The 60,948-nt window shown below is 38.9% G+C and overlaps 1 protein-coding gene across 2 annotated transcripts; it reads left to right on the top strand.

Annotated features, from left to right (window-relative positions):
* Window positions 1-3,034: 3,034 nt before the first annotated feature.
* LOC122997526 (gamma-aminobutyric acid receptor subunit pi) lies at window positions 3,035-58,920 on the top strand. Of its 2 annotated transcripts, none has more exons than XR_006407225.1 (10): window positions 3,035-3,175; window positions 15,423-15,512; window positions 41,296-41,408; window positions 42,985-43,052; window positions 44,861-45,078; window positions 47,974-48,056; window positions 52,035-52,172; window positions 52,644-52,796; window positions 54,447-54,745; window positions 54,836-54,926. XR_006407225.1 is itself a non-coding variant. In XM_044373720.1 (10 exons), the coding sequence occupies exons 2-10, from the start codon at window positions 15,460-15,462 to the stop codon at window positions 55,199-55,201; spliced, it is 1,383 nt and encodes a 460-aa protein (XP_044229655.1). In that variant the 5' UTR covers window positions 3,035-3,175; window positions 15,423-15,459; the 3' UTR covers window positions 55,202-58,920. The 2 variants fall into 2 exon arrangements, 1 of the variants encoding a protein (XP_044229655.1); XM_044373720.1 differs by having other exon boundaries at window positions 54,447-54,637; window positions 54,836-58,920.
* Window positions 58,921-60,948: the final 2,028 nt, after the last annotated feature.

A 60,948-nucleotide genomic window follows, 5' to 3' on the forward strand; every position in this document is an offset into this window, starting at 1 on the left:
CTCACACTCTTGTTCTCGTGCAATAAATTGTGGATAAGCGATTTCTGAGGCTTTGCACCGAAATCCATCACCCAGATGAGGAGGGCAAGGTCACCCTGCAAATGGAATTGAACCTTTTCTACATAGATGAATTGTTTTAACATGAAGATTGCAGTAGTAGAAATGTTGCATAATGCATGCTAATATCCCAGCGAGACCTACTGGCAATGTGGTCACATGTTAAATGATTTGACAATATAGTGAAAGTTGTCAGTGCTTGAATGATGACTCAACCATGACTTCACTGACACACTGCTAAATATTAATCACCTCATCAGATCTACATATACAGTAGCTTGCAACTCATCGTATATGAATAATGTATTGCACACTTGACCCATTGAGAGCCCAAGAGATCATTGGTCAAGTGTGTGAAAGGTCTGGTTTCAGTGTGCGCCTTTAATCTGCTCTGCTCATGGTGACCCAGGTCTAAGTGATAGAAAGCAGCACACATAAATCATGCGTAAAACATGCACATGCCCTTATAACCCAGGGTAAAACGGTTCGGCGAAAGCAGCAACAGATGAATGAGGGCTCAGGTGGACGTGGTGAAATACCCCAGTAGGATTCAAATGTGACAGAGAAAGATATGAGGGGGGGATTCATCACAAGCGGGCCAATCAGAGGAGGAAAAGGTTGAGAGCTGGATAGCCTTCAAGTTAGTGGCCTTGTCTAGTCACCTGTCCTCTGCTCTCACACGCATAAAGGATTACAGAGGGAGGGTCCCTGCTGGAATGTCAAGGATATTCAGAAGATATTAGGTTGGTAACACAGTACAAGGACAGCAAAGACCTGGCAGGTGACACTTGGCAATAATTTCTGCACATTATGAGAATAGAGTGCACAGATACATACTGTAAATTAAGGGACTTGTTGTTAATCAGATGTTATTTGCTTTGGGTGGGACAGATGAATGGATAGATTGGCTTTTAAGCAGTAACAAGAGACACATAATCATATGACCATTAGTACCATGAGATGACAGTGTCCATGCTGTTCTTCTATTTTAACTATACAGCATTCAGTATTTCTGTAATCTTATGAGGCTGTAAAAGTGAATATTTTCTTGCTTGTATAAAGCTTCCTACAGTCAAACGATAGTTTCACTATCCCAAGACATTGGATCCCAAACCTTTTGGTCTTTGACCCCTAAAAAAGCAGTTGTGAACCAAAGAATCATTTTTGTTTAAATGAATAATTCATAGAGATCTGAGGAGGTAAAATTATGAAGTTATTCATGAGAAAGGCAACGTTTAGAGCAAAATCTGTAAAATAGACATAGTTTTAGTGGAGATTTTTTCTGCTTATCTGTCCTACTTCTTAATTCATGACCCCTGAGATTTATCTTGTGAATCCTCGGAGCACCCAAACCCCCAGGTTGGAAACCACTTTCCCAAGAGATGGTTGGCTAATACCAGTAAGTGATATCATTTTAGTGCAATGTGAATTGATTATTATTAATATAATGTAAAATTTTTAGTACAATAAACAAATAGCATGGTCAAAAAAGTAGCTGCTGTTTATGCAGCATGCTATGTTAAAGTAAAGTAGCAGATACATTATTTTCCTTTTTTGCATTTATTATAACTCAAAAGAGGGAGAGATAAGAGATACTACATGACAGAGATAATGACATGTTAAGTGTTGGGCCAAATTCAAAACAAGGATGTCACTTTTACACAGCATGTGCTGCCAGGTTGCACCACTTTGACCTTTAGATTTTTGAGCACTCCTTGAGAACTGAGTAAAAGAAGAAGTATGAATGAGGTTGCTAAAATGTCACTTCTTCTCACTATCAAATTCCAAGGGTCTTTGATTCCCAATATCTTTGAAAACCACAACACAGTTGTATTAGATTTTTTTAATATGTCTTTCTTGAGCTCAACTAATGAAATGCCCCCAGAGATGCTCTGCCTTTTTGAAAATACGGTAAAATACAATATGTAGGCTATAAAGCTCCAATCTGCTTTAATGATCCTCTTTTTTCTCTCCCCTTCCACAGCGGGGTCAGAGATCAGGGTCAGCTACAGAGCAGCCTCCCTGGAGGTGGAAGCTCCATGTGCAGAAGAGATTCATTGTCCTGCTCATAAGCATGCTTCAGCTGAATGGCTGTTTGCCAACAAAGGGGCTTCAACCCTCTCCCGCTTGAATGGTGGTCTCTCTACAAACCACTGTGGCACTTTCCTGCCCTAGCATGCAGCGACTGAGCTGCAACATTTATGGCACACATGTGAGCTAAGATCGGATCAGCTGCTGCCTGACTGACCGCCCTTCACTGCCCTTTGGGAGTTTTGGATTGAAGTGTTCACGGTACACCCACGCAGAGTCAAAGGAGTAAGGCTAAAGGGAAGGTTGTCCAGCTCCTTCCATCAGAGGTGAACACCTAGGTCCTCCATCCTGACTTGTAGCCCCTGAGCCTCATTTCCTGAATTTTTAGAGCAACCTATTTTTCCCTTTGTGAAACTGATTAGAAAGTATAATAGCTTTAAGTGCTGCTGCGAAGCGTTAAACGTGCACTGACAGGATTATTGTCACTTGATTTCTTCAAAGTACCAAAATAGAGATGGAATGATAACATGGTGTGTGTGTTGTGTGCCAATAGACATTAAATTTTTCCACTATGATTCTCTTTGATTTCGAAAATGTGAATCCCTGTGGAAGGTTTGAAGCAAATATTCACTAAATGCCACCTGAGGCAAACGGTTTTGTCTCACGTGAAGGATTTGATGAAAGACAAAAACCGCTCCATGGATTTAGTTGCGACATGAAATATGTTTTTTTTCTCTCTACACTGTAGCTGCAGGGTAACGCACAGCAGACATCATCATGACAGATATTCTGGACATTTATCTTGGGCAGCTTTGGAGACTCCAAATCAGCTGCGAGTCCATGGCGTGCGTCATTGCGCAGCGGCGCGTCCAGCCCATAGTGGTTAATGAGAATCCGCTGACAGAGCACAACCAGTTGTTTGTGCGGGCATATGTATGCGCGGATCAGCAGGTGCTGTCTTTAACAAAACTGGATGGCAGTCTCGGCTGCAAGCGCACCGATCTGAGGGAAAACTCTTACGTTACGGACTCATATTTCCAGGATGCGCTGACATATGTGACATGCCCGCGACGATCGACTGTTACAGGTAAAGTTTGTGTTTTAACTTTAGAACTGTGGCTGATATTTAGTAAAAATGACGTTGGCACCTGTTCATGTTCATTTTGTGGAGACGGTCGTTGTCTGCTTGTGCGCTTTTTCTCACCAGCGAGCCTTTGAGCGCGCGGTCTGATTCAGGCTGGATACCAAAAAACCCATTTAAACTTTGAAGTGTGAAGTGATCTTTTCTCCGAATCAAATATCTGTAAAAATGCTCTTGCGTAGCCAATAATTTCAGGCTTATCTCGGTGTTACTTAACAGCCAGATACATGCATTGCCTGTCTGTGTGTGTCTTTACGCGCGCGCTTTCGTGCGTGTGTTCTTCTTCCTCTTAAATTCTGCTGTTTTCAATTAATTCTGCCTGTGTAAGCTGCTGGTGCACCAGTGCATAGATGATGCTCTTTCTTAATGTGGATGAGGGTTAGGAGGTTAACAAGTTTTTGCTTAACCACGCAAGCCTCTTAATCCCTGATTGATTTTTCCTCAGGGCCATTTTTTGGACAGTATGCTCAGTTTATAATTGGAGGAACACTCAAGTACTTCCAACTGTGGTGAAGCTCATAAAGCAAACTGCAACCTTTAATTGGGCACAGGGGTGATTTTACGGATGACAATTATTAAAGTGATATGAACGTGAAGGTCAAGAAGGAATTTAACAGAGACTCTCAGGGTGATGCGCAGTCTGCTGTATAGCTGTCTTTATGGGAAGTGGATGTTACTGGGGTACATAAATGGAGGATTTATCATGGTTAACCAGAACAGCCTGTGGACATTTACAGGCCAGTCCAGCCTTGTGTATCAGATAGTTCTTATCAGTGGTGATTTCTACTGGCCTGACTTAATGCAGCAGCTCTGCATCAGATAAAAAGCAATTAAAAGGAAACTTTGGTATTTTTCAACCTGGAACCTATTTTCCCATCTTTTTGTGTCCAAGTGACTAATGGGGACAACAGTTTTTGAAATTGGTCCTGTATTGAGCGAGAGCGCCTCAGTTACTAGCTACACTCCTAGCTAGAGTTGGAGAGACAAGTGCTTGGAGGAGTTTGTTGTGTTGGAGTACAGAAAGCGTAGCTTAGTGTTATCTAAAAGATTTTCAAAGTTTCAAAGTAGCTGAATATTTAGCTGATTTCAACAACAGCTCACTCCTGCGAGATTTCAGAACGAGACTTCTCCTTGAGCGAGACTTGGTTAGACACAATAACAAGCAGACCGGATCAAGCAAAAGGTAAAGATTCTCTGTATGGTCCTTTCCATTATGTTGTCAGACACTTATAATAACAATCCGAGCCTGTCAGTGGCAAAAACAAGCACTTTTAATGGATGTGTTGATGGGACGCTATTGTCCCATCGGATTACATTGCAACCCTTTTAGCAGCTGCCAGCTGAAGTGCTCTCACTCAATACTGGACCAATTTCAAAAATTGTTATCACCATTAGTCACTTAGACACAAAATGATGGGAAAATAGGGTCCAGGTTGAAAAATACCAAAGTTTCCATTTACACTGTCAAGTCAACAGACAAATGCTCCCAGCAATGCTATGTTTCCACTGTAATAAAAACTGTAATTAATGCTCCATGAAGCCTTATGGTGAGTTTCCTCAAGTCCTCTCCTAATTTCTTAAACCATATTTACTACAGTGATAATGCCTGCAATCAGTGAAATAAGCACAGATTGTATGGGAGACTTAATTGGTGCAGATTTTGTTCTATCATTGTGTATAAACTGCCAGCTGCCTTTCAGATTTTGCTCTCACAGTGCAGGCCAGCCATCTGAAGAAGGCACTAGAAGGGAGAGGAATGAGATTTACATAAATAGAGTTGTGTAGAGATAATGGAAAGGCTCTCTGTTATCATCAAAATTCCAGAGCTGGGAGTGGTATTTTCTGCCCCTCTCAGATGGACAACATGGAACCAACTGCAGTCTTGAACAACAAATTGAATGTATTGAAGACAGCATTGTTTTCAGTTTCCTCTCTGTATTGATTTGTTGGTAACACTATAATAAGGGTAGCCATCACACACTTAAGTAATGCTTAACTAATGCGTGTCTCATGATGATTTAATGCATGAATCAATGCAGGATGTATCATGAATTCCTGTTGCTCACCATTAACAAATGATCAAGTCACTATGCCTTTATGTGATTAATTCACATTTAATAAATCATCAGTTAAAGAATGTTAATTCACAGTTACTTCATACATTAATTCATATGCAACCAAATGTTATGAAAAAAAAGTTTATTTCAGGACCATGCATTTGCTCAACCTCTGATAAAAAAACATAGCTTCATATTTCTATGATAATCCAATGGTACCTCCACAGTGGGTGGAACATGGGTTGTTTTTTTTATTGTATTTGAGTTGTTGTTGAAAGCAGTGGAGTGTAGCATGGTAGAGAAAGATGCACTTAAACCAAAATCATCTAGCAGGTACCAACTTACAAATTAAAGGAGAATGATGAGACATGTTTAAGCTCAACACCCAATAAAATGACAACTGAGTGTAAAAGATACATGAAGTGTTGAGCTCTGCTGATGAGATGATGCCAACCTTTGTTGACACACAACATACAACTAAATAGTTTTAGCGATTTGTCACTTTAATTTTACATTTTATGAAATATATATAGGCTATTAAAAAATTAAATGGAAAAAAAAAACAGAAATAATGCCGAGGACATGACCTCGGTGTCATCAATGGTAGCTACAGGCCTGGTCACATTGTCCAGATGCTTCCTCAGATCTACTTTCCCTCAGGCTTCAATTTTCAAGGATTACATTTGACAAAAATGCAGCCAAAGACCAGAGGTGTGGTGTTGATAGACAAGAGGCTTTTAAGCAGTCACAGACAGTATTTTTAGGGGGGTTATGAATGAGTCCAATGCATCTTCATTTATCATTAGTTCTTGAAGGAATAGTTTGGTTTTGGTATTATTCGCTTTTTTGCAGAGTTACTGTAGATGAAAAGATTGACACCACTCTTATCTGTATCTCTGTATCTGTACCGTAAATATGAAACTACCGCAAGCAGGTGTTAGCTTACCTTTCCAGAAAGACTGTCAACAGATGCAAACGGCTAACCTGGCTCTGTCCAAAGTTAACAAAATCCTGGAAGTTACTGCACCTGACCATGAAATAGTCCGCACATAACTGATACCATGTAAAACCACAGTGTTTTCATCTTTACGGTTGTGCTTATATTAAACAAAGGAGATATAATGTGTTAATTATAAGATTAAGATGTGCTGGTAGGCAGATTTTGTTAGCTTGGCTAGCCAGGCTAGCTGTTTCACCAGTCTTTATGTGAAGCTGCTGTGAAGCAAACCGGCTGCTGGTGGTTATTTCATATTTACCATACAGACTTTAGAGGGGTATTGATCTTCTCATCTCACTCTAAGTAAGAAATTGATTAAGGCTATTTCCTAAAATACCAAACTGTTCCTTTAAATATAAACCCTACTTGTCTACTAATCATTATCAACTTTGATTTTCATGGTGTCATCACTGCTGTAATTGAAAGCCTGCATATTTCTTCTCCATACTGAGTGTTTCAGTGGAAGAGCAGCAACATTGCTAACTCATTCCAATAATAATGTAGAGTGACGGACACTAGAGACCTGTCTGGGATGATGAAAAATAGAAGTCACTCAGAGCCTGAATCGACACTTCTAACCAGCAGATGAAATAGAGGGGGAGAGGCCTCTCCGCCTAGATGAAGCCACTGAGTCCCTGGTGTTTCTGTGAGACATTGCCTTGGTGCTTTTGAAAGAGATAAAGAGGCAGAGCAAGAAAGATAGTGAAACTCAGAGAGCCTCTGTCAGGAGGTGAGCTGAGGAATACACTGAGTCAAGTCACTTTCATATAATAAGAAATGTTGGTTAGTCTGTGGCAACAGCCTTAAAGGCCCTACACTCACAACATCACTAAGATCCTTTGATAACGAAGATGTAACTTTTCTACCACACAGTGAAATGCTCTATTACTCTTTTCCATCACTCTCACATTAGTGATTCTTTTAGAGCTATTTTTGCTCTGACATACTTGTGGAATCTCTTAAGTAACATTGAGATCTAAAAAAAAAGGGAAGTGAACAGACTGGATACAGATTTCAATTTGGGCAAAAGTGAGCACTGGTATTGGATTGGTACTCTATATTGGTAGATACCCTGAGTTGAGGTAACTGAATCCATATTAGGAGATAAAACGTTTGATTTGTATAAATATAAATAACCACCATTTAAGGGATGCATTGAGGGATTGTTAGAAGAAAGAAGCGTAGAATCTTTTTCACAGCAGACATTTTAACTTGTCACAGCAGGAAAAGCGCAGGTGTACCTAATCACATTAATGGTGGCTCTCTAGTAAGCCATGCCAGTGAGCCAGCATGAACAACAGCAGGGCTCTACCCTGCAGCCATCATTAATCAATAGCTGTATGACATGTCTGCTGTGAAAAAGACCTGTTACAGCTACACAACACTAGAGGAAACTATTGAGTGTGTATTGTGTAGGTAGATGGTAATAACCGTGAAAAAGTGGACAAGGAAGACACTTTGGACACAGCTATGATTTTGATGTTGGCCTGTAAGTCTCTGAAAACAAGTCTCTCTTGTTTTTAGCTTTGTTAGCTCGCTGACTAGCCAGGAAGCCCGTTTAACTTTGAAAAGAAAAACATAAGCTAATAAATGATGCTTCATAATCACATGCGGCATGTCAACATGTCATTACTAGCTACTGGCTTCTGATATATGCTGGCATACCACGATTGCAAGACAGTGATGGTAAGCTAACTGGATGATTTTCTGTTTCCTATTGTAGCGGTTTTCGTGCCCAACAGTTACACTTGGGCTCATATCAGAAAATTATCCATGCCGAAAAAGCTCTTTTGTCGTAAATGATGTGGTTTGATGAAACACAAGTCCAAATGACAACATACAACACTGCCATCATTCAGTAAGTCATGGCTATGAAGGGTAGAAATAAGCATAAGTGGGGGAAGGGGTGAATTAGGGTATGGACTAGCAGCTCGGTGGCCATGGAGGTTGAGAAGCTATTGATGTGACTCATCCAGCATGCCTAGAATAAGTACCTTGAAGAGCAACAAAGGAGAGAAAAACCAGGGAATTCGATGAAGTGACTCAGTTCTGCCTGACATATCTTTTTATATTTGCTGCTGCCCTTTTCAAGACAGCTTAAAATCAAAGTGCCAACAGTTGGAGCCACAGCTGAAAGACAGGAATCACTTGTGATGAATGAAATGGATGGATGAACGGTAAATAGACTGCTTTCTAGTTTTCTGACCATTCGAAGTACTTTACACTACATGCCAACATTCATCCATTCACACACACATTCATGCGCTGATGGCACAGCCTTTGGGAACAATTTGGGGTTTAGTATCTTGCCCAAGGACACTTCGACATTCGTACTGCAGGAGCCAGGGATCAAATCGCCAATCTTCCGATTAGTGGACAACCCGCTCTACCTTGAGCCTCAGCCATGCAGAACACTGTTTCCCACCCTTTCACATAGGAGCGTCCCTCCTCAGGATGGTCACTGAGCTCGGGTGCATGCCAGACCAGATTTCACAGACAAACACGGGCTGAAGAGCAGAGATAACTGTACTTTAGATGGAGCCCTACCTTACCTGGGGAACTGAATCACATTTTCATCTCTAAAATAACGAGTAAGCAAATATTTGCTACTTTGAGGATCAGGGTTATAAAGTAGTAGTCAACAGCCAGAAACAACCATGTGCATAGGTCTGTGGTTGCGACCAGTTTGTGTGTGTAATTTATTTACTCGTGCCATCTAAGGATCAAAAAGTTATCCACAGACAATGACAGATGATACCAATTACACTACAGTGAGAGAAGACAAAAAAGGAAATCATTTGTCATTTGTAGTTTTTTCATTTACTGCCTAGCATGTCAGATCCACTCACTGAGTAACTAGGGCATGCACACACAATGACACAAACAATATTAATTATTTTTATGCTGGCATTCACAAACTTTGTAACAAACTTCTTTTTTTAAAGAAGCTTTGACATACATTCTGTCATTACCTTTCCTCTCCAGTTACACATGGTATCCAGGACTTTTTTGCATTGAAAATGAAGCAGAAATCCTTTAAAAATATTCAATAATTCATGAATGTAAGTTTTTATGGTTAAATGGAGGTTGTAAGTGCATTATTCTGAACATGTTGGTCTAGCTGGTTACAAGTCTGTAGCATGAAATCTGTTAATTTGAGTATTTTGTTACATGCAGTTAAGTGTAATTTAATTTTCTTGCAACACAAACTGGAGTAAAAATCAATATGTGATGGGTGAATCTGCCATCTATGCACTGAAGCATGTATATAGGCTCTTGTCAGGGTGCTTTCCACTCCAAAAAGCACAATTGTAGCAGAAGATTTAAATATTTCACATTGCCTATTATAAATACAATATCACAGTGCAAGTGGCATCTTGCCTTTTTTTTTATCAGGTGGTTTGTATTTTGAAGCGTTTGTATTAGATGTGGAATCCTTTTGCTGCATCAAAACCTCTATGTCTTCTATTGCGTGAGAGTTAAATATTGTTATCTGATGTAGTTGCAGATCTTGATGTAGATGTACAGACGGGTGACACATTAAAGGAAAAACTGGTACAGGTCTGAATGCTTGACCCCTACAGTGAGGGGATCTGGTGGCTCTGTCATGCTGTGGGGGGCATTTTGCTGGCATGGTTTGGGTCCACTTGTCCCCTTAGAGGGAAGACTCACTGCAAATCAATACAAAGTTGTTCTGTGCGATCAACATTATCCTATGATGAAACATTTCTATCCTGATGGGAGCGGTCTCCTCCAGGATGACAATGCCTATAATCCACAGGGCAGGAGGGGTCACTGAATGGTTTGATGACTATGATGATGATGTGAATCATATGTTATGGCCTTCACAGTCACCAGATCTCATCCCAATTGCACACCAATGGGAGATTTTGGACCGATGTGTTAGACAGCGCTCTCCACCACCATCATTGCCAAATGAGGGAATATCTTTTTGAAGAATGGTGTTCATCCCTCCTGTAGAGTTCAGAAACTTTTAGAACCAATGCCAAGGCACATTCAAGCTGTCCTGGCAGCACATGGTGGCCCAACACCTTACTAAGACACTTTATGTTGGTTTTTCCTTTAATTTGTCACCCGTCTATATTTGTCAGATGTTGTCAAGCATTAACACAGTGATCGCTTTAAAATTCAAACAGGTCTTACAAGGGGTGTCCCTGAGCCCCTGACTAGCACTGTAATGTACCGAGTAAATTTCTCCCATGAGAGTGTGCATCATTCATTCCATGTAATGCATTACCAGGCTGCGTGTATAGATTATCATTTATAATGGCATTCCTCAATAGGGGATGAGCAGTATTTATAATGTAATGGAGCTTTTAAACATACAAGATAGCAGCTTGTAATTTGCAATTGCAAGAGCAAGGAAAATGTTTTGTATTAAACTATTTCAGAGCTCTGTATTTTTGCTCCTTCAAAACGCTGAAAATACTTTCTCTTTAATTCCCCAAACTGTGCTGCTCACTGGGTTTGTTTGATTTGCAGCCCAGTTTATACTGTTTACTGGGCAGAGTATAAACCAGTGCATCAGTCCAAAAGCAACACTTCTATATTTGAATATTAACATTCTTCATTGAGCTTAAATCGCTCTCAAGTGGTGCACTCTGGGGCACAAATGGGGCACACTCAGTCATTTGCTCAGTCGTCTGTGATTAAGAGGTCAGCAGGAGGTGGGTGAAGTGGAAATATGATGATTAACCATATTTTTTTGCTAATTTATTGCAAAAATATTATGCTAAAAGCATCTGTAAATTTAAAAGGAGTTAAAAGACTTTACATGATGATAATGTCCCTTATTACCACACTTTACTAGACTACCATATGCAGTATACAGTTTGTGCCATTAAGTTGCTTCCTCATACAAGCACAACATGGATTTTTAGCCATGCTAGCGGCATGGCTCTAGGGACAGATGTCAGGGCTCTATGCTAACATTTTTCTTAAGGAGTACATACTTTAGGAGTGCATAAAGAAATTTAGGATCACAGTGAAAAATGTTCAAGTAACAGAGTTTATTAACTCAGTAATGGGCCAACTTCTCCACAGCTTATCTTTCACACTAAGTCATTACTGTGTTTTACTGTCTTTAGCCTATTGTCAGCTATCACCTGCTGCTGTTTCTACTGTGCTGTGTGTGTGTGTGTGTGTGTGTGTGTGTGTGTGTGTGTGTGTGTGTGCTCAGGTCTTTGTCAAACAGACTCAAATTTAAATACATTGAGGGCAGCCGAATGCAAGATCTGTATTCTGAGAGAACACCATTTCTCCAAGGGGAGTATCAATGAGAGAACAGGAACTGAACTATCATTCACCTTTTTGTGTTGGACCTCAAGAAGTTAATTCATTAATCAGGAACAGTCCTCATTGTGTGTTTCAAACTAGAGCTGCAAAGATTAGTCGATTAATCAATTAGACGATCAACAGTAACTGAATTTATTCAGCTAGTTTAGCTCACAACTTCCAGAGCGCCAGTACCCTCCTGAACAGACTGGTGACAGTCAGATGAACAGCAATTGTAGGTGACAACGAGGAAGAAATGCGAGCAAAATAAGCAGCCATGAGCAGCTGCTGTCAGACTCTCCATGTCCAAGCTGGAAACACAGAGAGTCCACTGGAGCTTTGACAGTCACTAGAAGCATACTCATAGCCCTTTGTGAAAGTTTCTGTGTCGTACCTGAGTTGTAGCTGAGCAAATTTAGTGGCTCAACAGGAGGCTGCCCAGTGTGTGTGTGTCTGAGGGGGAGTGTCAGTACGCAGCCGCAGCCCTGCTGTTTATCACATCGTCAGCCCTGAATATCTTGTAAAGCTCTGAATATAGCACAGTTAGTTATCAGCCCATGTGTTGTGTTTACTGCCACAGAAAAGGAATACATCTTTGGTTTATTAGCACAATGTCGCCTCTCTGCCATCTCTTGTCAGGCTTGCTAACGCTACTAGCAGCTCTGTGAGAGGCACAAACCGAGGCTACAGTTAGCAGTGTGCTGATATTTATACTTGGCAGCATTTCTTTTCTGTGAAACTAATGTACTGTCAATAAATATTGTACTTTATCTGGCTAATAAATACTGGTTTTTGAATGATTAGCAGAAGTCTAATGACAAAACTAATGCAGTGCTTCCCCTACCATTGCTTTTGAGGGGCGGCCCGCTCCCAAAATGGAACTCCTCGCCCCCTGTGAAAGATAAGATGAGACAATACTGTTCGATGTATCGATACAGTTTGATGTTGCGTTAAAATACATAACCCGTTTCTTCCGTAAAGCTGTGCCAGTGTTTGCATCTCTCCTCTCTCACACTCTCCGCGCAACCCCACCCAGGCAGAGAGCAAGGCTATCAGATTCAGTGACAACAGCTCAGATAATAGCAAATGAAGCGTCAAAATGAATATCAGCAGCAACGTGTTATTAAGCACAAACCACAAGTTCACATGCAGTTGGTCGGCGTTGGTTTTTTTATCGATAGGTTATGATAAACAGTGGCGTTACTTGTGAATGGAGCCATGCTTGCTAACTAGCTTGTAGCTAACTAGCCTGAGTTCCCATGCAGCTCGTGTCTTCTGTCCACTAGTAAACACCAACAGCCAAGTCAAACACAGACAGGTGTTTTACCGTTTTACCAAACTGTTTCTCTTTACACTCACTTCCTGTCTGAAGTATGCAGCCTGTGGCACAGCCTGAGGCTGTTGATAGGCTAGTTTTCCTTGCACAAAACCTGTAAGAGGTGTACAGGGATACATAGGAGGAAATACTTTGTCTAATAAGGAACTGTCTACCTCAGTTGAAAACTTAATTACTTTGTCAGAGCAAGTAGGCCTGTTGTTATTTTTGTTCTGTTTACAATTTCATTGTTATTTACTCAGCTGTGTATTTTGTTTAGCAGGAGAGGAGTACCTGTAATTTTACTCTATTTTAATCAGTCTTTTATTGTTGAAAACAATTGAAGGACCATTGTCAGAAATAGGCCTATTTTTTTTAAATTAAATATAGGCCCATTGTCACCCAGCCCAGAACATGCTGACATGCTGAAATAAGATGGTTATTAGGGATAACATTAAACATGCTAAACATCAGCATGTTAGCATTGTCATTGTATGTCAGCATGCCTACAAAGCACCGCTTTGCCTTAGTACAGCCTCTCAGAGCTGCCAGCACGGCTTTAGACTCTCTCTTTTTAATGCTAAGCTCTCACCAGGCAAGTTAGAATTCAAGCACTAATGCAAAAGGAAGTTACGAGATAAGCTTAAGAGCTAAAGATGTAAAGACTGAACAACCAATAGTTTCTTTCTGTCTTTATGCAATGGAGTTATATAATAGTTTTGATTCAGCTGGTCAAAAAACAATGAAATTATGTGAAGTATTCTATTTTTACTATGCACATTGTGCATTCAAATCCCAAAATCCCACCAAAATCCCATATGACTTGCCATGTGATTTTAGGATTTGTTAGCACAGGAATGCTTAACCACATACTTGTGGAGACCAAAACGTTATATAAATAAAGAATAAACATTAATAATCATATGAATACATGCAGAGAAAACATATAAATGTATCATGAAATAGCGATCAAGAAAACTTGCTTATTCAAGCATTATTTATTCTGCAATCAGAATGAAATAACTTCATCTTAATGAGCAAATCATATAATTGGCCGTGGTCTGCCTGTCTTGATTGACAGATAAAGACTCGTCTGATGATAAGAAGTGTTATTATGAAATAAAACATTCATCATTTATCATTGGGGAAAATGGAGTTGTGAGATAAAAAGACTTTGGAAAAAGGACATTTTGAAATAACACTTCTGGAATTAAATAGAAATGACTCTTATGGTGAAAATAAACAGCTAATTTTATAATAATGAGCCGAGTTCATAAATCTGTTATTTAATAATTCTAAGGTTATATTATATATTTTGTCAATATCTATTTATGTGATTATTTAATTCATTATGTCTTTATTTACTATTGAAGTCTTTGGGTCATCTAAGTAAGGAAATTTCCATAAAAAAATGTATACTGAATTGAGACAGCATGCATCATGCATGGCAGTTGAATGAGCTAAACATTCCTGTCAGGAACAGTCACGTCATTTATTGCAGATCATTTGGCTGTGACAAAGTTGGCGGCAAAATACATAAAAGATAACTGGAAATGTACTGTATCTTCACAATGCTTTCTCCAATGATGGTCAAAGTTGCTCAATATGAAGATAAGTCCTCATGATGCTGTGGGTAATGTGCTCTGCGTGATTCATGCTTGCTTGGCTACCAGAACTGCACCCCGTGCTGAGTTGTGGCATTGAGAATTAAGGTCCTGAGTGTCAAGAATCTAGTGGTGAGTAGTCTTGTAGTACAGAACCACACAACGTGCATTATGTAATCAAAACCGAAGCCAAAGAGGTAACATTACCACCAACAGGTCTTACAGTATTTTAAACCTATGCCAAAAAAACACTTTTAACGCTACAGCCACAGAAGTTAGCTTTCAAGTTTACATTAAATATTTCCTTAGCCCAGCTTTCAGTCCACAGCAGTGGGGTCTTGGTGGTTAAGTCACTCTGGTCTCTGATGGTTTTCTTTCTGCTTTCATCTTAAGAGAGGCAGAGGGAGCGGCAGAGAAGGAGATATAGGAAACATGATAACTCTCTCTGAAAGAAACTGCGATATATTTTATTACTCTTCACCCAAGCTCAGTGCCAGAAATGGACTTGGAGAGAAGTAATTAACAAGTCCCTTAGGCATGTCAGAACTGTAACTCACCGGTGTGTGATTTAGAAATACCTCCACAAAGATTGTCCTACATTTCAGTGTCTGTGAGAGAATCTCTGAATGATAACCAAATGGCACAGAGAGACCAGTTATCTGGGTGATAGCTATCATCTCAGTTAAAAAAAAAAAAATCTGTGAAACAGCAGATTGTAAACATTAAAAACGGGAAGGAGGGAAAGGGCCATCTGTGATGCCCACCATCTGATTTAGTTTGAAAACAGCGGCAGAAGAAGGAAGATTTAGAAGTCACTGGTTCAGTGATGTTCAAATGGAACAAAATCCATATTATCTGACTCTGCTATCTTCACTTACATCCCTCTAAATTGCATGTTATTGTCCTCTGTGTGCTCTTATTCCAGATAAACTCTACCCGGCTTCTCCACTCCTTCAGCAGCCATGGCTCACTTTGCATCAGGAGGGACCGTGTTCACCATCCTCCTCATTAGCAGGTAAGACTGCTTACAGAAGGAGAAATACAACTGCTGGGATCTGTAGCCGCAGAGCTATCTTAAGAGGCAGGAAGCATAATCAAGTCATGTCAGATTCTTATTTGGAACAACACCAAAGCTTTGTATGCGGTGAGCCGAGGAGGAGATGGAAAGGTACTCAGTTGTACCATTTTCTCGTGAACTATCAATACTCAATAACAACTCCCCATCCTTCAGACAAGACGCATTGAAATTCCATTGCCACATTCATGACGCTGCTGAGCAGATCCGATGGGGCAGGATCCAGCACCATGTGCATCAGTCATTGCATACAATTGGTGTTACAATCCCTGCAGAGGTCACATAGAGAGAATGATGGGATGTTTTGGTGCACATTTGTCTGTTACCGTGAAAAGAAGCCTCTGCTCTTCCTATAGTTAATTTTCAAAGCACAGAATGCACTTTGCACATTTTAGATAAGGCAAACCCTCTGGGTCTCACTGAATCCTGCTATGAGATATTCTCTGTATAGTGCAGCGCTTCTTTGCACAATCAGCTCTGGGATTAATATGCTGTAGCAGGTTGCCTGCTACACTAGTATGTTGCCAAATGCAGCTGCTATTAGTGTAAATGCCATATGCCAGACTGTGACCATTCAAGCATGGAATAAATTGATTTCATGAATCTGTAAGCTTTCAAAGATCCCATGCAGATTAATTTGCATTGATCATTGTTATATTTGAGTGCAATGTGGACTCAAATATGGATATTTTATCGTGAAAATGGAGTGATAAAATGTAATACACCTTTGATTAAAAGCATACTGAGTAGCAATCTGCTTCTTGTAACACCAACCATCCCAACCTGGGACCTGGGACAAATCTGGCCGGGTCTAATTTATATTCGGTCTAATTGGGATGGTTAGTGGTTGGATCCTGATCAGTCAGTCAATCAATCATTCAAACTTTATTGGTATAGCACCTTCCACAGTGATTGATATCATGGTGTCAATTTGACTAGTGCCTAGTGTGGCTGAGCAGAGAAAAATGTTTATTTTTGGTGCAAGACACTGAGTGTATCTGTGAAGCTTGAGGAGAATGACATGTTGCTGCTGGTGTTGACAGTGGCTACTCCTGAAACAGCATCATGCTGCTGCCAGTGTTGGTGTTCTCTTTCTATTCGGGTCTGTTTGGATCGACTGCATTTTGGATTGGGTCTCTGTTTTTGTTTTTTATGCAGATAGCTTTTCCACAGGTCAGTATTTGGGTGTTGAAGACCTTTATTCAGAAGTGATATAAAATGATAAATAATAGTGTGAAGAAGAAATGAGAAACAAGAAAGATCGTATCAAAACCTGGAATTCCAAGCACAAGCTTTGACTCCCATTTGAAATAAGAATATGTAGGAGTATTAATACTATATTAATGAATTGCCTCGTTATTGGGGGCACCACCTCCTTTTTGGTTAGGATTTGTTAGTGCCAGGAGAGAGCACAAAACCTTGTTCAATCTAATCAATGAATCAGTCTCACAATCGTAAGTTCTTGTCCCAAACAGTGATCTCTGTTTACTGCAGCTCAAAGGAACAACCAAACAATGAAGACATTTATTAATAGCTGAACGTCTTGAGGATACATGATGAAGCATAAGATAATATACAGAAAATAATAAACAAAAAAGAAACTAAAATAAATAAAAAAAATAAGGTCTATGAATGATAAAAAGTTTTTCAGCAAGAGTGGCTCAAAGTGCGTGACTAGAGGCTTACGTATATCGTAAGAGTTTAAGTTGCAGATTCAGGCTTTTGGTTGGCTTATAGAAACTTAAGTTGAGTGTTGAATAAAGTTTAGTCTGACTACGCTCATATCTTCAGCGGCGTCTACTTCAAAATAAAATACTGTACGTGTTTACTTCAAAATTAAATTACTATATGTGGAAATACGAGACTTAATGTTACTAATAAAACAGAAACAAATTAACATGTTGCAATAAAAGATTAAATACGGATATATTTGGTTAAAAAACAAATAAAAGAGATGTCCTAAGAGCTTTCTTGAGTTCTTGGAGGCCAGCTCAAAGAGAAATCTCTTTGAGGCTGTTTTTATAAGTTAGAATAAAATGGGAGGAGTTTGGGTGTGTTCTAAAGGGTTTCACGCTGAATACTGATGACTATTCCATTTCTTTGATCAAGGGGCTTTAGGTGTGGCTGGTGCTTTGCAGCCTGCGCCTCCTGAAGTAAAGGAATTTGGGGAAATCTAATTCTTTTACAGTTTTACAGTTTTTACATACAAAAACTTAACACTTCAGAGTCACTGTGGCCTAATATTTCACATGAAAGCTGTAAACACATTCTTTTCATAATGTCTAAGTATTCATGATATTTCTGATTAATAACGGTCCTGTCAGCTTGTATCATATTTGTAAAACCATTCAAGAAACAGTTAACCAGTTTACATGATTCATGATAGGTCAGTTCTTCTAATAACAAACATTAACCTTCATATTAACACTTCATGATGTCTAAGCATACAACCTTCATTGTTCAACTTTCTCAAACTATCTACACATCTTAAACCATCTACTGAAATAAAGTTTAATACTATACTGAAAGGAAATAAAGTTAGGCAACACTTATGCGATTGGATTACTTTCAGAAACATGTTTAAATATAAGTTGAACATAACTCTTACTTCATAACATAAAAGCATTCAGTGTGGCTATTGTTTAACAATAAAAGAAAACTCTAAGCTCAAATCCTTCAAACATTATATATTTACATTCCTATTACTTCAGAAACTTCATTCTTTCAACACAACTACTTATTTAATTTAACTACTAAAACATGATTGTCTATGAGGTTAATAGATTAATAGAAGTTAAACACTTGGGTGATTTTAAAATACAAATACATGGTTATCAAACATTCATTAACTCTTCACATAAGGGAATTTAACCCTGGTTAGTAGAGGAGCATTATTGTTACCTGTAGTATAAAAGGTTAATAAAGTCTTACATCTCTTTGGTAGATAGTCACACCTATGAATTTTATACCATTCTATTTACATGACAAATGTAAAACATGATATAAGTTTTATAATGATTAGACATTTAATTTACATGAATTCCAGGTTTGACTCAGATTTGCAAGGGGCTTCACAAAGTCCTCAGGAATGTGGGTTAGTTTGTGGCTTTGGTGATAAGAGTCGGTGCTCCATCTAAGGTGGTCCAAGTGGCCTTTAGGGTCAATTCATGCTTTTAGTTTGTGTCATAATTCAACTTATCGAAATGGTTTCTTAGGAGGTCTTTCTGAGTCTGTTGAGCATCACTGATCAGACCCCAATTTAGGGTTACAAAAGTCAGTTCTGCAGGCCAAGGGTGTGCTCTTACAAACTTAGGAATCCAGGGAGTCTGTCTGTTATTTTCCTTAAGAATCAAAGATTAGTTAATACAATTAAAGAACAAGCAGTTGTCCTCTTACAAATAAAACACTCAGTGTGTAGCTTTACCTTGCAAGTCTTTTTTTCCTGGGCTGCAGTGCAGCGATGAGGTCAGCCAATAACTTCCCACCATGAAAAAAAATGTCTTTTTTGAAAATTCATGGGGTTTTCAGCACTTCGACATAAAATACAAGGACAGACTTTGACTTATACCACAAATGGACATTTAATAAGGATAATTATATACAGTATAATATCACCTTTTAATTTTCTTTGAAATTCTATCATTTAAACATAATTAGACAGACCCCTACATTGCTACAAATTTACCAAGGAAACACATGAAAATGTCAGCTTTTTGTATTAAATCTGGTCTGTTTCATTTCATGCTTGATTAACATAAACTGATCCTGAATAATTCAATGATGGCAATTCATTGGTTGCAAATAGAAATAAACAACTCAAGTATTACAAGTATGTAATTGTTTTGACCTCCATGACATTGCTCATGTATGAAGACCATGTATGTATATGTCAATCATATATGATTTACCATGGTCTGCAGCTCATCAGTAAACCCTCTCAGTATGAGGTTCCCAGCTCAGAAGCTTTGATAGCTTTAGTGTGATTAGGAAAGAGAACTTGCAGATGGAATACAAATGCACTGCAACCATTTTCACCAACATACATGGCCACATTATTGATCCAACAGCTTTATGAAGACGACCTATGACCTAGACATTGCTGAAACTGCCAAGACCCTCACCTCAGACCAAACAAGTACCTCATTGTAGGTCAAGAGTGGTAGCAACGTAAGCTTATAAAGGGTCATGAAAGTCACACATTCATCTACCAGAAAAGGCTTGCAGGGACATGAATGGCCTGTTTGCACTCTGTGGATAGATTGATGTCTTACTTCATGTTGAGGATACAGTGTACCACCAATGTAGCTGAATTCCATAAGAGACACGTCGTCAAGTGCTTGAGTGACAATCCAGCCTCAGCTTCCTCTTCTCATGTTCCTGTGGTTTTCACTGAAAGCCCCGGCAGCATCGCAGCATTGTTTTTCTCCCCGAGTCAAAAGAACAAAGTGAGATATTTAAGAGGAGAGGCTGCGGATCACAGCTGAGCTTGTTATTTTCTTAAAAAAAGTACTGCCTTAAAAAAAAAAAAACAGAATCTGTGTCATCTGAGGGAGTCAGCCATGGCTTTGGATGGTATATAAAGTATTTACTGATTGTTGACTGAACATGGCAGTAGTGCAGACCACACATAGGGTTCAAAGTCACTTTATTTATTTACATATTGCCTCATCTGATCTAATTGTAACACGGTCATAGTGAGGCTGGTGTCTTTAAAAGTAAATCTCAACTAAAAGTCAGAAACAAGAAAAGGGGAGAAAAAGTTGCAAGAGGAAAAACAAAGCATCAAAACGAGAGACAAGCCCGGCAAATATTTACAGAAAAGGAATATAAAAACTTTTTAGTTTAATTGAAATAGTGTACTTCCTGAAAAAGACATCAAGATGTAATAATTATAATGCCTATTTTCCCTAATTTGAATAACGTGTGTATGATAAAGTAAAAAGCTAGATATCTAAAGAAAGTATTCTGAATACAAATATCTGATTAACTGTGAATTTCTCTACTTTACCTCAGGTTAAAGAGGGTATCTGTATGTTTTGCAATCAAAAATAACTGCATTCCTCTGCAAGCCATTTAGCAACCCACATTTCCACACGCAGGCTGCAGCATCAAAGCAGTCAGGCTTGATTTCTAATTTAATCTCTCTCAATAGAAGCTTAATAATATACAGTGGCACCATAATACTGTATATAGGAACCAATGGTTTCAAGGCGCTGGTTACAGAGAGCATGGATAAAATTTTACAGAAGCCTATTACAGGCAGATTATAGGCTTACACTGTGCTTTTCTTGCTTTTACTGGAGAGACATGATTTACTCATGTTTAGAAATCCATTTCATGTCAGCTTTTTTTTATTATTGATTGTCACCAGGGAGATTAGTTTACCCTTATGCTCAGATAATTACAAGACTGGATTGTCTCAAACCTAGCAGCACGAAAGGGAATATTTTAAAGGTATGTGAGGAGAAATAATGGGTTTCAGATCATATTATACTTCCATGTTAAAGGGAAATAATCAGAACTTTTACTGTTACAATATAGCCTATCCATGATGAGTTGTTCAGGTTTTTGATGGAAAGGAAGTTTGGGTTTTAGGGACATACAAATAATAAAGCATTTGAGTGTAGTTGAAGTTTGAAAGTATGTTGAATGGTGAGCTTCCTTGGGATCATATAAGAAACTGAGATTGGACTCCAACAAGTGCTTTGGCACATTGATTTGGAAGAGTGATCCTCAATTTTACTGCTTTTGACAAGTTAATGCTAGAGGCTGTTCACTGATGTCACTTGTCAAGGGCTACCAAAATATAACATCACTGATGTTCCAGAGCTGAAGTCACAGCCCATTTAAAGCTTGACTGAAAGACAAAAACACAAGATCAGACCTCGGCTTTTGTACAAAGTGGCTTAAAAGTGCAACCACAGTTTTCCTATGTTGGCATGGAAACACAAGCTAACTATATCCATTAATTTGTCGGTGATTTCACCAATGCTTCCAGGATCTTTGTGAAGGATTGGTTAGAAATTCCTATTTAAAGCTGAAGGATTTAAACACTTTATACAAAACAACATTGTTGAATGGTCAGATTTTACACAAGCACCACTAAAGCACTCTGAAATATTGTTGGCCCATCTCAGGTCAATTATCTTGTCTGCAGGAGACAGGTCCACGAAAAGGTCTTTGTCTTTATGGAATAAAGAATATTTTTCTTTTTCTTCTTAAAATCTGTTTTTCAGAGTTATATAATGAGCTGATTGAGATTCTTCTGAATTTCACAAAATCCACTTTCTGCTTTACTACAACAGCTTTAAGTAATTGCCTTGTCTCGCCTGTTTGAAATCCATCATTTATCATTTTCTGCTGCAAAGCCACTGAAAACCAGTTTGTTAAGTTTAATTGTAGGTCCCCTACCTGGAACAATATCTTCCCTCTGTTGGGTTTCTCTGCCATTTCAATTTTCACAGCAGTTAATCTCAGTACCATTCCTACTGATATTTTCCCTTAGCAAGGAATTTTCTCATTCCCAACCTTATTATTCTATAATGTTAAACTTTCCAAACTACAGGACTCCGTTTATACTCATTGGCCTCTTTATTTACGCAAAAGCAGCTTGTCATCAACCTATAACATCACTGAGCTACAGTACAAACAAACGCTTACCACCACTATGACTTGTAAGAGAATATGTGAATGTATTTTGTAGTTTCCACGACAGGAACTTTTCCAGGGGACCATGAGCCATTTGAGGAACTCATGAACTTAACAGTGCCTGTGTTTCAACGAAATTTATTTTTTCTAGTTGGCAGGGTTAAATATATTCTTCTTAGTCTTCTGTAACAAATGATTTATATTAAAATGCCCTCCAGATTTGTTTTAAAACAAAATTATTTTCTTTGAATGATAATTTGTCTGATATGTTTTTCACCCCCAAAAAAGTACACATCCTTACACATTCCTAAAAGCACATCTACTTCTTTTCCCACATAAAAAATGTTTGAATCTAATCTGTGAATATGGAAATGCACAAGTTAAACTCATATTTAAGGTAAACAGAGAAACTTTCCCCCTACAGCGAGAGTGTTAAAACAGTCTTCTAGTGCCAAAGCCCTCTGCACAGTGAAGCTCAAACATCCAAGTGAAGGAACAACAAACAAAACCCATTTTTGAGAGGAGGGGGATTTAAAATTTTCATAAGGAGTTGACTTCACTCCCTGCTGCTAATGACAAATGTGACAGATGTTCCTCCTCTGAAGAGGAGTAATCTTATGCACATGATTTAAAGTCTAACACCGAGTCAGCTGAATTTTGTGAATTAAATTTGTAAAATTACAGCATACATGCATCTATTCTTATCTAATATCCTCCCTGTGAACATGTTTTTATTGCATAACTCTGCTCCTCACAATTTATATCCAGTGCCAATGCAGAAAGTAGCGTGCCCTATATGTAGAAAAATGGAAAGCAAGGTTGGTGTGTTGGATTGACGTGTAGTGTGTCCAACTTCATGTACGAAAACAGAGATTGCATCCAGTCACAGATCTGCAATTATTTAGTATAAAATGAACCATAAGCCTGCAATAACCATAATCTTTCTCTACCCTTATCCATATCATTACCATGCACAGATATTGTAGAAAGAAATAATTTATCAAATCATCGGCACTGAACATTACAAAAAATGTCGAAGATAATCTGTCTTTTGCTGCATTATCCAAAACCAGCATTCTTGTCTTCTTGACAATAGGGATGCTCTGCCCCTACCCTTCATCAGAACAGACTGCCAAATTATGTTCCTTGTCTTCTTATTAACAAAACCAATTGCAAAGAATATTAAATACAGCAAGTCATAGTTACCATGCTCCCAAAGAGTATCTCACAGTTGTGCACACATGCTCACTGGCTGGAATTCAATATAGCTTGGATATATTTTGTCATATGTTTGGTTTAGTTTTGTTAGAGAAAATTTCTACCTTAGAATCTCTGACATGTTAAACATGGTGGTACATTGTTACTAATCGGGTCAGAGGATATAATTTGTATGAGTGGCTTTCACTAATTGTACAGTATTTTATATATACATGTATACCTTTAAAGGGAACCAATTATGCTTATTTCCAGCTCTATATTTTTATTCTGGGACTCCACTAGAGTAGCTTTGTATGACTGACTGTTCCTTATTTATCTTATACTTGCCCTTTATGCTGCCCCTCAGTTCGGTCTCTGTCATAACTTGTTTAAAATCTTTAAAATGACATCTATTCCTTCTCCCTCAGCAAAAAATCCAGAATCTATGAATATGCAAATATTGTTCATTTCATAAATTGAACTGCTGGATGCAAGATGTGTCCTATTTCACTGAAAAGTCAATTCTTAGTCTATGTGCACTGGAGGTGTCAAATTTCCACATCACACTTCTGTAATTTGCATATTATAGTACGGTTGGCTTCAAACTAGTTGTCATGTCACAAATCTTGCTTGTATGCACGTCTTCAGCTCAGATTTAAGTTAAGCACAGATAAACTTTCTCCCTTCATCAGATGAATGTGGAAAAAGCCTTCCAGTGTCAAACTATGCACATACATCATGCTGCATAGTGAAAGATTGAAGGAAGAAAGAAGGGAGAGAAAGAAGAGGAAAAATACATTTTTGAGTGATTGGGACTTTAAAAAACATTTTATTTTTATTGTTACTTTGTTTTTCCTCATACAGTTATGAACTCCCTTATCAAGATTACGGAAATACTGCTCACAGTAAAACAGAAAACATGAAATGAAATTGACATATTCTTCATGCACATGTGGTAATGTGACTGAAGGGTACTGATCTTCCACAGCTAAAAGGTTATCACATTTTTCTCACCAACATGGTTAGAATCCTTCAACTTTGACATATAAATCGGAAAGGTCAGGACTCCATCTTTACAGCATTTTATCAAACAACTAAGGTGTCACTCATAGCGTACAAGAAACCCTTCGAGTGTCTGGATCGTGAATTTTTTGTGAATTTAAATAAGTGATTCAGTATCCAGTGGGAAAATTTAAAAAACCAAGCTCATGTATATAGCATCTGTACATGAACTACCCCAAAGCTCCAAGGTCCACTTCATATTACAAGACTACAAAGCTGGAGCAGCAGATAAAACTCTTATTACCATGATACTGCTTTGTGGTGTCATTTTAATTAGTACTAACCAGAGATCTATTTTTGCCCCTCCCCTGAGCTTTTAAAATCTCAGAGCTTGTGTAAAATAAAATATAATAAAGAAACACATGCTTGCCTTAAGAGGGATGTTACTGTAGCCAGTGTCTGATCCCATCGGATAGGAACTCTATAATCCAGAGCATAGTGGTGTACTTTGCATCTCCCTCTCCAACAGAACATCTTACTCAAGGTTAAAAGCCAAGTACAAACTGACAGCCATGTGTCTGGTTGTCTCATACACCACATCTTAACGGGTTTCACTTCCTGATGATCCCAGGATAAATGTTTGAAGAGTAACAGCATAATTGAAACATTATCTGAGGGGGAAGAAAGTTCAAATTGAGAAACTTCAACAGATTTTCTTGATTTTTACAAGTTGGCAACTCCTTTTACAGTCACTTTTCACTCCACATTGATCACCCTGCACATGTTCTTCCTATGTACTCAAATAGTCCAACCAGTCCTCTGATGAAGGTGGTGGTGTTGGGTACTAGTGATGAACACATTAGTCGGTACATTAGTCGTGACATTGTTTTCATGCCTCAGCCCAGCTGCGACAAAACATTTTAAGTATTTAACAGGTGTAGAAATAGAAAAAGGGGCTGGTTTAACAAACCACCAGACTGTGGTTCAGTGGTGGAGGTCATTTTCACAGATGATACTTTGAACATGAACATAGAACATAGTCACAGAAGGAAAAGCGCATAAGTAAATAATAAAATTAATGACACTTGAATAGAACAGTCATTGTTAATGTTATTAATATTACCTGTGCTTTTCCTACTATGACAAGTCAAGTGGGTCTATTACCTGACCATTATCAGCTAGCTTAACATTAGCACCGGGTAACTGCACACAATTGTATTCCAGAGGGCTGATCCTCACAGTTGAGATGCGGGGGTTCACACACCCTCCAACTCTGAACAAACCAGCTGAATCCTGAGTGTAGGCCTACCTTACCAGTAGTGAACATTAGCAAGCCAGCTATGAAGATATGATATTGGAAATAATACAACATTTGGACATCTCCCCTATTAAGTAGAGGCTACCTGTCTGCCACGGACACCCAGCCCCACATAGCCCTAACACATAGCCACACAACCCGTCTCTCCACTGAATGCAGAGACAAAACCTTTCATCACACTCCCCTTAAGACAGCAAAACAAAACACTAGAGAACTTTTTATCAGTTTCAAAAAAATTTCATCTACAAAGTAGGGGTGTGCCTGAATACAAATACGTTATTTGGCAAAGCACAAATAGTGCTTTTTTTTAACGAATATTTATTTTGTACAAACATTTTAAAAATTATTTGTTTTTGGGAAGAAAAAAACAAAAAAACATGTCAAATACCAGCGCACAGGTAGGTTAAGTCACTATCTCACTCTTGCTCCACTATTACGTCTATCAGCAGGTCTCAATGAGGGGAGTCACATCCACCTGCTACATGATTCACATTTCCTAATTTGGAAATCTCTCCCGGAGTTGGAAGTGTTCCCCAAAGATAAAGCTGAGCTAATGAGACATGCAAAGTGCTGCCAAGGGACTCTCCATAACCTGTTGTTCCCCTTCTCCTTTCCACAAAGGTTGTGAAAAATAGGCAATAAATGAAAAGTGCAAAGCAATAATCGCCTTTGAAGTTCTTATCTACATATGACACAATGTGCTGTCTGTGTGTTACGGGTGTATAAATAAGTAGAGGTCTGTCTGCAAGGAGGCAATGAATTGAGTTTTAGCTCAGTAGTCAGTGCAGTCGTCTATGATCTGGGAGACTCCAGTTCAAGACCCGGTGTGGGACCTCCTCCGTAAGGTAGTTTATTCATGAACACTTTAATTTTCTAAAATTAAAAGCATAATAAAAACAAAAACAGGATTTTTAAGCCTCTTTCCACTTTGAGAATACAAATACAAATACAAATTCTGGGCCCTCCCTGTCACAAAGGCAGGGGCTTTTAAACAATGAAAAGAACAATGAAGGGTAGACAAAGTTCACATACCCTAAACAAGTTTATTCAATCTTTTTTATTTTTGTTATTTCAGCTTTTAACAACAAAATATACCATTGTCTCCACATAATCCCTCTTGTTGTCCTCCCAGTCACATGTATACCTCCGGGGAGCTTCATGAACTTTCCCCTTGATGTCATCACAAATTTGAGGCTTCCTTCTAGTCTCTAATATATGCAGTCTGCAGCTTTCTATCCCAACCAAACTCTACACTGGCTCATTTGACTAATTAGTTTTTTTCTGGTTGAAGTTGTGATTTTTCTGTTAAATGAGCTGGTAAACTGGAATGTAATCCTCTTGGCATACTCTTGGGCCTCCATGAAGGAAATCTCTGTTTTCTCCATCATACAATAGGAATATCCTCTCAGAATGTTGGCATAGATTTTGATGAATGCAGTTGGCTTTCGACAGGTAAACCAAAAAGTAAGAACTGATGAAAGCAATACTAATGATTTACAGTTTTCCAGCCCATCTACCTGGTTAAAATGTTATTGTTGCATTTAGAGTGAGGAATTACTCTTACAACGTCTTGTTACTGCGCACATGTTTCAGTTTTCTACCAAAACTCCCCATCGCAGATTATAAATGTTTCACGGTCAGCTGAGTGTGTGTGCTTTGTGTCTCTCTGGAGACTTAATGCAGCGTGTAACTGTGATGATATTTTTTTCTTTCATTATGAATCCATCAAAACTTAAAAAAAAACATATTAAACAAAATTATACATTACAAAATCCTGCCTTAAAAATTAATCTGCACAAATTGGTGGCTTTTGTACCATATAATTAACCTCTTATAATACTTGTCCTGGAGATATTCTCATTCTCCATACCCACTGTAATGTTGCAGCTCGGCAAACTCTTGAAAAACTCTATTAAGAGCCGCTTGACTAACCCTGGAATACCCTGGGGATCTGATTTAACGCTTATGGATGTGACAAAACCGCTGCCAACTACTTTCAACTCCTATGTCCTTTGTCAGCAGCTCGACTCACTTTTGACAGCCTTTAATTTGAGACTTGGAGGTGGTGCAATAGGGTTTTTTTTTGCCTGGACAGCTGTGAGGATATTTGAACCTCAGTGTGTGGTTGATCTTTAAATGTGTCTAGCTTGACAACAGTAATTTCAACTCATGAGCTTGAAAATATACATATGTTAGTCCATTTTTCAGTCTGCAGGGTAATGCTCAGGGTGTTATGCATCCAAATTTTGGCAAAGCAGCTTTCATTAGCTGTCCTTTACAAATTCATAACCCCATACTGGCATACATTAACATTAACAGTTTTAATTTTCACGTTTAGATAAAAATGTCACATGGAATCTCACTATTCCTACCTCACACTCCTTTCTAGCTCAGCATAAATTTACATGATTCTTCCCTCAGTTATGCGTGGACACGTTTGGTAGAGGCATCCATTAATATGCTTGTTACTCTCTTTCATCTGGCGCTGAAAAGAAAACACAGTTAATTATCCTGCTGATAGGATTTTTCTGCGTGGTTAAATCTTTCTTCTTAACTAATCGTTTGTTTTTCCTCAGTAATGGCCTAACTCTGTAATGGACAGGAAAAAATTGCTAAGAGTAATTATAGATTACCCACAGAGGCATAAAATGTATCTTTGATGATTTCCCTTAATGAAAATTCAACAAATCTTGCAGGGATGGCATCTACAGTTTCTGTCAACACAACATTAAGCTTCAGTGTAATGTTTCAGTTCTTTTAACGAAGTTGATACGCCATTAAATTCGAAATTCTGCCCACAGTTCAAATTTTTTTCAAGGCCTTTCATTTAACAAACACATTCAAAGACACACCTTAGATTTAAAGTAATTTTAAATGATTCAAAGTGTTCACACTGACTCAGTTGGCTTTTAATCCTCAGACTGATGCATCATGATGTCATGGCTGCTCCTTTACCCCCTGTAGTGTGTCTTAGTGGTAACTGATGTAGCAACTTTCTACAACTTTCTCTATGCCAAAGGAACATAAAGCACACACTGTACTGTAAACATGGAGACCAGAGAGAGGAATGACTGTAATATTTGGGTCAAAAGCACTATATCAAATTAATTAAACCATGCACTGTGTTCTGCATACAGTACCTACCCTACCCTTCTGTCTACAGGCTGAGAAGGAACAAGACAGACACTCAGGCTCACTTTTATTCATAAAACATTGGTTGTTGCTTCTGTTAGATGAAATAGTGAACTTGGTCATTGGCATGACGTCTATTGCATATCTGTACATTCTTATATTTCTTCTTTTTCTTTTATCTGAACTGAAAGTCTAAGGATAGAGGGTACTGCTGGTACATTTGTGATTTTGGGCGAAATAAATCAAACTGGCATGACTTGACCTGACCTTACCAATCACCTACGTCACACAAGTTGTTAAAGACAGCAGTCTGTGACTGGTTGAGGTCCGATATGTAGCCTGGAAGAATTTATGATTCTATGATAGAGGATATAGCAGATTTAAGATAACATGATCATATTTACCCTGTGTATTAACACCTATATCTGCATTTAAGAAAATAAAAATAGGTTTTGTGTTGTCCTCATTTTTGCTCTAAAGGAGAATGTGGAACTTGGATAAAATGATTGGCTACTCATGAATCCCTTATCAAGTCTTCTAAAAGACAGCCATCCTGTGAATGTGACACTATCTCCAATTAAAACAGACAAAATCCAGTCTTTAAAACCTGTCAGAAAGGGATGAGCTCAGTTAGTGTTCATGATCACAACATGATTCTGGACCTATATATCGTATGGCTCCTGGAAGTCTGGGTTTCTTCTTGTTGTCAGTTAAACCTTCTTTTTTTTTAGAGGCATTCACATTTGGATCAGTCGCATCATGTTTTGCAGTCAGTGGAAATTACATTATCTTGCAGCACTGGGCATAATTCTCTTTAACATTAAGGAAAGGAGTGAGGGACCCACTCGACTGCATGACAACCAGGAACCCACCAGGACAGAGCCGGAGCCCATTCAGGAGACTGTGCACACACTGAATCAATTACTCATGGCTGATTCTCAGACCGGTATCTTGCTATAACTGCATAAAGTGAGGTGAGCAAGAGTTTGGATCTATAATCATCAGGCAGAAAACAGGCCGTCAATGCTCCTCACAGCCTGCTGCATTTGTCTCACAGCGGGCTCACAAAATCTGTTTAATCACTCTGAAAAACTCAGTGAAGAATAATAATGTTTAGTTGAATTCCACTTGTCAAAGCATGTACCGTTCATTGTTTTGACAGCCGTATGTGTCTGCACTTTCTCTTTTGTCAAGATGCATTTTACCGGTATAATGACACATTTTTCACAAATGACACTTCATAACTTTGCAGTAATACTTTAGCAGCTCCTTGAGTGACAAATGGCTTTTGGAAAGCAGCCTTGTATAAAAACAGCAGCTGATGAACATTAGCAACACAATTAACACACAAACATGCTGTAAAGCTCACATGAATAACCCAGTTAATTTACTGTATGATTCAGGATGCAGGATTATTTCTGATTGTGCTGGTGCAGTAATTGATTGAACACTGTGTGGACATAAGAGGGCATGACTAGTTGATACTGCAAAGTGAGCAATACTTCAGTTTAATTGGCTGGAGGTGACAGACTAGAGCACTTCATTGACGAATCTCACTCTGCCCCTTCAATAATCAGCAGAGCAAGTTTCCAGGGCTATATCTATTATTAATGAAAATGAGGTCAGAATAATACAATGGAATTAGCAAGGGGCTATACCTCTATATCTGAAATTATTAAGAAATTGTATTTCAACATTAAAGTAAACCTATCAGGATTGTTAAGCGTATTAAGCTTGTAATCCAGGCAAAATGTTTCATTGAAATTATAATTTTTTTCCCTCTCACTACAGCCACATACTGGAAGTTCCATTTAAAACTTGCCAAGATGATTATACAGTAAATTTCTTGTTTTTAAGGTTTGAGGCTAGAAAGTAGACAAAAGCATATTACAGTGCACTTATAACATTTTCACTTACTGGTTTTCCTGAAATAAAGTCACATGTTTTTTATGTCACACGTCACATTTTTTTATGAGATTCAGACTTCAGTGGGCTTATGAAGACAGTAAATGCTCTGTATTTGGCAGGAGGGAGTTCTTCTATTCTTCTATATGGAGGGGCTTAGGGAGCTGCCTGGGATAGCATGAAAGGGAAAAACAGCTGCTTTTATCCACCAAGCCTACGACATGAACTCAGGAGGACTTTTTTCGTGGTGCCTGGTTGCCTGCCTTTGCATCTCCGAGACTGGAGCGACTGAGGGGTCTGAGGAAGCCTCGAAAAGTCCCTGATGAGCGAGAGAGTAATCTCTGTATATGAGAGCAGCAGCGACTTTCCTCAAATCCCATTTCACAGCGGCAAAAAAAATGAATATTCTCTGCACAAGAAGAAAAGAAGACATTTAATGCAACTTGACAGGCTAAGCATCCGGTGTGAAGCTAATGTTTCCAGCACACCTTGAGGATCGAGCTAATGCAGTATGTAGTACAGTACCTGCTCTCCCCAGAAGCCTGTCACAAGACAATGAATGCCTCCTCTGACTTATAACTGGCCTACTGTAATGAGGAAGTCATGAGGGTATGTGCATGTGAAACCTTCGTGCTGTGTAATTTCAACCCTGTATGGAGAGAAAATTAATCAATTTCCATGGTTTCCCATTTGATCTGGGGCTGTGAATGAAGACGCAAATGTCGTTAGCTTTCATTTGAATAAGAATTACCTTGATTCTCTGACCTTGAAGGCCAATTAAGTACTTGCATTATTTCATATGGTGTGTTGAATAACACATCTTCATACATCTGTGACCTCATTTGAATCGTGATGACATAACCCGCATAATTTGAAGCAATCCCTCAAGGGAGAATACTACCATTTATCAAGTGAGATTAAATTATTATGCTTTATATTATTCATTTGACTGATAGTATAAGGAAGCAAGCAAACTATATGCTAATATGACATAAAGTCTATGTAACTGAATGACTGTAGCGTCAAATCAGGATCCTCACATGAAAGTGTATTGGGGAACCAGTGCGTGTGCTAGTTTCAGGGGAATACATAAGAAGAAAAAAGTCTTTGTGATAGAGCTGCACCCCCGCTTTATCAAATCCCACTCTGCTCAGTTGATTTGTACATTCTCCATGCTGAGTATTCAACCAAATTGCTCCCTGTGCATCTACAGAATGCATATGTTGTATTCCTTTGTGGGGCTCGGGCATTATGGCATACCAATGGCTGCGAGGATTTCTGCAGCAGAGAGGAGGCCAGCTGAGGGTGCCGGGGAACGAGGAATGACATGAATCAATGAAAGAAGAGTGAGAAGCGGGTTGGAGTTGAGCGTACTGCTAAGAGGGAGGAAGAATGGAAGGAGGAGAGGGAGAAGGGGGTCCACAGAGTGTATTACTCAGCTCTCTGCAGGGTTCAACTGAATTAATCTGTTGTGAAATGTGCAAGTGTTGCCCGGACTGATGCCTTGTGCGCATTGGAGATTGGGGAGAAGAATAAGGGGGGTTGGGGAGGTCTGTGGGGAGGCTATGTCATGAAACAGGATCTGAAAAGGCAAATTTCCCCACAGGGTTTGAGGCCTTCATTCCAAGCCACCCCATCACCCCTGTATTACTCTGTCTGAACCTATTCCACCACCCACGCATCCAACATCAAAACACAAGACACATTAGCATAGCCTATAGGCCACAGAATGTATACAGATGCCATCCTGTGGTGGTAGAGGTTGCTCACGGCTGTAGCACTGCAACTTATTAGATGTCATGCATGTACTGAGTGTCTGTGTACTCATTTTTACAGTTTCAAGCAGTTACCAAGGAGCATCGAGGAGCAAATCAGGAGCTAAACCTTCAGCAGAGAACAACTAGAATAACACTAAATCAGGGACTAGAAGATGAGAAGAATATTTAGCCATTGTAGTTGACTCCTACTAGATGTATGAAGGCATTTAGGTTCACTTGGTTCTGTTGCAGCAGAAGAAGATATTATTTTCCTTTTATTGAACAGAAATGATGAAACAATGGTGTTGCCTTTCCACATACAGTATGATCTGCAACCACTAGTTGTGGTTCAGTGTGACTGTACTACACAGAGCTCCAATGAATAGTTAATAATTATGATAATGGCACATTAGCAGTCATTACTACCTTATTACATATATATTAGTTGGTATTCTGTGTTTCCTCAAGTAAAATATTTAACATCTCTAGTATTCACATGAAGTATTGAGTAGTTTTTACATCCATATGCTATTACATCTATATGCTATCCATATGTTATTAGCTAACACAACCACGCTAGACATTAACCAGCTGTCATAACACTACATGTACACTGCTTTATGATCAGTTAAGAGCATTTGAATATATTATTTTCCATTAACAACAGTACATATAGTTGGTCCATCACTCAAAAATTACATGTTCAGTCCCTACTTGTTTCCCCTGTTAAACATCTGCATTAAGTTATTTAAAGGAGTTCAGCATTTTGAGAAACACACTAAATTGCTTTTATTTTCAAAAGTGAGATGAGAGGATCTTTACTAGTGTCACATCCATTCCACAACCAAGAGGTCATTAGCCTAGCTTAGTCTATAACAGTCCTTGATTTAACATTATGCTGGAACTACTTTTTACCAGGTCATTAATTTGCAGTAAATGTAGTTTCTAATTTGCTCCATACTCATTCATTTGTGGCTACTCAGTATTTTGTGTACCTTACTGTAAAGTGTAACCATGTTTTTGCATTTCCTTCTCACTGTGGATGCAGGACTGCTTGCAGTCATATGATGGGTGTAATATTTAGGCTAATAAGCCTCCTCATGGTGTGCGGTGAAGCAACTCAAACACTGACAGTTAACGCTTTGAGAAGGAGTCAAAAAGAAAAATGAGATTCAAGAAAGCAAAAAAAAAAAAAATGATAGAAAAAGATTCAGAGAGGAGAAGAGAAGAGATATGCAGAGCAGAAAAAGTGAACTACTGAGGATACCGGAGCAAAGGAGTCTGATGGTGAAAAAAGATGACAGACTGATCATTGCCTCCTGCTGGCACTTTCTTCCCGCCAAGTTCACAGGGCTAAGAAGCAATCATTTGTGACTGGCCAATTAGCACATTAGAAGGTGTTGTTTAGATACACAGTGTCATGTGTCTTTGCTGATAATGTAGCCGCTACCAGTGCCATGACAGATCAAGCCCTCAGAAATCAGCTGGTGTCATACAATGACAACAGCAAACTGTTGAGCCTAGTAGTTGAAATGGTAATCTGCTGGATTCTTTTTTTCAAAAAGTTATTTTGCATCTCTTTGGTGTCATGGAAAGTGTCCATCACTGTGGTGTTTTTGCACTGCATGTCCCAGAGATCACTTCAAATCAGTCAGAGTTGACCAGGATTTTTTTTCTTGAAGAAATTGTAGTTGAAGCTACCGTCTATCCCAGCATACCACGGGTCAGATGCAGGTCACTCACTGGACAGGTTGTCAGTCCATCACAGATCTAACATCAACTGACTGCAAAACACATTTACACCTACAGGCAATGGAGAGAATAACCTGTATGTCTTTAGTTCGTGGGTGGAATCTCAAATAAACACAGCTGGTGATTCCTTACTGCCACCTCTTTGTTTGAACCTCTTTGGTTCCATTAAACACTAAACAGCAATTTGGATAGAAATTATTTTAAATTTTGATATTTCACTTTGATTTAGCTGCTCTTTGCTACTACTTTACTGTGTTAAATTGTTGGTGGATATGCAAAACTTCAGCATTACAGCCAGGTAAATCTTCCAAATATTCTGCACAGGAGGTAAAAATGCCAGTATGCTATTGGATCTCCATCGCAGTTAACATCCAAAGGTAAAAAACAAAGGTGTAAAAACTACAGGTTTTATGGGGGGTTGTGTGCCAGACTATTTCTTGTGTGGGAGCAGTGACTTCATGAAGTCCCCGCTGGTTGCCTGGCAGCCTCCTGGTGACAACAAAACATCAGGAAAGATTTTTTTTTACCTATGGACAGAGCAGGCTAGCTATCTTTATGCTAAGTTAACTGGCTGCTAGCTGTAGCCTTACGTGTATATTTACCGGTCAGTTATGAGAGTCCTATTGATCTAGCCATCTTGTCGGCAAGAAAGCGAATAAGTGTATTTTTCAAAATGTTGAACTTTTCCTTTAACACTGCTTCTGAACTAATACTGAGGCACACATGAAACACATCAGGTTTACATTTATATTTGTTTTTTGTATTTATATTGAGACTCAAGTCAAGGAATAGCTTGTGACTTAGTATGGCTGAGGTCCACCTCAGCTCAGCTGTGGGCATTCAATGTGTCATCTTGTTATTCTTGATAGGCAGCCTGGTGGACAGGTGTGTCAGGTCTGTCATTGTGCATTCTGGGAAAATGCACACTCCATAGCCCGTGCTCACATTGGAAGAGAGGGACCCTACAGTACATAAATATGAGTGATGTTTGTTTTTGTGTGCATGCATACATATGCATGTGTGTGCAGTGAGTCCATGTGTGTGGTTGCCACAGTAGCACACAGCCTAAATATCCTCTTGTCTTCATGGCCATGCTACCGTGCACATAAATGAAAAGATAAGTTGTTGTTGTATTAGTAACCTGTGATTCTCGGAGCATTCTGGATCTTTTTCTTTGTTTTTTTTATTGTCAGGGCTCAGTGGATAGCAACTGTTTGGCAGGTAGGAGAACTGAGGTCTCATCCCTGCCTGCAGGTGAAGGTTTAGACAGCCAGAAGTTAGAGTCTGGGGATTTACAGAGATGGATAGAGTGAGAAGAATGAGGGCTTCCAGCACATATTCTGGTCAAAGAAGCAATGTTTCCTTGTCAGACTGTAAAACATCAAAGATAAATAGCTCAGTTGCTATCTGTAAGTACTATGCTATGGGAAATCAATTCCACGATATATGATACCAGCACTAGTATGTTTTTGTAGCTCAAATCCATGTATTATATGATTTATTAATATTTTCTCCAACCTGTTAAACATGTTCCTGTTTTTAACATATCCTGCTCTCTCTGAAATGCTTTGTTCTGTTATTTTTTTCATTTTTTGCCACTGCCCTCATCTCTGTCACACAAAACATATATTTTGATGCAGTTCACACTCACATATTTACTCGTACAAACATGCAAAAGCATTTGTGAATGTAATAAGGGTCACACAGGGCCAACCCAGGTTGATAATGCAGCAGGCTAGAGGCAGAATGCTGTCACTACTGTCATTAACATAGCTTTCCCATCCAAGGCTGTTGCCTGCTGAAACAACCGACAGCAAGCCATGTAGTGAGATTTTATGCAGCATAGCAACAGTGCACTGGGAGTGAGCTATCCCGGTGTCTAAGCTGATTTGACACAGTCAGGTGAAACAAGTTCTGAGCTTCATGGGGATGACTTTTTCTGTGCCTGTCTTTTTTGTAGAAGCCTGTCTGGTCCAGAATTTTGGCTTTCAGGCCAGGTGGTAGTATCTCCAGTAGGACAAACATTCAGTGGATTGCTATGAGATCTAGTAGATATTCATCTTCCCCAGAGGATGGATTGTAATGAGGTGACCCCCTGATTTTACATCTGTCTACACCTGCAGTTTTCAGTTATCCAGTGCAATATCTCAAAATCTACAAGAGGGATTGGCATGAAATGAGGCACAGATATCCATGGTTCCCATTCTGAGCATGTTGTTGCCATGCTAATATTATCTTTCAGCCCACAGCAGAGCTTTGCTTAAATAAAGCCCAACATAGCTGTAGACTTTTTTTAGACTCTAGTTTTGTTCCATAAAATACAATGGGTGTGTGTACAACAAACACAGTTATAATGGGTTACATAAAGCATTTATCATCAATAAATCATTACATTCATCTTGAGACATTTCTATATTTATATACAAAGAGGGATATTACCTAGAAGAAAATGTGTCCCACATAGTCTAAAGACAAATACTAGAGACTGTCCTCCCAAGAACAAGAGTGACAAAGTCCATGTGGGGAGGAGGGTTCAACAAACATTGCTATATTTGCTATATATGTAATTAATTGTTCATGGGTATCTTTGAATCCTCACGATGGTTCTTTACTTAATGCATAGTTCTTGATTACTTCTGAATAATGCGCTAAATGGCACTTAACCAGTAACAAATCCTTACTTTATCATTACCCACCTATTTTACACCTAGTTTCTATTTTTTTATCTCCTCAAGTAAAGTGGTGTACCATACAGTGTCTTTAATGTGCACTGAATCATTACGTTCATTACTTACCAAGTTTGTGTTCACTAGAGTGGTGAATCATACTGAGTGGTTAAATAACATTTTTACCATCTTTTATTTTGAAAAATGTAAACATCCAACAATGATGTGGTAACTGCCAACAATGTAATGGCATTTGCAAAACCAAGACATTCTATCACCCACACACAACGAAAGTGTTCGCTAATAAAGGTATCATGTCAGGCAAAACCAACAATGTGATATATATGTTAAAATGCCCCACAGAGTCTCAGAATGTAGAAGTACGATCAGAAACCATGACCATAAGAGCCCATTGGTCAACCACTTCAATCTAATGAACCACACTGTTGCCTCTCTCAGTTATACCGGAATCTAACATGTCCAATTCCCATGGATGGGGGGAGACATCAACAGTCCTCTTTTGAAACATGAACTATTCTGGATTTACACTCTAAACACTATGTCACTGAAGGACCTCAGGAAATGGACATTCACCCCTTTTTGTGACTCCTGAAACCCTCTATTTGTCAGTTATCCTCTGTATACTTGTCATCTGGGTTCTATTTTTGTTTTCCTTTCTCAGTTTCTTCTTTTTGGTCTTTATGCTGTTGGTTTGGTTGATAATATTGCGTTGTTATAGTACAAATAGAGGCACCTCTTTAGTATTTTCACATACTTTATGATGGCTTACAAGCCTGTTGGTGTATATATATATATATATATATATATATATATATATATATATATTTATTTATATATTTCAGATGGCTTTGTGCTTTATCACTTAAGTCTGATGAAGAGCAGTGGTGCTCTAAACTTCACCTTGGTGCAATAAATAATAAGTGGACATCAGAGCCTTGTAGTGTGCAGGCTCCTGGTAATTGTTTGCTTACTTTTAACCCAGCACCTGCCCTCTTTGGTTTGGATGTGCATGCATACTCCTATCTTGAACATCCAACAATGGCTCATTGGCCAAAACTAAAACTGAAAAAGTTTAGTTGTGCTGTAGTGAGAAAAGAAAACAACTTTTCTTTTTCCTGCAAGGACTCAGGACACCTGCTGATAGCTGCTATGCTGATTTATGGTCTAACTGTATATAAAGTAGTTGAAACTAGCTCCACGACCAGCAGCTACAACTGAGAATTGCAACTGCCTTATTTTTTTACTTATTTTTATTTAATCTTTATTTAATCAGTGAGATTAAGATCTCTTTTCTAAGAGAGACCTGAGAACAAGAAACATTCATAAGACAAGAACACAATCAGCAGACAGAAACAACACAACTACACAATTAACAAGGAATTAATAAAAACAGTTACAAGAATCATAAAAAACATCAGATACTAAAGCTTTAAAATCTCCAAGAGGAATGTAAGGCTCAAGTTTGAGGGCAGTTTGCAGTTCATTCCATTTAAAAGGTGCATAGTATCTGAAACTAGTTCTGCCAGCATTAGTGCGAACATGAGGGATATCTAAGGTTAAGTAGTTTGTTGTAACATAACACTTTTTATTAATATAAAACATAACCTCGTCTGGGCTCCACCTCCCTCTTTGGTTAGAATTTGTTAGTGCCAGGAGGAATCAGTCTCATTACCATAAATTCTTATCCCGACAGTGACCTCTGTTTACTGTGCTCAAAGAAATCACACAACAGCCTCTTAGGATAACTGAAGACATTTATTAATAGCTAAACATCTTGAGGATACATGATAAAGCACAAGATAATAAATTTAATAAGTTAATAAGCTATTGGATTGTGTACTGTTGTTACTAGATTTAAATAAGAGAGGAGATGTGAGATAGTTTGGAATCTTTAACAGTAGAGCTTTATAGATGAATAACATGAGATGGTTATTTCTTCTGGACTGTAAGGAAGTCCATCCAGCCGTGTGATACAGAGAACAGTGATGAGTATGAAGTTTGTAATTTGTGATAAAGCGCAATGCACTATGATACACAGGGTTTAACTGCTGAAGTGTTGATGGGGCAGCATGACAAAACAGGACAGACAAGTCAAGGGCATGAAGGTTGACTGCACAACAGTCTTACGGTTGGAAGAAGACAGACAACCTTTAGTTCTATACAAGGAGACTAGTATATAATTAAAGGTTGTCAAAGTTTATAAATATTGAATATGTTGTGTGTCCAAATTGCACCAAATTTGACACTGCACGTCCTTGGGTCCCCAGCAACACACCTGCCAAGTGTGAAGTAGATCAGATGAATGGTTATCGAGATATGCAAAGGACATACATACAGATGGACAGACAGACAGACAGACGGAGAGTCCTTCCTTTATATCCCTATCTGTTGTCTACATTTTTCTTTCTCAGAACTGGTTCTTACAACATGCTGTCAGAAATCAAATGTTTTTATCATTGTTTTGAATAGCTTCACTCAAAGGTGGAGTGAAAGTCACTGGCAGAGAGAGGAGGGGGCAGGGAGATGCAGTATCATTTCATTATGGTACATATTTTAATAATAGTGTTGCACTCGGTTAGTGTTATTGGTCTCTTGTTTGTTATTCTGATGGCAGCAACACTACAGGGTAACCAGGCTACTTTGGCTAAGCTGGCTAGCATATATCCATTAGCATGCTACAGCTAAATGGTGCGCTGCCAAAATGTTGCTGGTGGAACTAACTCTAGCATTATTGTTCCACACTTCGGAGTAAGTAGATTATTAAACTACTTTGACAGTAATTGTTTGAGTCATGGTCTGTGACTCATGGAGCGTGTTCCTTGTACATATGTAGGCACCAAACTGTCACATCCATACCGTGACAGTCCGGGACGAATATGTGTACCATTACACCCCTACTGAGGACTAAATCATTACTTCATGATTACCTGTCCATTAGTTACTAAGTTTGTGCCCCCTCAAGAAAAGTGGTGCATCAAACTGGGTGGTTACGGAGTACTGAATAATTATTTCATGAGTACCTGTCCATTAGTTACCAAGTCTCCCTTTCCTCCCCCTAAGTGAAGTGGTGCATCACCCTTATTGACAAATAACTACTTATTTATCACTAGAAATCCATCAATTCTTAATGATTGATCATTTCATTATATTATCATTTTACCCTTATGGACAAAGATTTTAATAGTAATCTACCATTACTTAAATCATTAACTAATCATTAGCTATGCTATAAAATTTGATTTTACGTTACTCAAGAACTGCCCGTAAACTAATGGTTTACAAGCAGTTAGTTCCTCATTTGTTCCCCACTCAAAACTTTATACCAGATTTTTTCCAAAACAAATGCAGCTGTACTGTATCATTATGACAAGAGGCAACAGAGTTTATAGAAGACACTAATCTAACACTGGCATAAGATAGACACTTCCAATTATCTTGACCCAAGGTGGTTAACTTGTTTACAGCAATTATCAGGGTATCAAAATTAATTTGCAATGACTTACTGACAGTTTAACATATGTAACGTCTTCACCCTAACGATGAGTCAGTCATGAATGTGTGGATATTCGATGATGGTGTGTGATAAGAAAAAGCAGCCCATCTCACTTCTATATTCTTGCTCTCGTTGTCATACATTTGACTATAGCAGCGCATAACTGACAGTGGGGACTCTGAAATGCTGGCTGCGTATGGAGATGAATGTTTTCTGCCTCTGCACATGGCCTGATCTGTCTTGCTCCAGCCCCTCTTACATCATGGCACGTGCCCCGGGGCTTTCTCTCTACAGAGCAGGCGTTCTGTATTTAGAGCCTGATTTATACACAAACACACATACCATAGGGGAAGGCGCAATGAGTGTTCTTTTCCCCTGCTGCAATTGCCAGCAATATAATCATCTTCCCACACTTCAATGTGCCTTTAAGGATAGCATTCAGAAAGAAAGAAAAAAAAAATCTTATGAAAGCTAACAGTAATTTTGAAAGCATAAGTGAATGGAGAATTCGAGAGATGCGTGGTTTACAATATTCTGAACCCGGTCAATTCAAAGTACTCCTAACTAAAAAAAGCATTTTTCATTCTTTTCTTCTGTCTTCCCCATTTTTCTGTTCCAAGTTACCATTTTCATCTCCTGCCTTTTATTGCACTCAGCATGTGTTTGTTAGATTTGCAGCGGAACTCAATCGACGCCCCACAGATGCACTGAATAGTGAGGTGGTTGTGAGGAGGAATCCACCTGGTAAATGCACAACGGGAGGAGAAGCGAAAAATAATTCTGATTTCTCCCTTTTCCCTTGCTTTCTTTCTTTCGCTCTGTTTCTTCTCAGGTTGTTAGAGGGCTCGATGCTCAACGCAGAAGTGAAGGAAGGAGAGATTCTGCCTCCCACCATTCAGAGGCTGATGAAAGGATACAACAAGTACCTGAGGCCTTTCTTTGACAGTAAGGAAACTGCAGACACATGCTGCCATGGAAATGACAGAACACGCAGGGGAAATGTGTGTTTGACAGAGAATGAGAGAGGTTCATATAGCAATTTTGTGCTTGTGTGTCCCTACTGAATAATACCAGCTGACATACATGAATATTATAATGTGAAATGAAGTCAAATGTATCTTGTATGGTAATGGGTTTCTCCTATAATTACTTTGGGTATAATGAAATAATAAGAAAATATGTGCAGAAGAAAACAACATTAACATCAAAGTGTAGCCAGTACATAGGAGTTTGTGCATGATTTACTTTAAATACTAATATAATCTAAAACTGTGATGTAGTTGGGAGATTTAATCAAGATCGGAGCTGCTACAGTAATACGTGTTGTGATTTAGATTCCAATTTTCAGCAGGCGATTCCTTTACTCGCAGGAGAGAAACAATGTCTATCTCAGTGTCTATCTCAGAGGAAAGATGTTATGTCATTCCCTGCAAATCCCTCATGACTGTTATTGTTCTGGGCTCTGAGAATCTGTCACAATGTGATTATAATTTGTTTTACTTGCTGTTTGATCTGTAAGAACACCTTGGACTTTACCAATGCAAATACTGTTCAGCATAATCACAAATCCTTCCCACCTAGGAACAAATTTGGCACACAGTAATGGTAAAAGCACTGGTAAACACAAACACAGTGTATTTGTACTGCTATAATTGTGTGAACTTCCTTTGATTGTATTCATTCCCTATCCCTTAAGGGGCGATCATCCACAGATGCTTCACTAAAATCTCTTCTCTAATGTGCTTTGCATTCTCACAGTTTTTTTTTTGCAGTCACACAGAAACTAAGCTGAAATATTTTCTGTCTTTTGGTGCAAGGTGCAATGTTGCACTCCACTCCAGGCACAGCCAGCAGGGCACTGCAGTGTGCCCAAGTTTTTTTTGAAGCAAAATGCCCCCTTACTCAAGACTTGAGAATCATTATTTCTAATGCTCAAGTGACCTTACACCTAAACTCAATCATCCACTAGCCTTTTAAAAAACTGAGTGTCACCAAGCTTTTATTTTAAGAGCTTTTGAATATTTGAGTGGACATAAAATATAAAGAAATACACAAATGTTTTCTCACAAACTGTAGACCTACAGTAGGCACACACAGATACACATACAGTATCTTTAATCTGACAACAGGCTCATTAATCTCTCTCAGAGAAATGAAGATTGATAAGTGAGTGTGCAAGAAGGAGAATGGGAACATGAAACATAGGACAGCGGCAAAGTTAGCCCTCTTTGATGGCGAATCAGGGAGAACTAATTCCCTCCAGGAGGTTCACACTTGAGAGACTGCAGCTGTTGATGTGCCAGCAATGTGGGGTCTTCAGCAATTTTAAATGTGCTTGTCCTTGGATATTGCTTCATTATACAACACTATGATTTATTATACAACCATATATCCCTTTGCCTCTTCAATAAACCCTGTTATGTCATACAACTCTATCACACGTGCATTCAAACACACATTAAGCATGGGTATATATTCAATCTGTAGAGACAGTTATTATTGGTTTCTTCTTTGTTTCTAGATGGTCCTGTAACAGTTGGTATGAGCTTGGACATTGCCAGTATTGACACCATTTCAGAGATTAACATGGTAAGACAATATTTCCATGCCTTACTGATAACTGTGATTCATCAATAAACCTAAAACTGTATTGATAATTTAGTGTAGCATTAATCAGTTTAGGGGTCTTTTTTAACTACTGTCTCCTTATGTCCTGTTTACCTTACTTAACCTTTTCAGCCCCGGAGCATAATTTGCATTTTTGTACTCATTCCATGTGTCTGCATCTCAGAATCTCTGAGTAGTTTCAGATACGGATGTATTAGATCTTTATTTTTCATAACAATCAGGGCTTTTTGAAAATTAAGAAACATTTGATGTCATAAAATGGATTTATTAGATTTATTCTGAGGGTGTCGAGGATGATAGCTCATTCCAGAGCAGTAATCTAACTAATCAATGAAATTTCTGAGGTTCTTAGTGTAACTGACAGTAAACATGATCTTACAGAATCATAACCAACAATGAACACAAGCTAAAAATTGAACGCAACAACAGGCCTTCATTTAAAATAGCTTTTTTCTAAGTCAAATCATGTCACTGACCCTTTCACTTTGCCTGTTTTGTAGGGGTCAAGAGTCAACACCTACAGATGGGTGACAAATTAAAGGAAAAACTGGTCCAGGTCTGAATGCTTGACCCCTACAGTGAGGGGATCTGGTGGCTCTGTTATACTGTGGGGGGCATTTGGCTGGCATGGTTTGGGGCGTACTTGTTCCCTTAGAGAGAAGGGTCACTGCAAATCAATGCAAAGTTGTTCTGAGTGATCACCTTTATCCTATGATGAAACATTTCTATCCTGATGTGAGTGGTCTCTTCCAGGATGACAGTACCCCAATTCATAGGTTCACTTGGGGTCACTGAATGTTTTGATGAGTATGAAAATGATGTGACTCATATGCTATGGCCTTCACAGTCACCAGATCTCAACCCACATGGCAGATTTTGGACTGATGCACTCTCCACCACCATCATCAAAACACCAAATGAGGGAATATCTTTTTGAAGAATGGTGTTCCTCAGCCTAGGCATTGATTCTACAAGTCTCTGGAACTCTTCTGGAGAGATGAATATCACTGTAGGGGTCAAGCATTCAGTACTGTACCAGTTTTTCCTTTAATTTGTCACCCATCTGTATATGTTATCTTTCTTATTACAAAAGCATCATAAACTATAATAACATAGACAGCTATTTACAGTAGCAATAGTGAACTCTTCACAGCCTTTTCCCTCACTTTAAGCAAGTGAGACACAACCAAACCTGATGTGCACATTTTGCTTGGATCCCCATAACAAGACACAGAGAAATTAAAGCAAAACCTGATAGCTAATTTTGCTCATAAAGATTATGAGTATTGATATGTTGACTGACAGCAAGACACACTGGTCTGTTCATGTGTAAAGCCCCAGTTATACAGTTGACAGGACACCAGTGCTCCACTGGGACCAGTAGAGCTGATAGAGTTCATTCCTGTTGTGCTGAGCATGTTTGCTTTGGAAATTGCACTCACAGCTTGATGCCAAACAGTGGAAGAAATTGATTACGTAGTTACATATGATGTAACATCAGGACTTTAAGAATGGATGTCCTGCACAAAAAAATATGTTCAGTGTCCTGAAAAACAGAACAGACTTGCTGACTTGAAGCAATGATGTGGATTACTGTTGCCTCAGGCACAGAAGGGCTTACATCATCAATACCCAACAATGCAAAAAAAAAAAAAATCAGGCTGACTAATGAAATACAAATACACAGGAGAGGCTTAGTTTGCAAACTGACACGCTTGTTAAAATAGTCTATTAGCCACTGTTGTGACCTTTGGGCCCCAATTCTGCAGGACTACACAGCCACCATATTCCTCCGCCAGCGCTGGACGGACGAGCGCTTGGTGTTTGAGGGCAACAAGAGCCTGAGCCTTGACGGGCGCCTAGTGGAGCTCCTCTGGGTCCCTGACACCTTTATCGTTGACTCCAAGAAGTCCTTTCTCCATGACATCACCGTGGAGAACAGGCTGATCCGCATCTTCCCCAACGGGACCGTCCTTTACGCACTGAGGTTGGATAATGAACTAGATTTTTGCATTATTGGTTGCTGTGTTTGTTTTTCTGCTCCAACAGACAATGAAAATTTGGCCAGAGAATGGAGAAAAAATGGGCTGATGGAGGGCGTGTGGGTTGAATTTGAGATAATGTGATTGCAAAGCAGGGAGTTGTGTTAGTTCTCTTACTTGGGTATTGGATTTCATGAGTGGAGGAGCATTTGATCTGTCAATACACGGAGCTGTGGGCTATCAAAGCAACATAAGTCCCGTTCGGATCCTTTCAACAGATATTGCTCTGTGAGCGAGGGCTTAACGTCTGACAAGCTCTTGGCGAGCTCCTGAAACGTGCAATACTTTGGCATTTTGATTAGATGTTGGGCCAAGCAGACAGGTTATAGATAGAAAGGTTATAGATGATCCAGCAAGGAAATTTGTTCAGCTCTTTTAAGCCTGTGATGATGGGATTTTCACATCGTAATATTTTTATGTCACATGCTTTAACCTCAGACTGTCTATGGATTGTGTAAGAGCTGTCCGTGGTCCTGATTTGACTTCACTCACTCGGTGCTTTTGTGCCTTGTCCTCAATGGTGCTAAACTTCTTTTCATGCATACAGTGTAGAGGTGGTTACACATGTTCTGGTTACACAATGAGGAGGGGAAAAAATGCCACACGGGAGACATCCTCACCGTTCTAATGGCAGCCTTGCAACTATCATGAGGGTAAAAATGTATGTGGGAGTCTCGTTATAGTAAATTGTGTTGGGTATTCGGGCTCAGCTCAGTCTGGCCTCACAGTTAATCATATTTCCATACACTGCAAACATAAGGAAGGGACTGCAGTGCTCTTCTTCATGGATGAGAGGAGGCATGAGAATATGCTTGTCTGTGTTGCCATTATGTCTAAGTTTTGATGTATTATTTTTAACAAGTGCGTGCCATTGTTATGCTCAGTGTGACTCCATTTGTGATTTATGTTGCTCTGAATGTGTGTGTGTGTGTGTGTGTGTGTGCTTCATGGACATTTGCCTACATACTCCATACAAAAGCTGCACACTTTGTGGGGCTTTAGAGAGGAGGAAAAGTGGAGGATGATGGCACCTGACAGTCACAGAGCAGGACCAGTGAGAGTAAAACAAGCCTAAAAACATAGTCAGGAGAGGGATTGCCACCTCAGGGAATTGGGGCTGTGAAAAAGGACAGGATGAAGTGAGAAATGTGAGGTGGTGGAGGAAAAGGACAGCTGTAGTAAATGTTTCAGTGCTGTGCCAGGGGGAATACATGAGAAAGCACTGAGGTGGAGCAATTTAGAGGAAAGACTCAATTAAAGAATTTACACTACAGTACTGGTTGCTACATTTATGCAGGGTCCAGTTTATATTTGTGATGAAAAAATATAATGAAACCACAAATCAAGGCTAAAAATACAGTGAGGACCGAAAATGCTCATTCATCAGGGCCTTGTAGTAAATTGTTTTCATAGTCAAGGATTTTCTGAGGGTCTTCTTATATTTTCTCATTTACAAGTTAACATGCTGCAGCATATTGGTTTATAGGAAATAAAGCAATATTCAATTCATACACAAAAATCAATGAATCATATGAATTACATGTTGAATTGTTTTTCCATATCTCCATATAAAGTTTACTGTATATATATATATATATATATATATATACATATATATATATATATATTTAGAATCATTTTAATTTGTAATTTATATTTTGCCTTTCAAACTCATCAGAATTCTTGTATGTCACACCACAGCTAATATGTTATGAACATTTGATCATCGATATAAATATGTTTAATATGAATATTAGAAAGAATCACACTAATGTGAACATTTGATTATATTCATGCTGAATCTATCATGTCATGAACTTTTTCATGTTGTACATGTTGTGAGCGTACTGGGACAAACCTTTTATATTTCATCAACTTATTATCATTTATTTCCAAACTATATAAAGTGTGAAGCTCCTGCATCTGCTGCTCACTCCAAACTCATAGAAAAACATTTGTGCAAAGAGAATCAGAGCAAAATTACATAATTCTTAGAATTTTGATGCATTTAGTGTGGCTTTTTACATACCGTCCTAGATTTACAACACGACAACAATGCAAAGTAAAAAGACTTTGTTCTGTTATGTGGGGGCAGAGCAGGTGAACTCAAGTGCAGATACTCAAGGCGAGGAAACAGCTGGGAAACTGGGCCTGGGGTGTGGGCTGGAAACTGGGAACCAGGAGCTGAGGATTGGGCTGGACGCAGAGATCCAGGACAGGGAGGCAGGGCTGACGAGACGAGACGAGGGGCTGAAGACGGAGCAGACAGAACTGCAGGGAACAGGAGACAGGGTTAGGCGAGGGAAAAATCAGGCAACAGCAAGAAAACTGAAGTGTAGACTGATGGGTAGCAGAGTCTACAATCTGGCAGTGTGGAAGTGGCAGAGCTAAGTCTTTGTAGAGGATTGATTGCAGATATGAGGTGCAGCTGGTTTGGCTCTGCCCCGACTCCAGCACACCTGTCTCCACTCACACAATAACCCACACACACACACAGAGAGAGAGGGGGAGAGAGCCACCGGGAGAGCAGCAGCAGGCCAGGGACACACTGATATGGAGGTAGAGGGCTTGGCAGAAGATGTCCCAGGGGCAGATGTAACACATTCCCCTTTGCATGCATGACATAGAGAGATGCATACTTTCATATACACAAAAACTGAGCCTATACATCACATTGGGAAAATAATTCAAAAATCCGCTCTCTTTTGTTTTTTAGAATAAACACCTGTGTACTCTGACCATTGTGCAAGAACAGTCTGCAGAAATAACATGTACTATAGCTATTATTTTATTTTATAGAATTCCCTTTTAATAACAACTACTACATTTATGTCTTTTAGGATTACCACCACCGTGGCCTGCAACATGGATCTGACTAAGTATCCCATGGACAAGCAGACCTGCACCCTACAACTGGAGAGCTGTAAGGACACTTCATACTTAATCAAGAAAATCAGAAGGGTGCAGCTTGAAGCTGTGGCAGCGAGTTGGTGGGTGGGCATGATTTCAAATGAATCTGATCAAACCAAAGGATCAAACAGATCACTTTCTCTCATCTTCTAAATTGCTGGTGTGTGTGTGTGTGTGTGTGTGTGTGTGTGTGTGTGTGTGTGTGTGTACGACAGCATGCTTATGTCACACAGCCAGACAGATACTGAGGGGTATGCTCCAGTCATGATGTTGTATCTTCCTGTGTATGTTCATGTTGTTATAAATTACTTGATTACTGTCATGAAAACAAAGATGTAGCTATAAGGTAGTTCATGTGAAAGTTGTCTGCCTTTAAACAAACAAGCTTCAGCGTGCTAATTAGTAAGCTTTAGAAGTGTTGGTAGGTGTGTTTTTGAAGCTAAGCTAAGCTAATTGTATCCTGGTTGTAGCTCCAAAGTTAAAGGTACCTTGTGGAGTTTTTGAATACTAGTAGCATTACGGAGCATTCTTTTCACAGTTGGGTCCAGATTCTGTTTAGTGCATGTGCACTATTTTGCTGATCAGCAGTTGGTCTTGGTGATGGACAAAGAGCAAATGGCAATTCATCAACAAAAGGCAGGCAAGAAGAAGACTGCTGGCAGGCAAATGTGCATGTAAACAATGCAGGAGTTAGTGTTGGAAATGTTTTATGTGGAGGGAACTGCATTCAACAGATTTGTTATACTTCAATCATACATACAATGTGTTCAGAATATAAATATAGCTTTTGTTTCTTTACAACAAAGCTCCACAGGATACCTTTAATGCACAGCCATGAAAGTGATATTAATCTTCTCATCTAATTCAAAAAAGCAAATACGTGTATTTTCCACAATGTCAAACTACTCTGTTAGTGCTTTACTGATCCAAATATTCTTCTGACAGCAGTAATTTTCCCAAAAGCCCTCTTGCACCATGTTTAAGGATTGGCCCTGTCCCTGATAATGAGCACACCTAATCTTACAAATCCTTTAATCTCAAATTAATATCTTAAGGAGGCAACTCTCCGCCAGCAGGCTTAGACAGTGTCTTTGTTCACTTTCTAAAATTCAGGGGTTTCTTGACATTTTCCTGAAATGAGAGGAGTGATTTGCTTAATTTCAACAACTTTCCATTGATTTCAAGTGGAAATGTGTTGGCAGTATGTTTATAATTAAAACAAATTATTAATAAGATTAAATTACATGACATGATGGATTATTTGGCTGTGCGATCCAGGTTTGGAAGGTAGAAAAAAAATCTCCTCTCCTTTCTTTGCCTCCCTCGCTCATCTGCCGTCTTTGCTTTCCAGCTCTATGCTATTAATGCCAACCAGCCAGGCTAAGCTAAGTCTGATCCCTGCCAGAAGCCCACCGGGACCTCAGTGCCAAATAAAACATTTAACGGCAACTCCATTCCCACTTAGCAGACAAAAAGACATCTGGAAGTTGAAGTTAGGTAACTGAGAGGATGATGGATCCCTCCTCCACTGCTTCAATAATTGCAGGCTAAATATCTGCATCTTTCTCTTTCTTCCACCCTCTTACAATTTCTCATCCTCTGCTGTTTTCTGTCTCTTCCTTTCTCATCTCCTTCAATCTTGCTCTCCCTGTCTCTTTATGAAGATGTATATTCAAGGATTTATGTCTTTTAATGCTGTGCCAAGTGGCTCCTCTGCACAGGAGGTTTAAGGTTTAAAAGACAGAGTCGTTGTGGGAGGCTGCTGATCAGGATTACGGTAAAATATTTAGTGGGTTATGACAGCAAAAAGAGTTGCAGTCTTTTGTGATCTGTGCTTTAATTTAACTTTTGGTGGCCCTTTCATAACTCACTGAGCATAGATGTGTCTAATTGTTTACAAGGGGCCAAGGGGCACTGGAAGGTTGAATGTACCCCCGTGTAACTCTTTCCATGCTATTGCACATCATGTCACTACCCATTTGTGTCTCTAATTTGTACAGTAATGTCAGGGCTTTAGGTCAGGAAAATAATGAGTTCTTCTGGTAAGAGAATCATAACGAGAGAGAAAACAGTGGATTTCCAGGACCTTTCAGCATCAAAGTCACCATTGCCCTTCATTAGGGGACTTTGCTCTCAGCATCATGGCTCACCCTGGTCAATAATACATGACTCCATATGGGTTTAAATGGGAGAGTGATAGCAAATTAATGAGCATCTCATATACACTGGATTATAGAGGTGTAATGGCGCTTCTTCTTACTTTCCTTATTCTCTTGCTCCCTCTGCAGATAAATTAGGAAAATACACCATAGAGGTTTAAGCCTTGTTAATCACACTTTTTCCTCCTTCGCAGTGAGTTATGGAGCTCAGCAAATATTGTCATCAGAACCACACCACTTCTTCGTTTGTTTATACTATTATAGTAACCTTGTACTGACAAAAGCACAACCACATTGGCATCTTTGACACCATTAATTTTGCATGCCCTCTTATTCCAAGTTTTATTTGGGTTATGAAGGCTCTCTAGGGCCCGGTGCAATATGCATGATTATTCTGTTATCGTATAAAGCAAGAGATAAGCTTTCATCAGGACTTTATTTTTCATTTCTTTTGCTATCCCCTTTGAAGAATTGAGTGAACACCAGAAATGCATTTCCATTAGCAATTCCTGTTGAATCACTCTGTGTCAAACTGTGTTAAAGCGAATAATGGGAGAATAGTCTGGTTCCACTGCGACTTTAACTGCATACATGAGACTTTAACACCTTTTTTTAAGGCTTCGTTGAAGTGGTTACATACTATGTTAATTTCATGTGTTGATTTACTTGAGTGTTACAATGTGTAAGACCTTTACTGTTATGGCTGAGGTTGTTTTTTGGACCCAAAAGCAGACATGGAAAACAGAGGGATGGATGAGAAAAGATGGTTTAATGAGCGACCTTTCGTTATGGAGGGTAGAAGGGAGGGGGGCTGGCGTTGGCAAGGGGCATGCAGGCTGGAGAGGGGGTTATGTGGCAGATAGAGGCAGGTGGCTTGGTGTGGCTGGAGAATGGGCTTGCAGCTGAAGAACAACAGATGACCGGGTGGACAGGTTGACACTGGAGACCTGAGCACGGGAGAAGTCAGATTAAAGGAAGCACAAAAAGAGAGCACACGAAAATAACTCTAGTATTGATAATACTGAGCAGCTGACAGAGTAGCTACCACTAAGGTGACTGAACAATCTGGTGATGAGTGGAAGGAGAGCTGGAGGATTTGGGCTGTGGCTTGATTAGCTGATTGTAGACAGTAGTGGAATTGAACCCAGGTGCCAGGTCAGGGAAGCAGCGCCCACCACACACACACACACACACACACACACACACACACACACACACACACACAGACAAACAGACGGGAGGAGGAGACACGGGAAGACAGGGAAAAAACAGAAACACAAGGAGAAAAGCAAGAGACCCAGCCAGAGCCCTGACAGTTTACCCATTTGCTTCTCAGGGGTAACATGATGTCGTTAACTAGCTTTTTAAAGGGGTTTTCAAATTCCCTTTTCCAAATGTCTCAGTTGTGTTGATATTTAGCATGAGGGGGACTTTACCACCCACTTTGGATTGCAATCCCAAACAACTCAACCATGAGAGGAGCAGATCTTAGTATAACAGTCAATTAACATTCCAAGCTGTTCCCACTATTGCTAAATTGGGGTTTAGTGAAAAACTACTTATATTGTATCTATACCATCATCAGTATCATCATCATTATCACCACTATCATTATAGTTATAACAGCATCACTGTATCATGAGAAGGCAAAAGCTTAATGTGGTGGGTAAATGCTATTACTGTTCATCTGTTGAGCTGTCATTGAGCAAGGCATTGACCCTCAAACTGCTGCAGGAGAAAACACGTAATGATGAAAGTGATATGACTAACAAATTCACTTTTGTGTAATCTTCCCAAAAAATGTCAGTTTTCATCCCTTTCTTCTCCTACAGGGGGTTACAACACCAATGATGTCATGTTCTACTGGACCAGAGGGAACGAGTCTGTCAGCGGCTTAGACACTCTTCAGCTGGCCCAGTACACAGTGGAAGACCACTACACCTCTGTGTCAGAGGCCATCTATGAAACTGGTAACTATGACATTTAAAAAAGGTTACTCCCAGGGCTGGACTAGTGGCTGTGTAGCATGTTTCAACAGCAGTGCAGCGTTGTCAAATTAAAGCCCCTATGGGAAGGTTTTGAAATGACTGGCTTGGTGACTCTGATAGACACTGAGAGACAGCAGTATACACCTCAGACAGCTGTCACACACGGAGCACCAATTTTACTGTTATTGTCATTTTCTACCTTTTTAAAAAAAGGGCCACACTGAACACAATAAATGTTAGGAGTACAGTAGTAGTGGTCTACTTTATTTACATTTGTTTAGTTTTGTGCTAATATCTTCAAATGAAAGTGATGTGATGTCATATCACTTTAATATTAAGCAGTGAAATACATCACCTACTGTTTCACTATACTTGTCTCTTTTCTTTTTTATAAATTGCACATATTTTCGTTCAATCAAGTACATTTACAGACTTTTGCCCTTCCTCTCAAAGGCAACTACCCCAAGCTGGTCTTCCACTTTGAGCTGAAGAGGAGCATTCTATACTTCATACTGGAGACTTATGTCCCCTCGAGCCTGCTGGTTGTCCTCTCATGGGTCTCCTTCTGGATTTCCCTGTCTTCTGTTCCAGCACGTATTTGTATAGGTAAGGCAAAAAGCAATCTTTCTATCACAAAAATGTGAAAACATGAGTTCCTGAGCAGATACCATACATTGCAAAACCTAACTTTCCAGACATGTACATATTACGTGTCATTGTAAATGTTGTGTTCTGTTGTTATGAGATGAAGAATTCAACCTATCTCTGTTGCATTATCAGTCTCCAGTTTTATTCACTTTGCTAGTTGTGGCTTTGCTCTGACAATATATGCATTAGTATTCCTATACACATGCACATACTGAAATTATGCTCCACTTTAGTGAGCAAAAATGTTGGTTTGGGTATGATTTTAGAGGGCTGAGGGTTGAAGAGAGCATCTCTGACACAGTGTTATCTGGTGGGAACATCCAAACATAGATCCGTTCCGTTGAATTAGATCCACCACTCCTCCAGGGGGCTCAACATGTTCTCAAAACACACAAATATACAAGCTATCCTACTTTATGGTGCACTGGATGTAAAGGGATTGTTTCTCTTTCATGTTTCTTGTGTTGCTGCTGTTCTTTATTCTTGAGTGTGAGTGTCTGTGCATCTTTACCATACCATGACTGACTAAATTAAAGAAATAGGTTGTTGTCGTTGTTGTTATGGGAAATACACTGATTCACTTTCTTGTAGAGAGTTTGATGGGAAGATCTTTACCACTGTCACGTCTCTGGAGCCTGTGACTGGAGGTGATTAGCTTAGCTTACAGAAAAAAAAAAAAGAAAAAAAACAGCTAACCTGGCTCTGTCTAAAGTTTAGAAATAAGACCAACCCTAACCCTAACCCTAACCCTAACCCTAACCCTAACCCAAACCCACCATCTTTAGCTTACTAAGTAACACATTGTATCTTATTTGGTTACTCCTCTCATCAATGTGAGGTTGGCAACCAGCTGAAACTCCAAGAAGTCATTGCACCTGGCCACTGTTTGCCAATGAAAGAGTTACAGCATGTAACTCCCTCAAAAAACACAACTTGTTGTCTTTACATTTCTGTTTGTGTACTGATTAAGCAAACAAGATACAGCATGTTAGTTACTGAGCTTTAGAGACGTTTGTGAGCCCAGCTAGTTGTTTCCCCCTGCTTCCAGACTTAATGCGAGGCAAAGATAATCAGCTCTGTTCTCTAACTCCATACTTAATGCATGACTGAGAGTGGTATAAATCTTCTCACTTAACATGAAGCAAATGAGCATATTTCCCAAAATATTGAAGTGTGTCTTTAAATCAGAACATTTATATATGTATATAAGGACATATACACTATATAGATGTGGACACAGAGGATTGACTGTAGATATCTGGTCATCATCTCTGGGGATGTGGGATCTATGATGTATGGGAAGTCATTATATAGTCATTGCACCCCAAGGTCACCAACAGGAATGCAGCACTGAATGCCAAATTGGAGTCATAAACATTATGCTTTAATGTCATAATGGTGTCTTCTCACGCCCAGTACTCCTTGCAGCCTTGTTTTTTTTGTGCACCCCTTATTTTCTTTTAACGCAGTTACATATAACATACTGTGCCTCAATTGTCTCTCTGATTATTAACCATTCTTTTTATGCTGTAAATTTAGGGTAATCATAACTGTTGGTTGGTAACTGTTGATTGTGGTTCACTAGTCTGTCTGTGTTTTCTGTGACAGGAGTGACCACAGTGCTCACCATGACCACTCTGATGATGGGAGCCCGGACGTCACTGCCCAATGCCAACTGCTTCATCAAGGCCATTGATGTTTACTTGGGAATCTGCTTCAGCTTTATCTTTGGGGCGCTCATTGAGTACGCCGTGGCCCACTTCTGCACCCTCACTTACACCGACACACACATTCTCATGGTGAGACCCTACTGACTGTACTGTCTTGTCGTTCATTGTTGTGGTCATTGCTGTTGTTATGGTCACAGTCTTCACCGTCATCATTATCATCATCATCAGCACTGTGTGGTAAGTCGAGCATGTGCTGAATGCTTTGGATTTTGCGCGTCATCTTTTTGTTTACACGCGCAGCTCATTCTTTCTCTCGCTCTCCTACAGTACGGCCACCAAATGCACGACTTTGACGACGAAATGAACGGCATCGTCACCACCATCTCCAGTCACACCAACAGGGCCAAGAGACGCAAGGAGCCTGCCGCAACTCCTTCCCCAGCTCCCGCCTCCACAGAACTAACAGTCAGTCCGTCCAGCCCCTCAGGCAGTGAGCCTAAGCCCGAGGCGACCCCTCCGGAGCCCACCCACTGGTGCCTCACTGTCCTGGCCACCCTCCGCAAACTCTTCAGCTTCATAAGCTGCTGTCACGTGAAGAACCCCCACCACATAGACAACTACTCAAGAGTCACCTTCCCCCTGTCTTTTGTCATGGTTAATCTGCTCTACTGGATATATTATCTCTACTTTTAGCATTTGCTCGTGTGCAGCACATTTCCCAGAGAGTGTGAGACCGAGCGTGTTTGTAGTATTTTACTGTATGTATGTACAGTAAGTGTTATTTAGGTGTGTTCTGAGATGAGTGTTTACAATTTCTACATTTGGATTCATGAGTGAAGTAGCGTACTCATAAAGAGTTGTTTTCAAAGATGGAAAGAAAGAAGGAAAGACAGAAGGAGCAATGCTTATAATTACAGCTCCATTTTTAAATAATAGTGTGCTTGAATTGAGTCATTGCTCTATAGCTGTACAGCTGGTTTTGGCATTCCTGACACTGATTGATGAGATTTGATAAATTCTGAGATGAAAAGATAATTGCCTACAAAGATAAAAACGGCCAGTCTGCATCTTTCTCACTGCAGCATATTTATTTTAACTATATCGCTGTCTGACACGGAGAAGGTGGAGCTGTAATTTAAGGCTTTATGACAGAATTTGCCTGCGTTGTTGAGGGAGAGCAAATGCCCATTCCACTTTGATTCTCCACTGTGATGGATTGATCATTGATATTTTATTAATTTTCCATTTCTGCCTGCAGGTGCAACATTTAGAATGAAATAGGAAAAAATAATGGATGGGAGAAAAAGGGTGAAAAAGAGGGACAGGGGAGGTGGAAAAATAACTCAACAATGGAGAGTGTGTTTAAAAACTATAGTCTTCCAAGGACGTCATCATTTCCTCTCACTGTTGAAATCTCTTTTTCTTCTGTGAGTTATTTTTAATCCAGTGAACAGCACTGTCTCTCTTTGCTGGTATTTGTTTTATTCACTGACACTATAAATGTAGTGGCCTTGATTCCTTCAGTTGTGTCCTGGAAATGTGGCGACCATGAACAGTGGCACTTGTCATCACACTTATCTCTTATGCTGTTTGACAAGGAAGGTAACCTGCACCCAGAGCTTATGGAACTCTGAAGTGTTCAACATTAAATAGATAAATAAGACATTATGAAAGTAATAACTGAGGAATATATAATCTTGAAATATGACCTAACCAATTGCGAAATAATTTAATGAATTATTAAACCTCAGCTGGTCATCTTTATTTAATTACAAATTTTTTTTATTCTGGTTCTGAAGATGGTTCCTCTAGCTAGTAGCAGCTAGCTGGTTGCACAGCTCTGGCTGGCAGTTGGTGAGGAGAAGCTAAGCTAGAGGCACAGTGATTGGCTGACGGTGGGTAAATATTTGTATGCATTGGCTAATGACAACTCCACACTCTCATATAAAGTGTTGCAGAAAAAAATGCCATTATGAAATAAAAAATAGACTTTTAAAAAAGGGCATGTTAAAATAAATTCTCTCCTTTTAAATTATTATAAACATAAGGATGATGACATAATATTTCATAATAGTGGATTGAGTGTTAATATTTTATTAAATGATTTCACAATTTGTGAGTTCATTTATAGATTTTACTTTAAAAAAAAAATCCATATGATTATTTATTTCACCCCGTCCTATTTATTTAAAGCCCCTGAAAATAAGCAATCAAAGTTTTAAAAAATACATCAACAACACTACATATTATTTATTATTTTTATATAAGAGTTTAACTGTCAAAAATGCTGATAATCTGCTTTGTCAGGAGTGTGTGGGTGAGGTTTGAGCAGATTTAATTACAGTTAACAAACAAATCCTGATTGCTCCATGGAACTAAGTGACATCCCCTTTTTTCCAGCTGAGCTCCTCCCACTACAGAAATCTCTAATGCAAAGTAGTCAAAACTGTTCTAACATCGTCAGAAAATAATGTGTTCATGTAGGATATCATCATAAGAAGCTGATTAAGAAACTACGTTTTCAGGGTCTTTAATACTGAACACTTTGACTCTCCATACTAACTGGGCAGGTGTAATAAACAAAAAGGTGTGAATATACAGGACAGCAACACCTGAACAAACAGGTACCATGTTTAAGTGAATTATGCAGTATTTCTCTCTTTTATGTGCTACTGTTAGAGTTTCTCACTGTGTTTTTGTAATAGATAAAGCAGGTGTCAGACCTAGATGTGTTAGACATTGTAGAGGATTTGAGTATGAATGAAATGGCCAAAATATTTCAACATGATGTCATCATCTGTGCATTATCCAAATGGAAAAATGCCATGATATGCCATGCTTGAGGTATCACTCCTCTCCTCGCTTTTTATAAGCTGTTGTCATCTTCTGCTGTGTGAGTATCGGGTGTTTCAGTTCAGGTGATGTGTTGGCTACAAGTGATGTGAACCAAAGAACCAAAGATTTCAACTTGATTTTACTGTTCCTCTTGGTTTCCCTTTAGTTTCTCAACTAGGAGATTTTAAGTGCATTTTCAAATGTTAATATCATGTTTCTTATTCATAGTAGAGTTCTTTAATAGCATGCAATCAATGAGCAGATGAACATAACACTTCATATTTCAGAGAGAAAACAGGATTCCGTTTAACAACAATGATGCATGTTTATTTATTGCTGTATTCAATATTGCTGTGACATACTCTCACTCTTAAATGAAAGCAGAATTTAACTGTCCGTTTTGTCATAATGCAAGTCTGAAAGGTTCCATTATTATTAACTACCATTTGATGTGTATTGAACATGAAGCTAAATTGTTGATATCTATTAATACTTCATTGCTTTTTAAAACTATTTAAATTCATATTTCTGCTGCATTGCTTCTCCTTTTGAATCTATTTTTAAGTATGCCATCAAACACTGCCAAACTGTTTGATTGCTCTCCTTGCCTGATGATAATAGAAATGTAGGATTTACTTTAGTTTCTGTTTTTCCTGCATGATTATCAAAGTATAACTTTTGTTTCTTCTGCTTTACTTGATTTTGTTTTGGTTTAATATGATGGAGAAGAATCATCATAAAATGTTCAGCTGAGTCTACTGAAAAGACTAAGATCTTGTATTTTGATTGTTAATGATGCAACTTTGTTTTGAGGTCTCACCTGGGTCCAAAAGTGCAAGATGCTCAAACTTATGTTCTCATTTTCAGTTTTTGAACTTTATTCATTGACAGGTTGAGTGATCGGTGACAGTGTTCATTTGCCGCCAGCTGAGCTTCTTCTGCAGAAGTTGGTGAGCGCTGACCCGATGAAAAGGTTAATGTGATAAAACACAGACTGTTAGGTTTTATACAATATAGCACCACGGTTGTAGTTTTGATAGTTATCCTCTCAGCGAATAGTACAAGAAATGAATGCCAATATGGAGCCAAAGAACCATAAAAGCAACCAATGAAGCTTCTTGGATACAAGTGGAACGTTTTGTCATGATGACAAACAAGATTCAAGAGTGACATTAATCATCTACCCAAGTATGGCTCCATGGTCGCAACTTCATAACGGACACCATTAGATGGTTACAAATACCCAAGAAAGGTGTGAATATTACAGAAAGATGAAACAGAACATTACAGGCAGCATTGCCAGGACATATTTGGAGCTACTTTCCAGCAACTGTGGGCAACAGAAAAAAGGGGGAAAATTATTTCTGATGGACGACTTTTCTTTTCCCTGAAGTGGGACATGTCAAATAATGCCTCAAGGTGACGTAGGCTACCAAACTCACAGTTCCTGGGACGTCTTCATGTGAAATGTATTTATATACTGTAGTACCATGTTAATATAGGCTTTGGTTTGCTTAACCTGTTGTAAATAAATAGTAACTATATGCATGTTTACTTGGTGTATGAATATGAATGATAGCAATAAAAGAGGTTTCATGTGCTCATGGTTAAAACTCTTATTTAATTTTTCTGTATTGCATTAGTGAGGATGTAGCATTAATGAATGAAGATGACATCATAATTTAGCAAAGCTGTTTGTAAATATATAAATTCTCCTTAACTGGAGCCAGAAGTGCAGGGGTTGGACTAGCTTGCCTGCAGACATGCAAATGTGTGTTGCAGATGTTAGGGCAGCAGTGTCCCAGTGGGAGCAGAGACTGGAAGTCTTAATTCCCTGCAGCTCCAGTAGCTCTGAGTCAGCAGAATATAGAATGAAAAATATAATCATCATACAGAACATATCCACACATACACACAAAACTACTTTTCATGGGTGAATTCTGTCATATGTAATATACGCCTTTGCTCTCTGGCGCTTCCAAGTGGAAGTTAACTGAATTTTTAATGATTTCATTACCCAGAAGTATGCAATTTGAGTAAACTATGAACTCATTTAATCTCATTAAAATAAGAAATAACTTATAATAGCTTACATATAATATATTATCATAAGTTTTTTTTATATTATTGGTCAGTATGATTGACTTTATACAGGCTATTTGTATTGTGGCAGTAATGATTAAATGAATTATTTTAGTTCTCAACTTACACAATATACCAAATAAATAAATCAGATCAAAATGGTAACATGTGAGAAAACAAGACACTTATTCCTGCAAGCACCACAGTAGCATAATATACACACATTTAATAAACATCAACTAAAACAAAGCAGAGCAAACAAAACAATGCAATGTTATAATTTGATTTTCTCCCTGGATGAACAGCAGCCTTGATGGGAAGAATCAGACAGCCTGGCAATGTAACCTTGAGTCAGTAACTTTGCTGCTGCTCAGTTGAAAACAGGAATGGGAACAATGTTGTACTAATGTCTCTGGTAAACATATTCATAATCCTCATACTGTAAATCCTGATCCTCAACTGAATCAATCTCTCTGATGCCAGAAATCTCTTTAAGAAGAGATCATCACTGGGATGTGGTGCTTTCACATGACCTTTGACCTCAATCACGAATATTTGATATTCAGCGTGGATCATAAATAGAAGGTTTTTTTTATCATCTCTCCTCTCTTCTATGTGTACTCTTTCTCCTTCACTTCTCATAGTTATCTACACAATATTGTAGCACCTGATTGTTCACAGCGTATGCAATATGCTGCAATAATGTGAACAAAGTCCTGAGACAACTGCCAAAATGTCATCATACAATAATAACAGTTTCACACATAAAACTTCCCAGTTGAGAATTGATATTATTTATTTGAACTAAATCATATTCCTGGGGTGCCGCAATGAGAATCACCGATAACCTTCAGACTAAAGCTCTTCCTCTACAGAGGGTCTTTTCTGTCTCCAACCTTTCCCCATACATGGGAAAAATTCAGTCCTACACCAGATATTGCCAACAAACCCCAGTTACAGACCTGGTTCTGCAAGCTGGCTATGCTCAGCAAGTAACATCGACCAACTAAGCTTAACCCACTTTGCAACCCCTGTAACATGCTACATTTCTGCAGTTGTTCTACACAAATCTTGACCGATTTTCTAATATGTTTCTAATATGTTTTACAGGTCAAAGGTCTAGCCAGTGGCTGACATTTTGACTGGTCCACATGTAGCTTTGTATCTATCTATAGCTTGTATCTCTTATCTCTTATCGGGGCATAAAGTGGCTTTCAGCATTTTTAACATTCCTAAGTTCACCTGAGTTTGGGGGCAAAAACGCTGAAACATTATCTGTTTCATTTTCAAACAGTCCAGGGGATAATAACAGTTATTATGAATGAATATGAAAATTACACACAGAATTGTTATTCAAGTATTCTGAGACATCCTTGTTGTGAGAAAACTGTCATGTATCTTTGAAAATCAAACACAAAGTAGTAACTCTCGCGCTATGTGGACAGACTCTAAACCTAATTGGAAAAATGTGGTTGAAATAAAAATATGTTTTATACATTTTGTTTGCATGAATTGTTTTGATT

The sequence above is a fragment of the Thunnus albacares genome, chromosome 14, assembly GCF_914725855.1.
Source record: "Thunnus albacares chromosome 14, fThuAlb1.1, whole genome shotgun sequence".
Lineage (NCBI taxonomy): Eukaryota > Metazoa > Chordata > Actinopteri > Scombriformes > Scombridae > Thunnus > Thunnus albacares.

Bases quoted from the DNA above. Each gene is read 5' to 3' on its own strand.
- LOC122997526 (XM_044373720.1), top strand. From the start codon at position 15,460: ATGGCTCACTTTGCATCAGGAGGGACCGTGTTCACCATCCTCCTCATT. The intron at 45,079-47,973 runs GTTGGATAATGA...TATGTCTTTTAG, and splicing joins ACCGTCCTTTACGCACTGAG to GATTACCACCACCGTGGCCT. The intron at 48,057-52,034 runs GTAAGGACACTT...CTTCTCCTACAG, and splicing joins CACCCTACAACTGGAGAGCT to GGGGTTACAACACCAATGAT.